The 72,089-nt window shown below is 34.6% G+C and overlaps 2 protein-coding genes across 4 annotated transcripts; one reads left to right on the top strand and one right to left on the bottom strand.

The window, feature by feature from the left end:
• Nucleotides 1–7,868: 7,868 nt before the first annotated feature.
• On the top strand, nucleotides 7,869–29,005 carry IFNGR2 (interferon gamma receptor 2). The gene is made up of 7 exons (XM_074300729.1): nucleotides 7,869–8,356; nucleotides 11,154–11,286; nucleotides 16,849–17,042; nucleotides 18,874–19,013; nucleotides 20,605–20,764; nucleotides 21,507–21,661; nucleotides 28,323–29,005. Exons 1-7 carry the CDS (start codon nucleotides 8,257–8,259, stop codon nucleotides 28,458–28,460), a joined length of 1,020 nt encoding a protein of 339 aa, XP_074156830.1. The 5' UTR covers nucleotides 7,869–8,256; the 3' UTR covers nucleotides 28,461–29,005.
• Nucleotides 29,006–37,928: 8,923 nt separating this feature from the next.
• TMEM50B (transmembrane protein 50B) lies at nucleotides 37,929–71,749 on the bottom strand. 3 transcript variants are annotated; one of them, XM_074300730.1, is made up of 7 exons: nucleotides 71,472–71,749; nucleotides 54,925–55,063; nucleotides 50,654–50,766; nucleotides 50,022–50,089; nucleotides 44,994–45,086; nucleotides 40,855–40,912; nucleotides 37,929–39,430 (listed from the first exon to the last, which is right to left on the bottom strand). In XM_074300730.1, exons 2-7 carry the CDS (start codon nucleotides 55,021–55,023, stop codon nucleotides 39,385–39,387), a joined length of 477 nt encoding a protein of 158 aa, XP_074156831.1. In that variant the 5' UTR covers nucleotides 55,024–55,063; nucleotides 71,472–71,749; the 3' UTR covers nucleotides 37,929–39,384. The 3 variants fall into 3 exon arrangements, with proteins under 3 accessions (XP_074156831.1, XP_074156832.1, XP_074156833.1); XM_074300731.1 differs by having other exon boundaries at nucleotides 71,609–71,722; XM_074300732.1 differs by having other exon boundaries at nucleotides 71,468–71,565.
• Between the last annotated feature and the right edge of the window lie 340 nt (nucleotides 71,750–72,089).

The following is a 72,089-nucleotide window of genomic DNA, read 5'->3' as shown; positions in this document are numbered from 1 at the left end:
CCTCCAGAAAGCTAACCAGAACATTACAAGAATAGTTTAAAACTGTTTCTAGAATGGTTAGATCAAATTCACAGCTCTACCAACAGTAAGTTATTGTTTTTTCAACAAATTTCACTTCTATTTTTTGTCATTTCTGCCAATCTTCGTAGTTATTTTGGTTTGTGTTTCTTTTTTTTCTTTCCTTTCCTTTTCTTTCTTTTTCTTTATTTTTTAAAGTGATTTGGAACTTTTTTTTTTTCATTTGGTTGTTGATGGCTTGCATTTCTTTTTTTCAGAGTTGATTCTTCATATTTCTTGCCCATTTATCTTTTGGGAAGTGATCCTTGTTCTCATATTGTCCGTTGTCTATATATATTTTTTCCTAAGAAACTTTGATAGAGGCAGTATTGCTTCGTGGATAAGATACTGTTATCAGAGCTAGAAAGATTGTAGTTGAAGTTCTGCTTCCTACATATTCAGGTTATGTGATACCAGGGAAGTTACATAAAATTGCTATTTATTTATTGCAAGACAATTGGGGTTAAATGACTTGCCCAAGGTCACATAGCTAGAAAGTTTTAAGTGTATAAGGCTGGATTTGAACTCAGGTCCTCCTGACTTCAGAGCTGGTGCTCTAGCCCCTATACCATCTAGCTGCCCAAGTATATAAAATCTCGATATTCTAAGCATCTTTCTAAGAATATAAAAATTACAGAGAAAATACCAACCTGCATCTGTAGAGGGAGTGTCTTCACTGTAGAGTTCCTTATATCAATAACATCATAGGTCTAAGCGTTATCCTTATTAGACCTCTACCAGAAAAGTTTGATCCAAAGAATCTTTCCCTAGAGTCCCTTCTATTTTTTCAAAACTTCATTGATTGCATTTTTGCAAAACTGCAGTTTTATGTAGTTGAAATTGTTCTTTTTCTCATCTATGGCCTTCTCTATCACTTGTTTGGCCAAAAACTCTTCCCCACTCTATAGTTGCAAAATATAGTTCCCCACTCTACTTCCATTCTGCTGTAAATTAAGTGTAAATTAAGGTTATATCTAGGGTTGTATCCATCTGAAACTTATTATGGTAAATTGTATGAGATACTGAACTTAAACTGAGTTGTGCCTGTTTTCCAAGTTTCCCAGCTGTTTCTTTTCTTTTGCATTTTTATTCTGAATTTAACAAATATGAAATCAAAAGAGCATTTTAATATCCATTGTAGAAAAAAAGAATATTGTACATGAAGCTACAAATCTACATTAGGCAAATTTTACTTTTTTTCAAGTATTGAAGAATTCAATATGTAGCACTCATAATTGTCCTTTTTGTCTGCAATTCTTACTGCTACTCCTTCATGTTTCATAGGTAGAGGATATTTCATTCCTGGCACTTCTTTTCTTCTAACCTTCTCAATAAAAAAAAAAGAAGGAAAATGAAACCCTTATAACAAATAAATATGTATAGTTAATAAAAATAAATCCCACATTGGCTGGGTTGTTGAAAAGCATATACTTTGTCATCATTCTTTAAAAACACAGTTGGAATTCAAAGTTGTAGGGTTTTTTACATTATTATTATTTTACAAACTATTTAATGGGATTTGATGCACCAAATCATATGTTTTCCAGATATCTCTAACACTATGCCTTTCATCAGTTTTTTTTTTTCAACTTGAGGAAAAGATTTTTATTTCAATTTTCAAAAGAATGCATAAAATGAAATAATGAAACAATATTCATAAGTAGAAGAATACAAGAGTATAAGTACACCCCTCTACTTGAAACGATGGCTAGCTGAAGTTGTGAACTGCTTAAATCCTTGCATATCTTTCAGTCATCTAATACCCTGAAACACAGAGCAAGTTATTCTCATTACAAGACTATCAAAGAGAGAGACAAGTTATATTCAACATATAATTAAGCTAGCCTTCTCTGTGTTCAAAGTCCTTTGGCCCTCTCAGGATTATCTATTGAAATAAGTCACAGCAAAGAGAAGGGAAATGGATATCAAGGGAAGTGGAGGCGTGTGGTCTGAGCACTGTTTTATAGATCTGTCCAGCCCAGATATTCACAAAATGGAAAAGGAAGTCAGAAACTAAAATACAGACTGTGTTCTCTTCTTATTTACAGAATGAAATGCATTATCTCAACCCTACCATCCTATAGTCTTGAAATTAACATGTACAGATGAGGGAACATCTCCCTGTTTGATCCATGTTGGAAAAGCTATAAAGAAGTCAATTGAGCTTTAAGAAAACAGCCCCATGTACAATATCAAGAAACTTTCCATTGAGTTGCCTGTAATTTTCACAAGACCAGATTAAAGAACATATATATATGGAGAGAGAGAGAGAGAGAGCACACAGGATTTCTAAATGTACAAAATTGTTCTTTTCTAATTCTGATGATCATAGAATATGCACAGTTTGATTGCCCTTTGGCCATAATTCCAAATTTTTCTAGAGAATAGTTGAACCAACAATGCCTTAGTGCCCCAATTTTCCCACATCTCCTCTAACATGTATCATTATCTTTTTTTATTTGAAGTTTTTTTTTGTAAATACTATAAAAGATGCTTCTCTTTAAAATATATATAATTTCATATACATATATACACATATATTATATATTCAGTCACTTGATCTTCACAATAACCCTAAAATGTAACTTACCATTTTCCTTATTTTGTAGTTGAAGAAGCAGACAGTTTTAGTGCCTTCACACAGTTAGTAAGTGTTTGAGTCTGGATTTTAACTGGTTTGGTTTTTTTTTTGCTCCACATCCAGTGCTTTAGCCACTGTGCCACTTGCAGCATCAGCCAGGTCATGGAGAATTTTAAAAGCAGAGTGTTTTGTATTTGGTCTTGGAGGTAATAGGGAACCACTGGGTTTTTTTAATGTGGAGGAACAGAAGTGTCGAGTGAAACATAGTCAGGCCTTTATTTACAAAGAACAATTTGATAAAAGAGTGTAATATGAACTAGAGTGAGTAAAGACTAAAGGAAGAGAGATCAAGCATAATGTTGTTGCAGTAAACATTAGATGATAAGCCTGCACCAGAGTGGTGACAATGTCAAAGAAGTTACAAAGGCAGAATCAATATGATATGGCAATAGATTGGATATGGGGTTTAAGAGAGAGTGAGGAATCAAAATTGACAACTTAGATTGTAAAACTGGGGAATGAAGAGGATGGGGATACCTTTGAAAGTAATAGGGAAGTTGAAAGATTAGAGGATTTTGGAAATAATATATTGGGTTGCATTTTGGACATGTTGAATTTAAAGTATCAAAGAGACAACCAACTTAAAATGCCCAATAAGCAGCTATAGATGGGAGCCTGAAGATTGGCAAAACGATCCAAGCATGATAAATAGATCTTTTTTTTTTTTTTTGACTTGTTCAAAATATTGCTTTTATTAGAAAAAAATGAACTAGAATTCTAGGAATCCTAGGTCCTAATTCTTTTCTTTGGCCACTTGGCCCTTCTGCTTCTTTTAATTAATTGTTTATATTTCTCTCTTTTTAAATATTTTTATTTATACTTTTAAAAAATATTTTATTTATACTTTTTTTTCACAGTATATATGCATGAGTAATTTTTTAAAATAATATTATCCCTTGTATTCATTTTTCCAAATTATCCCCTCCCTCCCTCTACTCCCACCCCTTGATGACAGGCAATCCCATACATTTTACATGTGTTACAATATAACCTAGATACAATATATGTGTGTAAATCCAATTTTCTTGTTGCACATTAAGTATTAGATTCCGAAGGTATAAGTAACGTGGGTAGATAGACAGTAGTGCTAACAATTTACATTCACTTCCTGTGTTCCTTCTCTGGGTGTAATTATTTCTGTCCATCATTGATCAACTGGAAGTGAGTTGGATCTTCTTTATGTTGAAGATATCCACTTCCACATGATAAATAGATCTTGATAATTAGTCCTTAGCACAAGCTAGATGAAGATCCAGCAAAGAAGACAGAGAACAGCAGTCAGAAAGAGGAGAACCAATTGAGATAAGTAACAAGAAAGTCTAAAGATAGAAAAGAGTATCCAGGAAAATATCATGATCAATAAATAGTGTCAAAGGCTATGAAGAGGGCAAGATAAATGAGGACTGAGAAAAAGTCATTGGTGTTGGCAATTAAGAGAACATCAGTAACCTTAGAAAGACCAATTTCATTTGAATAAAGAATTTAGAAGCCAGCTTTTACCTAGAGGCAAAGTTCTGTGGATAAAGAACTGAAAATAGGGTCAAGAAGACCTGAGTTCAAATCCTACCTCAGAGACCAGCTATGTAAATTTAGGCAAATTACTGTCTGTTTTGGTTTTCCCCATCTCTAAAGTGGGGATAACACATCAGTTGGAGAATGGTTCAATAAGTTATGGTATATGAATGTTATGGAATATTATTGTCCTACAAAAAACCATCAAGAGGATCATTTCAGAAAGGCCTGGAGAGACTTACATGATGCTGAGTAAAGTGAATAGACCAAAAGAACATTGTGCACAGCAACAACAAGATTATGTGATGATTAACTGTGATGGACTTGGCTTTTTTTTTTTAAATGAGATGATTCAGGCTAATTCCAATAGACTTGTGATGGAGAGAGTCATCTGCATCTAGAAAGGGGATCATGGGTGCTGAATATGGATCATAACATAGTATTTTCACCTTTTCTTCTTGTTTGCTTGCTTGGGATTTTTTCTCTTTTTTTTTTCCCTTTTTGATCTGATTTTTCTTGTGCATGTGGAAATATGTTTAGAAGAATTGCATATGTATAACCTATATTGGATTGCTTGCTGTCTAGGGGAGGAGGAAAATGGGGAGAGAGGGAGAAAAATTTGGAACACAAGGTTTTGCAAGAATGAATGTTGAAAACTATCATTGTATATATTTAGAAAAATAAAAAGCTATTATTAAAATTTTTTAAATGGGGACAACACTTATGACCTCTATATCCCAAAGAACTCATTAAAAAGAGACAGAGACAGACTGATTTCTCCCAAGGCTCCAGAGTGAAGACATAATAAGTCAAAAAACACAGGAAAAGCCTGTGTCCCTTGGACTTTCCTAGAGCCAAACCTATATATAAATTCCAAGCTAGGATCCTTTAATGGAAGAAGGTCTCCCAACACTCTTGGATACAGATCTTTTTTTCACTATTGCAGCTGATTTTTTTAACCTAAGACAGGACTTTACATCTATTCCTAGCAAGTTTTATCCTGTTAGTTATGGACCATTTTGCTTATTAACAATTTTTTAATCCCAATTTTATCATCCTGTATATTAAGTTTTGTGTTATGTGTCAAGATATTAGGAGACACCGTTTTCCAGAGCTAAGGTCCAGCAGTGGGCTGTGCCCTGAACTTGGCATAAAAACAATCCTTTGCTCTTACTCTCTGGATGATCTCAATCACAGCAAAATCCCAGAATAGTTTCTGGTCATTGGATCCCAGCTAAATGAATCAAACTAGTCAGATTGTTACTGCTATCCCTCATTGTCAAAACACACTGCATAACCATAGTATAAGTGTTGAGATCTTCTCACACTAAATTGGACACACACATCCCCTCCATTGCTCCAGCACATGTACTTGCAAGCCTTTCCCTAATTTTGAAATTAATTTTCTGTTTGATTCCTGACTCTCCTGCCTGTAGCCTGCTTTGTTTGGCTCCGTCCGTACACATTAGAGGCTGGTTCCAATCCCTTTGACATATTCAACTTGATATCAGTGTCTATCATGATCCAAGTCACTGATTAATATATTGAACAGGACAGGGACTGAGAAAAAAACTCTAAAGTATGTCATTAGAGGCCTCTATTTTTTTAAAATACACATTACTTTATGAATCATGTTGGGAAGGAAAAATCATAGCAAAAGGGAAAAACCATGGGAGAGATAAAGAAAAAAAAAAAAAAAAAAACAGAAAAAGGAAGTGAACATAGCATGTATTGATTTATATTCAGTCTCCTTAGTTCTTTTTCTGGATACAGATGACATTTTCTATCCAAAATTATTAGAATTGCTTTAGATCACTGAAGCACTGAAAAGAACCAAGTCTTTCTAATTGGTCATCGGGCATTCTTGTGTTATCGTGTACAATATATTCCTGGTTCTGCTTTTTTCCTTCAGCATCAGTTCATGTAAATCTTTCCAGAACAGATCTCAATCTTTATGTTGAGGTGATCCATTTAGCTAATATCATTCAAGCAGGTATTAATCCGAGGAATTCTATCATTATCTCACCGATATTGCTCCATCTTTTTAACAAGTATATTCTGTAAATATTTATTATGTTCCATGTATAAATTACTGGAAAAGTCAAAATGAAGACAATACCTTCTTGCCCTCAAGAAATAGGTTTTTTTTCTTATAGAAATGACAGTAATAGGAATAATTGGGTGAAAAATAAAGCAAAGAAAGTGATTTCTTTGGCTCTCAAGATCTTCAAACAAAAGGCTGCATGACCAATTGCTGAGAAATGGGGGTGTACAGAACATGGGAAGCATAATTTGGGCAGGGATTGAATCCTTAGATTTTCTCTGCCTATGGATTTACAATTCTATAATTTAATAATCAGAATAACCCAACACACACACACACACACACACACACACACACACACACACACACACAACTACAGAGTAGAATGAGATTAAGTGTGTAAAAGAAAAGTGGAATTGAAACTTCATTAAATGCCTTGATGAATTCACATAATTTGAAAGCCATTTCTTTGATCTATTCATTCAGTTTACAACACTATATAAGGTGCTATGAGAGATCCTTGAAGGAGATACAAATATAATTGAACTGCTTCTGTTTTTTTTAATTCCAAATATATTTTCAGAACCATAAAAGTTATACATCTTTTTAATTTCAAAGCATTTCCTTGTTCCAAAATTGGGATCAGAATGATTTGAGTTTGAATTCTGCCTCTGACATCTAACTAGCTGTTTGTAATTTACTTAATGGTTCTGAGCCTTGGTTTCTTCAGCTGTAAAATAGGGACAATAACTATATTGCCTATTTCATAGGGTTGTATGGGGCTCAAATGCATAACACAGAGTATCCCAAAAAACTTAGTGCTTTCATAGCATGAAATAAATTGCACTGAGACTTTGGGGACATCATATATACATGAATATATATACATATATATATGCATGTTTATACACATTTATATAAATATACATACACATATAGTCCTAGAAAATGTCAGATGTGTGGATTGCCTTTTTTTTGATAAGAAAGAATATTCAACTCATTCAACTCAACATACATTTATTATGTTGGCAGCTAGGTGGCTCAATGGAAAGGACACTGGATCTTGAGTGAAGCTATTGTTCAAATCTGACCTCTGTTAGACACTACCTCTATGTGACCCTGGTAAATCACCTAATCTCAACTTTCTCAACTGTAAAACGGGAGTGATAATAGCACAGCACCTATCGCCCGAGGTTGGTGTGAGGATCCAGGGACATGATCTTTAAAATGCACCTGGCATACAGTAAACTAAATGCTGGCTTTATTAGCGACTAATCTTATGACAATGCCCTAGGCATTGGGAGTTGTAAGGTCAAAAATTTTATAGTTTCATGAGCTCAAAGTCCTTCCTATAGCTCTAATTCTAGATGGCCTCAAGGGCGGGTTACTCTCAACTAAAAAAAAAAAAAAAAAAAAAAATTGAGGAAAAGTTTCAGATGAAACTTGAATTTCATAATCAGCCACGCTTGGGGTTAGTGCTGGGGTTCAGTTACAGTCGCCTCTGCGTACCCGGAGCTGCAGGGGGAAATTTCATAGAGTAGGGAAAAAAGGAACAGGCCCCTTTAATTTCACTTCTCTTCTCCTCCCTTTGGATACGCCTTTTCTCCTAGGCTCAGCTTGGGGAAGGGAGAGGGAAGATGGCACAGCTACATTTAGACTAGACTTTGACCCAGTCAGGCCTGGCACGCCCAGGTAGGGCGCAGCTGCGGGCTTCCAATCCAGCCAGGGGATCCCCCAAGGGGCGGAGCCCGTCCGGGAAGCGTCCGACTCGGAGGGACGTGGAAGAGGCGGTGACTGAAGCGCTCACTTCTCCGTTTCCCAGCTCCGGTGGCTTCCCCCCTTTTTCTAGGTAGAGTTTTGGGGCCTGGGTACTTGGCACCCTGCAGAGAGACAATGGCCAAGTACGCAGCGAAGAGGGCAGCTCTCGGAAGAGAGCTCGGGAAGCCCGAGGTACTCTGAGCTAGAGCCAGGCCCCCGCCGAGCCGAGCCATCTTCGGGGGCCATGCAGCCTCGGGCCTTCTGGGCAGGCCTGGCAGCCGGGCTCCGGCTGGTCCTCATCCTCTGCTGCTGGTGCTGCCTGAGTTTGTCCCTTTCCCCTACAGGTAAGGAGGTGCCAGCTAGTCTTCGCCGGAAGAAGGCTGGCTTGGAGAAGAGATGGGCAAGGGAAGGAAAGGAACGGGGGAGGGGAGGAGAAGAGAAGAGAAAGAGGAGCCTCTCTCACTTAATAGAAGTTTATTGATTGATGTTCGGCTTGGCCACTAAGCTTGGGCAGCTTTAGCTCCTGAGAATCACCTCCCTTTCCCCATCGCCTTTTTAATTCTCAATTTTTCTTCTGGTTTAGATGTTGGAAAGTTTAGGGAATTACTTGAGGTAGCTTTAATGGGATGTTTCCTCTTTGGTCGAAGGAAGAAAGGAAGCAAAGCCTGACACATTTCTCTCATCCAATATCTATTTCCAGATCATTTGCTGGAGAGGTGCATTCAAAAGTTCAATTCTCCCAACCCCTGGGTTATATTCTTTGATGGGTGGAAAGAGCCTTACTGTGATAGTTAGGAGGAAGATCTGATTTTGTAATCCCAGTTTTGCTTCAGGATTTAGACTTACAGAGACATATAGAAGATTATAATTTTAGAGCAGAAAAAACTTAAAAATCTTCTAGTCCAAGACTCTCATATTGCAGCTGAGGAAAATGAGATTCAGAAAAGCTAAATGATTTGACTAGGATCATACAGCTAGAATGTATATGAGGCAAGATTTAAACGTGCATCTTAACTTCAAGTCCTGCTTTCTAACATCTACTTTGTGCCATCTGTCAAGTGGTAAATGTTAGGAAAAACAAAACAAAACTTCATTTAAAAAAATTAACCAGGGCAGCCAGGTGGTGATGTGGATAGAGCACCAGCCCTGAAGTCAGGAGGACCTGAGTTCAAATCTGGTCTCAGATACTTAACACTTCCTAGTTATGTGACTCTGGGCAAGTCACTAAATGCCAATTGCCTCAGCCCCCCCAAAAAAAAAAAAAATAAATAATAATAATAATAATAAAATAAACCTCTGGCTTTTCCAGTATGTGTTTGTTTTCTGTAAATAGAAATAAATGTAACATTTAAACAACAAATGGTTCTGCTAGTAATCAGTTATGTGTGTAATGCTCCCTTTAATATCACATTACCTCAGAAAATGCTAATTTTTCTTAATTATTTTCTCCACCAATATATACCAGTTCCAGTACTAATGAGCATTAAATTCTTTGGACTCTTTTTTTTTAATTAGCTTTTTATTTTCAAAATATATGCAAAGAGAGGCAGCTAGTTGGTGTAGTGGATAGAGCACCAGCCCTGAAGGACCTGAGTTCAAATTTGACCTCAGACACTTAACACTTCCTAGCTGTGTGACCCCTGCCAAGTTATTTAACCCCAATTGCCTCAGCAAAAAAGAAGAGGAAGAAGGAAAAGAAGAAACTCAAAATGGGGGCTTTCAGTGTTCCCCAAAATGTCTGAGCAAGAGTAAACTGCTGCTGGACTCTGTCCCTTTCAACTGGTTAGAAAGCTGTTTGTTTTAGTCATTCTGTTAGCTGGGATATATGCTAGAAATGAGACCCTTCCCTTTGCAGGTCTTCTGTACCACACAATTGCTGTTTTTGGCAGCTTTGAAACTTAGGTCTTTCTAAGTAGATAGCCCCAGGGCTCCCTACCTGGAAACACTATCTTTGCATGCTCAGTCTGTTCTCTATCCAATCAAACTGAATTCTAGGTGACCCTCCATTTCTTGGTTCTGGGTATTTTCTCTGACTGTCCTCCAGGCCTGGAATGCTCTCCTTCCTCATTTCTACCTCCTGGCTTCCTTTCAGACCTAACTGAAATCCTGCCTTCTACAGGAAGTCTTCACTAACCCCTGTTAATTCTTGTGCTTTCTTTCTATTAACTATTTCCTATTTATCCTGTAATATATTTATTTCCATATTGTCTCTCCCACTAGCTTATAAACTGCAGAGGCAGACTTTTTCTTCTTTTTGCACTCTCCAATGTTTACTTAGAACAGTGTCTCACCCTTTAGTAGGTGCTTAACAAATGTTTATTGATTGATAAATCATAAATCAGACAAGAAATCTGATTGAATGGAAGGGCTATCTGATGCCAGGAAAAAAAAAACAAAGGCAAAGAAAGGGGAACTCTGTTCCAAACCTACTATACTAAGAAACTCCACTTACATGACATATCACCTTATTTAGGCCAGGTTTACATATACAGGATATCCCAACACAGCATGAATACCTTCTTCATCATGAAATCCTTTTACTTCCCAGACTGCTCATCTAGGCTCTTCTTATATGTCCTTAGTGAATGGGAACGAACTAGGTATCTTTAAGGCCTGTTTCACTTTTGAACAATTCTTATAATCTACTTTAGAATGGAAGTTCCTTGAGGATAGGGACTAAGGACTTTTGTTTTGTTTTTTCCTTTATCTGTAAATGAATTTTTATATCTTAATGTTTGGCATGTAGTAAACAATAACTTTTTGCTTACTTGATTTATTTATAGGAAAATTTTCTTTATATGGAATGTAAACCTGTCAGTGGGTCAGACTTTTTGTAGGGAAAATCTGCTTTCAAAGTTGTATCCCTCACATGGCCCATATCTCATATGGAATCTCAAATAGGAGAACCCATATATCATTTCAATTTGAAAATCTTCTCAAAACATACATTGTCTTTTGGATCTTAGAAACTTTGTTTTGATTTTCTAATTTCACATTTCAGTAGTGTTTGTTAATCAATTGATTGATTGCCAAAGGCTGCTTATTAAAAAGATATAAAACAGATCATGATATTTGGTGCTGTGTATGAAGTAAGTGCATATAAAAATTTTAATAACCTGATAATCTTCTTTTCTTTTAAAGAACCACTTACCAGGCTACCAGCTCCACAAAACTTGAGAATTCACCTCTATAATTTAGAGCAAGTTCTGAGATGGGATCCTGTCCCCATAAGCAATCTAACAGGCCCAGTCCTATATAGCGTGGAGTATAAATTGTAAGTACATTATCTACTATCTAATATTGTAAGCACAATTATCTAAGTACACCTAGGTGGCACAGTGAATAGAGCACTAAGTTTGGAATCAGGACTATTCTTTTTCCTGAGTTCAAATTTTTTCTCAGACACTATTTTTAAGTGTACAAGGATACAGGGCCAAGTAATTTGACCCTTGAATACTTACAGTTTCTAAATGCACAAATAATGTAAGTATACAAGTATAAGGGGTCAAATTTTTGACCCTGGGGAAGTCATTTAATCCCATTTGGCTTAGTTTACTCTTTGTAAAATGAGCTGGAGAAAGAAGGTTTGCCACTCTAATATCTTTGCTAAGAAAAACCCCTAATATCTTTTGCTTAGAAGTGGTGTTGCAAAAACACAAACATGAAATTGAAAAATGACTGAACAAAAATACTATCTATTTAAATGTAGAAATATGTATCAAAGAATTGCAGAAGTTTAACATACATTGGATTGCTTGCTATCTAGGGGAAGGAGTGGAGGAAAGGAAGCAGAAAAAACTTGGAACACCTTTGCAAAGGTGAATGTTGAAAACTAACTTTATGTATTTTGAAAATCAAAAGCTATTATTAAAATTTTTTTAAAAGAAAAAATACAGTGTACAGTATTTTTATTGGTTTCAATACTATGTTGGAGGACAGTTCTAAAACCTTAATACTATTAATATGAGATCATACTGCCTCTTCTAAGAAAGATGCATAGTGGGCAGATTATTTATCCTACTTAGTGCCTGGAACTTTTCCCTTGCTCATCTTCACCTCTTGGCTTCCCTAGTTTCAAAACTTCCAAGTCTCAGCTAAAGTCCCACCTTTGTTCCCAATTCCTCTTAATGCTGCTTCATTCCCTCTGAGATTATATCCAATTTGTCCTGTATGTATATAGCTGTTTGTAAGTTGTATTTCCCGTTGGACTATTAGTCCTTTGTGAGCAGAAACAATCTTCTGCCTTTCTTTGTATCCATATCACTTAGTACTATGCCTGGCACAGTGTAGGTATATAATAAATGCTAGTTGACTGACATATGAATATCTATTACTTATATGGGTATATGTATATGTGTGTATGTTTATATGCATTATATATTTTATATATATGCATATATACAGATAGAGATATTTTAATTCTCCAAAGAATGAAATTTCAAACCTTTCCTCTAACAGCTCCATGTTTAAGAGAGCTTAAAATAACTATCATCATTAGACAATTTTTTGAAGCTTACTTTCCTCTTTTATTACTAATTTTTTTTTCTTATTTGGTCTTCAATGAACAGATAAAGACTTGAGGAGAAAAAAATCAATATTCAGTTCATTTCATCAGCAGATCAATAGTAGGAAAAAGATTACAAATCTCAGTGCATTGTCAGAGATGAAAGAGAAAGGAAAGGAAAAAGCATTTATTCAAAGCCTATCGTGTGCCGGGCCCCATGCTAATTGCTTTACAAATATTATTCCATTTTATCCTTAACAATTCTGGGAGGTCCATGCTGTTATTATCCCCATTTTACAGATGAAGAAAGTGAGTACACTGCTAGTAAATGTTTGAGGCCAGATTTGAACTTGTATGGAGTGAATTTATATGGAGCTTAGGAAAGAAATTCAAAACTTCTTTGCTCTAAGTAGCCATCATTCTCCATCTATAAGAGTTCTTGTAAAAATATTTTAGTGATATATAATGTTAATAATAACAATAAAAATAGCTTGCTTTTAGGTAGCACTTTTAAGGTTTATAAAGCTCTTCACTTATGTAATCCTTTAACCATTGTGTATCACTAGAGTCTGATAGTATAAGCAAGGTTCTGTACCCATAGCTTTCTATTTTTACAGAGAAGAAAAGGAGGTCCACTTTCTTTTTTTTTTTTCTTTCCTGAAAACTTTATTTTTACATTAGTGGCATAGTCTGAATAACTCCCAATAATGTTTGAGTGCTAAATCAAGGGTTCTTTTTTTAATTAAAGCTTTTTATTTTATATATATATATATATATATATATATATATATATATATATATATATATATATATATATATATATATATATGAATAATTTTCAACATTCATCCTTAAAAAATCTTTTTTCCCTCCCTTCCCCCATCTCCTCCTCTAGATGGCAAGTAACCCAATCTAAGTTAATCATATGCAATTCTTCTATTCTATACATATTTCCACAAATATCATGCTGCACAAGGAAAATCAGATCAAAAAGAAAAAAATGAGAAAATAAAATGCAAGCAAACAACAACAAAAAGAATGAAAAGGCTATGTTGTCATCCACACTCAGTTCCCATAGTCCTCTCTGGGTGCAGATGGCTCTCTTCTTCACAATAATACCATTGGAACTGGCCTGAATCATCTCATTGTTGGAAAGAGCTATGTCCATCAGAATTAATCATCATATAATCTTGTTGTCGTGTATAATGATCTCCTGGTCCTGTTCATTTCACTCAGCATCAGTTCATGTAAGTGTCTTCAGGCCTCTCTGAAATCATCCTACTGGTCATTTCCTACAGAACAATATTCCATAATATTCATATACCATAACTTTTTCAGCCATTCTTCAACTGATGAACATTCACTCAGTTTCTAGTTTTTAGCCACTACCAAGAGGGCTACTACAAACATTTTTGCACATGTGAGTCCCTTTCATTTCTTTATGATCTCTTTAGGACACAAGCCCAGTAGAAACACCACTGGATCAAAGTTTGATAACCCTTTGGGCATAATTCCAAATTGCTCTCCAGAATGTTTGGATCAGTTCACAACTCCACCGAAAATGTATTAGTGTTCCATTTTTCCCACATCCCCTTTAACATTCGTCATTGTCTTTTCCTGTCATCTTAGCCAATTTGAGAAGTGTATAATGGTATCTCAGAGTTGTCTTAATTTGCATTTCTCTGATAAATAGTAATTTAGAGCATCTTTTCATGCAACTAGAAATGGTTTTAATTTCTTTATCTGAAAATTGTCTGTACCTTTTGGAGGCCCATTTTCTTGTAAGACTTTTTCTTAAATGTTAAAAAAAAAAAAAAAAAATGTTCCATCACCACCCAGGAGCAAGATGGCACAATAGTTAGGGCACTGGGCCTGGAGCCAGAATATCCAAGTTCAAATGTAGCTTTGGGTAAATCACTTAGTTGCTCTCAGCCTCAATTTCCTTATCTTTAAAATGGAGATAATAATACCATCTACCTCCCATGGTTGTCGTAAAACTCAAATGAGATAATATCTGTAAGTCTTTTCAAGTGTTAAAATGCTATATAAATGCTTGGTATTAATAATAAAAACTTTTGTTACTAATTATTATGTTTATCATTTTAAAAAGAAAATTCTTTAAAAACAGCTTTTTATATCAAGAAGTAACTAAAAACAATTGAATCTCTGTTTAATTAATGGAGAAAAAAAGGGGGGGTATATAAATAATTCCATGGAAAAATCAGTTGCCCAACAACAAGATAACAGTGATTTTTATAATATTTTCATAGATGTTAAACATAAAAAAGCTACATAGTTGAGAGAAAGATAGGCTTGGAGTTAAGAAAACCTGAATTTAAATGTTAGCAGCAACACTGTGTCAGAACAAAAGGGAAAAACCATAGGAGGGGGGAAAAAAAAAAAAAAGGAGTGAACATAGAATTTTTTTTAAATCTCTAATTTCATTTCTTCTAGCTATTCTTGAATCCTTTATGACGGTGATTTTATTTTTCTTCCAAGGTTCAGTTTATAACTATTGTGGAGTTACTGTTTTTTTGTTAGGGTTTAGCCATTGGGTTTTTTTTGTTTTGTTTTGTTTTTTTTAACCTATAGTACTTTTTCAGTGTATTTGATATTTTCTTTCATCTATTCATATTTCTAGACTTAATTCCTAAATTGGAATTTTGAGATACAGTCAAATTTTTTAAACATCATTTTTCAGCGTTCTTACTTAAAACTCTTTTTTCTAAGCAAGCAGAGATGATTTGTTTTGAACTCCCTACAATGTAGTAGTGTTTGAGGCAGAGATCTTTCTCATGTGTTCAGCCACAGGTCTGACGTTGTCAGTTCTTGTGTTGGAGGTCTTCTGATTTCGAAGCATTGTTTTTCTCTGTGGTTTGGGAGCCCTTTAACCTACTGTCAGAATGTTACTGTCAGTGACCACAGTTCCCAGTTCTCTAATGCTTGTTGTGTGGGGTGGGAGTGAGAGTGTTTTATTGTTACTTTCCTTGAAGTGCGAGGTGTGTACATTTTGTCAGTGTATCTGATTATCAGTTTTGATGTGATTGCATTTAATCTGAATTTAGTATCTGGAACTTTAAATATTTAAGAAACATGACCTGTGGCCAGTTCAGAAATGTGCTCTTTGGTGAAGTACTTGCCTAAAGTGCTAGCTTTATCATTACCCTTTTATTCCTCCTGACATTCCCTTCCCTCCAAATATCACAAAATTCTCTGGCTTTACTTTCTCTACCAGAAGTAATAATACATAACCAAAATTACCTACCTTTCACACCACAATCAAAGACTCTTCTCTTGATCTTATTGAGGCTAACTTTTTTATGTATATCTGTAAGGGTATTTCTAGGTATAAATTTACCTGCCTTTGCTGTGAATGTAAGCTATACACTTAACTGTGATAGACAGTGAAAGGGAGGAAAGCTAGCAGCCCAAGGGCTTCATCTTTGAGAAGTTATTTTGTGTTTGGTATGACCTATGTTTGAATTTAATTGTGTTCACAGTACACAAGGTAGATGGAAAAACAAGGGAATGAAATAAGCATTATTATTTCAGGCAGTATACTAAGTGTTTCTTACAAATATTATCACATTTGATTCTCACAACCACCTAGGGAGGGTAGTGTTATTGTTATCCCCATTTTATAATTGAACAAAACTAAGGTAGATAGTGGTTAATTAAGTCTGCAAGGCAGGAATTAAACTCAGACCTTCCTGATTCCAGGCCCAGTATATTATACACTGTATTCCTAAGAAGTTTATAGAATGTGTTTCCAAAGCGTGCCTATAAAATGCTACTGTGCTATTAAATATAAATATAAATACACACATATACATATGCATATACATTTATATATGTTTACACACACACATATACAAACTACATAAACACATACTTTTTCCCAGTACTGGAGCTTGAACATTTTAGCATATTTTCCCCAATAAAATACTAATTCTTTAGCTAATATGTGAAACATAGAATTAAAGAATTTGAAACATGGGAAGACATATGAATTGATTAAGAGTGAACTAAGCAAATTGGAAAAACAATAAACACAGGTATGACAATGTCCAGTATAGGACATAAGTGAGTACATAATGTTGCATATGATTATGTTGACTCATTTTGTTAAACTTTTTTTCTCTTTTTAAAAAATGGCATTAGAAGAGATAACTCACTAGACAGGGAAGTGAGGAAAGAAAGAGGAAGTAGAATAAAATAAAAAATACAAATAAAAAAAGATTTTAAAAAGAAGAAAGCATTTCTGAAAAAATTGTATTTTAGATAATAATGTAGGAAGAAAGCACTGATTTGAAAATGCTTTTTTCCCCATAGCCTCAAGAACAGTTGGAGCACTATGAAATGTGTTAATTGTACCAGAATTGCAGAATCAATATGTAACTTCACAGCAGCCCATCATTCTTCATGTTTTCCACCTTATTTCAATATCTCTTTGCGTGTTAAAGCTCAACTAGGAGAGTTAGTTTCTGATTGGGCATTGGCTCCTTGGTTTCAGCATTTCCGAAATGGTAAGAACTTTTTAATGTCTTTTTTCCTCTTTATTTTAGCAACTAGAAGTGAAAATTTATTTCTCCAGCTTCCAGGTTTTCTTTCTATTTTTCCACTTCTATATTCTATTTTCTATTTCTACTTTTGTGAAGAGTAAGTATCCAACTCAAAATCTATGCCAACTAAAAATACTATTATCTATTCACAGTCACTTTCGAATTTTAGACCACTGAGAATAAACCCTGACAGTTTCAGTACTCTATTGGAAACATAGTAGAACATTGTTTGAGCTGCAAACTAAGTCTGGTATATAAGGACCAACTCAACTAAGAATATAGAGGTTTATCAAGAGTATGGGACTAATGTTAATCCCAGTGGATTTAAGAACTAGTTAGAATTGTTTAGTGTCTAACATTGCCAATCACCTTGGCTTTTGCCCTCTCACTGGACATCGATGAGGCTTGAAGAGAAAGTGAGACAGATAATTTTGTGCAACTTTGTCTCACTTAAATCCAATTCACGTGCAAGTCAAGACATCATCTATGATGTCCTTGGTCCTTTTTGAAAACAAAGGACAAAGGGGCAGCTAGGTAGTGCAGTGATTAGAGCACCAGCCCAAAAGTCAGGAGGACCTGAGTTCAAATCTGACCTCAGACACTTAACACTTCCTAACTGTGTGACTCTAGGCAATTCACTTAATCTCTATATAAATGGTTGCTATGAAGTTAAAATAATAATAATTTTTTTAAAAAGTCATTGTAACATGCCCAAAAAGTTATCAAACTGTGCATACGCTTTGACCCAGCAGTGTTACTACTGGGCTTATATCCCAAAGAGATCTTAAAGAAGGGAAAGGGACCTGTATGTGCAAGAATGTCTGTGGCAGCCCTCTTTGTGGTGGCTAAAAACTGGAAAATGAATGGATGCCCACCAATTGGAGAATGGCTGAATAAATTGTGATATATGAATATTATGGAATATTATTATTTTGTAAGAAATGACCAACAGGATGATTTCAGAAAGGCCTGGAGAGACTTACATGAACTGATGCTGAGTGAAATGAGCAGGACCAGGAGATTGTTGTATACTTCAACAACAATACTATATGATGATCAATTCTGATGGACTTGGCCCTCTTCAACAATGAAATGAACCAATAGAGCAGTAATGAATTGAACCAGCTACACCCAGTGAAAGAACTCTGGGAAAGGACTATGAACTATTACATAAAATTCCCAATCCCTCTATTTTTGTTCGCCTGCATTTTTTATTTCCTTCACAGGTTAATTGTACACTATTTCAAAGTCCGATTATTTTTGTACAGCAAAATAACTGTATGGACATGTATACATATATTGTATTTAACATAAACTTTAACATATTTAACATGTATTGGTCAACCTGCCATCTGTCAATGCTGGGGGCAGCCAGATGGCGCAGTGGATAAAGCACCAGCCCTGAATTCAGGATGACCCGAGTTCAAATCTGGTCTTAGACACTTAATACTTCCTAGCTGTGTGACCCTGGGCAAGTTACTTAACCCCAGCCTCAAAAAAAAAAAAAAAAGAAAAAAAGAAAAGAAATTGTCAATGCTGAAAAATTACCTATGCATATATATCTTATAAATAAAAAGGTATAAAAAAGCAAAATAAATAAATAAAAAGCTATAATTTTAAAAAGTTGTAACTAATATGTGATACCCAAATGCTAACCATTATTATATTCTCTACCGTTTAAATTTGTATTTTTCTTGTTACATTAAACCAAATGTAGAAACAGATATGTTTAAAGGCTTAAAAATCATATTTTCTTTTATTAATCTTAAAATTTGATTTATTCTTTCAATTTCAGCAACAATAGGACCTCCATTAGATGTGGTTGTGACCTCACTTGATGGCTCTCTTATCATCAACTGTAAGCCTCCTTTCAAAATTGAACCTGATAAATTTGATTATATTGTCCATTATTGGGAGAAAGGAGGAGCAAAAAAGGCAAGAGTACTTTTTCTTCTTTGCTTGTTTTTTTTTCCTTTTTCTTTTCATATTCTACTAAGAAGCAAAATAAATGTTCTTATTCTTATTCTCAACAGGTGACATTTTGTTGTCATTAGTCATGTAGTTCATGATGAATAAGGCAACATGATTTTTACTTCATTATCAATATCAGTCAAAGTTGCCCTGTTACTGTTTTGCTGTTTGAGATTAGAGATAGTGTTAATGGATGTTTTATTCTAACATTTAAAAAAAAAATCCTTATAGTTCAAGCATCAAAGGAAATTTCTGTCAGAATTAGTAGGAAGTCTGGTAGATACTTTTTTAAGGAATACAGCTTTATGATGTTTCTAGCCCATATAATAACTGAATGAGATCCACTTGAATAACTGATATTAGCAAATCGAATCTGCACAAGTTTGTATTGGCATGGAAATTATATTGCTTATCAACTTTTAGTTATAATGACTATATGAAAGATTGCGAAGAAGCCTGGTTCTCTCACATATACTGCTGTGAATATATTATAAAAAGCACCAAACCAAGTTACTGTCAAAAAATCCAAAGAGAAACAATAGGGGCTAAGTGATGATAGAATGCTTACATTAAAAAATAAGAAGAGATGTATCCCTTCAAAATCATTTTTATTCAATTATATTTTAGTTTTTGGTCAGCAAAAATCTGCCTCTCTCCTTCTTCACTTCCTTTCTGCCTCCCCACCCCTCAAACCTTGAAAATGAAAGAAAAAACAAAATCTCTGTTAAAAATTAGAATCTAGAGTTGGGGCAGCTAGGTGGTGCAGTGGATAGAGCACCAGCCTTGAATTCAGGAGGACGGGAGTTCAAATCTGGTCTCAGACACTTAACAGCTAGGCTGTGTGACCCTGGGCAAGTCACTTAACCCCAGCCTCAGGGGGAAAAAAAATATCTAGAGTCAAAGAAAAAAACAAAATCCATGTTAAGAACACATATAGCCAAAGATTTGTGCTTTGGACATGCCAAAACAATGAGATGGATTTCATTAATAATGTAGAATTATGATTGGTGATTACTTTGGGAAAGGAGGAAATTTAGGTGATGTAAAAACAAAAGATATCCATAAAAATGTATTCCAAAATCATGAATATCTCTTGATTTTAGATATATTTGTGTTCAGCTTTGCCAGTTTTCAGAGAAGTGTGAAAATACTTCTATATTCATTCATAACATTTTATCATTTGGAACATGCAAATTTTAATTAATACATTGAAGTAATTTTCCCCCCAAAAAATAATGCTTTTTATTCTGAACTTAAGACATAAACAAAAATAAACATGTTACTATTATAAAATAGAATATTGTGAAAATAAATTTGTTACTTTGTTTTTAACATGATAACAAAACTTTTCTGCTTATCTGTGACTGCATGTACACTTCCTTTTCTTTTCTTCTATATTTTTTAAACAAAAACTACCTTTTTGCTCTTTCTTTGGTACATAAATTTTGAAGTTGAGAAAATATTCCACAGAATGAAAAATAATATAGATCTTCCCTCTAATATAAGCAAAAGCATGAGAGATCCCAGTAATTTGTTTGTGATGTTTTTCTAATAGGTCAAGGGTCCTTTCCCAAGCCAGTCCATTGAGCTGAATGACTTAAAAGTCCCAAGTGAATATTGTTTACAAGTACAAGCAAAATTGAATCCCTTCCATCTGAATGACCCTCTCTTTGGGCAATTAAGTAATACATCTTGCCTCGAAATCTCATCTGAGGGTATGTACAATTTATGAATGCATGTTTTCTTTGTATTCTTCCAGAGCAGCTCTAAAATTTAAAACAGACTAGAAAAACTTTTTAAGTATGAATTCCAAGTGTTGAGAATGATGGAGATGAGATATTTCTTTTCATTTTGAGGGAAGCAAAACAGTAAGACTAGAACATTATACTGAAGAAATGAAAAATGTGCTAGGATTTGAATTGTAGCTTCACACCACAAACTCGCAAATTAAAGAAACAGGTTCTTACTTTTTTTTTTAATTTTTATTTATTTATTTTTTAATAATATTATCCCTTGTATTCATTTTTCCAAATTATCCCCTCCCTCCCTCCACTCCCTCCCCCCAATGACAGGTAATCCCATACATTTTACATGTGTTACAATATAACCTAGATACAATATATGTGTGTAAACAGGTTCTTACTTTTTGATAAGTGTTAAAAGATTATGTCCATTTGTTTTATTTGAAAGTGAATTTTGGGGGCAGCTAGATGGCATAGTGGATAGAGCACCAGCCCTGGAGTTTGGAGGATCTGAATTCAAATCTGCCTTCAGGTAGTTAACATTTACTAGCTGTGTGACCTGGGCAAGTCATCTAACCCCCATTGCCTACTAAAAAACAAACAAAAAAAATGAATTCTAGATAGGTTTTAAGCTAATGTTTGAATATAGAGATTCACAGATATTTAGCTCATGCTCTCAGTGATATTTTTTTTTAATTCTCTTTGATTTTTGCAGCTTCAGCTAAGTTTCAACAAGTCATGATAATAATTTTGGGAGTATCTGTATTGATTGTTCTGGTCCTGGGTTGTTACGTTCTGGCACAGAAAATCCAAGGCCTGATAAAGTCATACTTTCATTCTCCTCCAGGAATCCCACTCCAAATAAAAGAGGTATGTACATAAATTCAAAACAGTGACAGAAAGAGAAGCCATTTAACTGTCTACAGCTTTTCTGTCCATAGCATCAATCTGAAACAATGGCATAAGCCAGAAAAGGAAGAAAATTAGATCAGAGGTTGGAGGGAGAGAAGAGGGGAAGATATAAAGAGGAAATTAGATATGATTTTTAATGTAGTGCCATTCCATTTTAAATCTGAAGTGACCTAGAGCTAGTATCTCTCTATTTTATTATTAATGCCTAAATTAGTAAATACCTAATTACATTATAGAGTAGATTGACCTGTTTTTCTAGTGAATATGGAGAAATGGCTCATAAGACAAGCCCTGGAGAAAGGGGAGGGGGGTACATGGAATGAGAAGGCCTTTGAAATTTGTCAAAATTTTAATATTGCTGTAATGCATTAAACAAAAGTACAGAAGACTAAAACAGAATATAAGAAAACTGAAAGAATCTAAAACCTCAATCAGTAAATTTATCAGACAGGCATCCCATAGAATACTCAGGAAAAGCATTTTTCTTTGAAAGACATAAATTACTTAGAAGATATCCCAACCATAATAACCCTTTCTCTATCTTCCTTATCCTCTTCCTTCTCACCTAAATTCTTTCCATTTCTGTTTTATACCATTTCAGACTAGGGAAAATACTAGTAGGCAGAAAAGCAGGCAGATAACTTCCTCCTCCAAGGCTTAAGGTCAATGGGCTTTATTATTTTGCATCTGAAAGGAATATAAACATCACTTGTATGTATGAAATCCACTGACAAAAAAGTTAGATTTTCCTGAATTATGGACCCTATCTTATTCCTTTACAAGCGTACTTGGTATGACTATATCAAATTAAATTATTCTATCAAATTTTGTTAAGGATCTTCAATAAATGTTACTAATTTATTCATGTAAATATACTTAATGAAGATGATATCTAACATTTACATAGAGCTTACTGTTAATAATAGCTCAAGGGAGATACTGTTATCCCACTTTTACAGTTGAAGATAATGGGGCAACGATGGGTTAAATGACAGTGCCCAGAATCTCACAGCTAATAAGTACATGAGGCTAGTCTTCCTGAGTACAGCTTAATGCTGTAACCACTGAGCCACATAGCCACTTTTATTGTTGAATATAATTATATACTTTGAGATTTCCTTAGCATGTTTAAATTTCATAAATGCTTAAATGATATGTTTCCCATGAAATTCATCCTTGGTTGCTATTTTTCTCAAAGTAACAGTAAGGCTCAGAGTCTTAAATTTTTTGCTACTTAACTTTAAGCTCTTAAATGGTAGGGAATATGTTTTGTCCTTTTTTGTGTCTCCCACATTACCCTAGAACAATTAGCCAGTTAATAAACTAGTACTAATAAGTGCTTACTAAGAGCCAGGCACCATGCTAACTGCTAGGGATCCAAAGAAAGACAAAAATAATCCCTGCTTCAGGAAACCCACAATCTTTTCTTTATTGTGTTGAGTTTATTTATTTTTAATATACATTGTTTTGTGAATCATATTGGGAGAGAAAAAACAGAGCAAAAAGGAAGAAACCATGGAAGAGATTAAAAAAAAACCCAACAGAAAGAATCTTCTCCATGTAAATCATGTTGTTCATAATTTTTTATAGAACAATAATATACCACATTCATGTACCACAACTTGTTCAGTCATTGATGGGTATCTTCTCATTTGCCAGTTCTTTGCTACCCCAAAAAGAACTGCTACAAACATTTTTGCACATGTGGGTTCTTTTCCCTTTCTTACGATTTCCTTAGGATACAGATCCAATAATGGCATTGCTGGGTCAAAGGATATGTAGTTTTATAGCCCTTTGGGCATAGTTCCAGATTGCTCTCCAGAATGGTTGGATCATTTCACAATGATCAGTGAACATGCATCATTGTCCCAATTTTCCCACATCCCCAAGGAGTCCATAATCTAATGCAAATAACTATGTACAAACAAGATTATACCATTAGTCTGTGATCCAGTAATATGAAGCACTCAAGTAGAAGCATCAAAGATGAACAATGGGGATGATTTAGAATTGGGTTATGACAAGGCACAAATGATGAATAGGACAAGGTGGTCAAAGGCTTCAGTAGTAGAAGACAAGAAGTAGTTGAAGTGGATAACTGCAGAATGAAGGCCAGGAAAATAAGAAACTGTAGTAAGAGCAAGGCCTGATTAATGGAGGGATGATACAATTGGAAGTCATATTGAATATGAGTAAGTTTAAAAGTGAAGAAGAGGATGAGATGAAAGGAAGTTTGTAGTCCTAGAGAAATTTCAGAATTTTGACTCATAGAAGTGGAAGTTGATCAGGATCAAGGGTATGACAGTTCCTGAGTGTGACTAAATTAAACTGAAGGAGCAGGTCATGGCAGTTGAGGAGGTGGTGAAAGTAGTGTTTAAAAGGACTCTAGCATGTTTATTGAAGGCAAGGGCTGGAATACAGAAAGACTGTAAAACCAGATGCTGAATTCCTGGAGAAAGAAGAGAACATGACCCAGGGACTTGTAGATAATTGTGACAAACATCTGGGGAAGGTGATCCAGCAGAGATAACCTCAAAAGTAGAAATTGTTGGCAACAAAGGATTAGGAAATGGTGACAAAGAGCAAATAAGTAAATGGGCAAGTGGCTTTCTCCTCTTCATGACCCATTATATCAGGGCTTGGAAAAACATGCACTTACTATAGAAGAGTATATCTAAAGATACAGTGACTTATGGAGCAAAGGGAAAGAAGGCAAGTTTCTTAGAGTGCAAAAAGATGGTGAGAGTGTGAGAAGGCATTTAATAGGTAGGGAAGTTTATTAATTATAGAAGATTCCAAAGAAAGGGAGGAAAAATGAAGATGAGGAAAGTCATTGGTATCCCTAGTGATTAAAAAAAAATATATATATATGTAAAAGCTTCAGATCTGTAGATGAAACTGTGTCTATAGATTATTCACATAGTCTAAGATGATTATCTTTTTGTTCTTAAAAGATTATACATTTAGAGCTAAGAGGGATCTTATTATCGAATCTGATCCCTATATTTTATAGAAAACTGAGACTCAGTGAGACTAAATGAAATACCTAAGGTTACTCAGCTATATGAGATAGCAGACATATCCAAGCATACTATACCATCTAGCTGCTTTTGAATTGTAGATTTAAAAACTGTTGTGAGGGAACAGCTAGGTGACTCGGTGGATAGAGCACCAGCCCTGAAGTCAGGAGGACCTGAGTTCAAATCTGGTCTTAGACACTTAAGACTTCCTGGCTGTGTGACCCCAGACAAGTCACTTAATCCCAATTTGCCTCAGGAAAAAAAAAGAAAGAAAGAAAGAAAATTGTTGTGAAAGCTTTTATAGGACAGTCATTATCATACTACTACTAAAACTGTCAGAGGTTTAAGAATCAGTTAAATTCTGGCCATACTTAAAATACTTAAAAACACATACTGCTGGGTTTATATCCCAAAGAGATCTTAAAGAAGGGAAAGGGACCTGCATGTACCAAAATGTTTGTGGCAGCCCTCTTTGTAGTGTCCAGAAACTGGAAACTACTTGCATGCACATCAATTGGAGATTGGCTGAATAAATTGTGGTATATGAATGTTATGGAATATTATTGTTCTGTAAGAAATGACCAACAGGATGATTTCAGAAAGGCCTGGAGGGACTTACATGAACTGATGCTGAGTGAAATGAGCAGGACCAGGAGATTGTTGTATACTTCAACAACAATACTATATGATGATCAATTCTGATTGGCTGAGGCCCTCTCCAACAATGAGATGAACCAAATCAGTCCCATTAGAGCAGTAATGAACTGAACCAACTACACCCAGCAAAAGAACTCTGGGAGATGACTATGAACCACTACATAGAATTCCCAATCCCTCTATTTTTGTCCGCCTGCATTTTGGATTTCCTTCACAGGCTAATTGTACACTATTTCAAAGTTCAATTCTGTTTGAGCAGCAAAACAACTATTTGGACATGTATACATATATTGTGATTAATTTATACTTTAACATATTGAACATGTATTGGTTAACCTGCCATCTGGTAGGGGGGAAGGAGGGGAAAAATTAGAACAAAAGGTTTAGCAATTGTCAATGTTGTAAAATTACCCATGCATATATCTGGTAAATAAAAACTATTAAATAAAAAAAAATTTTTAATAATATTAAAAAGATATATAGCAACACAGAGAGTTGTAATCACCAACTATTTATTAAAATCTCTGCAGTGAAAGATACATCACTAAAGGAAATGCCATCTAACAAAAATGATATTGATTTGACAAAAACTGAGCAGTGGAGTAGAAATGTACATATGAGTTCAATGATATAATTAGATAGGCATCTCTCCCAATTTATATCATTTCTTCCCATCTAGTTTTCATTCAGTAAACTGTTTGGCAAGATGATACTATTTAAATAACACCTTTTACTAAATGACTCAGGGTTGCTTTAGGAGATTCCAGGAAATAACTCAAGATTTAAATTATTCAGATTCTCATTTTCATATTAATCCATTAATCTAAATGAGTAACTTTGCAGCTAAGCTCCTGGAAAGGAAAAAAAAAAAAAAAAAAAACCAGGCCACATACATATGACTTAAATGCATACATAAATTTCATGTGAGTTTTATTATAATATATCCTTTGAGGCTAGACAGGGTCTCCAGAGGACAGATGAGATAGGATGTGATGCCCCCAAGGTTATGCTGGAGCTGTCTTGGACTACATCATGAAAACCAATTATTAAATTTTTAGTGCAAGCATTTATACTTCAGAAATTGGAAAATGCTACAAATCTGGACTTGACTTTTTTGTGTTTGTGTGTGTGTGTTTTTGTTGATTATCTAAACTTAAGAAATGATGGGGGAATGACAATGCAGAATAAATTTTAAAGTGTGTCCTGCATTTTCTGTTTCAGTGTCTGTCTCAAGTTAGGTTTCTGTCAACTATCAGAGGCAACACAGAGTCTTCTGCTCTCAGGTCAGCTAGTGAGAAAGAGGACATCTCAGCAGACTAGTGAGGAGCTGCAGAATCACAGACTGGGTGGCAGAATGCTTACTGGTATCTTATCTGGGCAGTATAGATAAATTCGGTTTCAGATCACCTAGTCAAGGGTTGAAAGACAGAATCAGGTATTAGTACCTCCAATAGTGGCTCATAGATTTTTTCTTTTATACAATAAATGTCCTTACCTCTAATGCATAGATACTTCAATTTTCTAGTTCTCAAGAATTCTAAGACACACTGGAAAATTCATCTTACATCTGCTTAAAATGAAGAAATCTGTTATCTGTAAGAACTAAGAGTACTATAAAAACGTACTTCTGAGTTGATGAGCATAATCACAACTTTGAAAAAAAGGGAGAAATCGTCCCCCCAGTGTGGTTTAAGGCAAAAAGGCATAAATTATATTTTTAAATGAAGCTATATTTAGTTATTTAAATAAATTAAATTTTTTAATTTAAATAAATAAATATACCTAAAGGGTGTATCCATAATCTTCTAAATACATTTTTCCATCACCAAGAGAAATGGTCTTAAAGTAAAACTTTGGGGTATTCATATTCAACGGTTTACAGCTTTGTTACATACAGTCTATGTATGAATACTTATCTATTATAGCCAGGACTATGAGGCTTAGAGAAAAGACTTCACTTTATAATATTGGAGAGAAAAGGCCTTAATTTATCAGCAGAGATATGTATAGATGTATATTTATGTACAAATTCTCTAATAAATAATATCAGGGGACAGCTAGATGGAGCAGTAGGTAAAGCAACAGCCCTGAAGTCAGTACTTACTAGTTGTATGATTCTGCCCAAATCACTTAACCTTGTCCTCCAAAATATATAAATAACTCTGGTTTGTTTACATTCCCAGAGGAGGGCTGGTGTAAATAACAAACAAATAATAAACAAAACAAAAGCGTAAATAAAAAACAGTTCCAGATATATATTTTGAACAGGATTATAGAATTACAGAATCCAGGCATTATAGGATGCATTATGTAGTCAAGTTTTGTTCACTCCAGTACACCAATTGACTAAGAGAACTTAAGAGCATGGAGAGAGAGAGTGGCTTATAGTAAAAAACCAAAATATTCTGATTGTAATTTTATTTAATTGCTTATCAGTTTGAGGGTAAATGTTTTGCAAATCTGTGTGAATGAAATAAATCACTTGGTAAGTTAATACTTAAAAGAACTCTTAAGTAGAAAAAACCTTTTGAAATAGCATTCATTTGCTGATTTTTCAGAGATAGGTTGGAAACTCCCTATGCATTTTCATTGCATTTCAATTTAGTCATTTCCCTTTTTGTACATTACCTGTTAAGATATATGCTTCCCACTGACAACCTAGACCCTATGTAGCACAATGCTAACTCTGGATTTGGAATCAGCTAACTTGGAATTAAATTCTAGCTCTGAAATTTATTGTCCATAAAATAAGACTTTTTTTAGGTGCTTTCTATGATCCTTTGGGCTTAGTAATATAGTCATAGAACTTTTTTTATAACTTACACTGACCAATCTTGTTTAAAATATAGTGTGAGTATATTTGTTCAGAGTCTGGGCATAGTGCATAGCCAATTTCTTTGGATCTAATATATTAACTTGACCTTGTTTCTATTTCTTTTTAGTTTTTAATGGAGCCCAACGAACCTATTTTAGAGGTTCTGGACAATAACAGTTCAGAGGCAGAGGATTGCTTATCTATTGTTTCCTGCAAAGAAGACAATCAAGATGATTTGAGCAATAACTTAAGCAATAACACTTGAACCAGCCAAGTGCAAAAATGACCTAGAGTCAATAAACTGTCTAACTTTTACAGGAGGCCAGTTTCCCATATTTCTGTCTACTACAGATGCCATATTTAAGTACTTGGGAAAAGTTTTATTTTCCTTGTTAACTGAGGACACCATTAAATATGTATTACTGGCATTATTTCAGTGAACACTCAGGTGGAAAATATCTTCCTGGCCTATAAAAAATAAGATGGATACTTCACAAACATTCCCCAGAAAACACTAACGGGATCTCTTAAAGCATATTCTACGTGCTTATAGTACCTGATTGAGAGACAGCATAATAATGGAAAGAAGTACAGAACAGGAGAGGGATTTCAATGTCCATTTATGCCATTATTTCATTATGACCAGCATGTCTCTTCACCTCTCTCTGCTTCGGTTTCTTCCTCCTTAAAATGGAGTTGAACTACAGGAGTTTTCAGGCATTTCCTACCACTAAAACTTCTTTGATTGGTGCCTCTATAAAACTGTGTATTTGATAATTGGGCTTGTTAAGATTTAATCTTGTAAATAAATATATGTAAATTACAAATTTTCTAAACTAGGATATAATATAAACCTTTTATTTAAAAAATCCTGTGAAGTGTTTTTCTTTATAGTTTAAGTAATTTCATGTTTTCTGAAGTTTCAACTTTTTCTTCTGCTATATTCCTCTACACATAATCTACACATCTATACATAATGCAAGTTCTATATGGTATCCACCCACTATTAATTCTGTGAGTTGATTCTTTGAAATTGGGATTTTTTAGGTGATGATTTTACATTTTATATGAGTTCCACAACATTGCCTAGGATGTGAATCTGAAATGGATGCTGTCCCTAACCTGTAATATACTCCTGAGATCGTGAGAATGTTATCTTTGTTTGAATTCTGTCTGTAGTCAGAATTATGTCACCAGCTTTTCTCTCCCTAACACAGGTGGTATTTTCTGTTTCCAATTGCATGGACCCCATATAGCTTAAAGCAAAATGATTTCTATAATGTTCAACTTATGAAACTGTCTGCTTAGATATGAAAAATTAATTGTGAACTTACTGGGACAAATTTCTTACTGCTACCAATATAAGGTCATGGTAAATATCTGTTTGGGATTTATCTGAAACTTTGGTTAATGGGATTTGTTATGGAAGGTAAAATTTCTTGGGCTTGTAGTTAATATTATTTGGAAAGTTTTAAACCTCCATTGGGACAATTACTGGAGTAAAACTAGGTTAAGGCTATTTTATCCTGTATGTGCTGAAGGATCCATTTTTATAGTGTTATAGTTATGTCCCTGCATTTTTTTCCTCCTGTGATTGATCAGTCAAAAGAAACTATTCATACAATTCTATTATGTCATACCTTGCTGTTTCCAATCTAGTTATATATAATCATTATATCCTAAATACTTAGGCAAATGAGTATTTACCCTGGTCATCGATCTGTTATTGGATATTTGTGTACCTGGATATTCAAGTTTTTAAAGGTTTCTAAATGATAAGAGGACAATTAACAGTGGTCTGTGAAATCTAACTGCTATTTTTATTGGAACTACAGCTGACAGCCATTTGCCTTTCCTGTGAGAAAGGCATATCTTCTTACTTGGGAAGCTGCTGGCCATACTGGCCTTTTCACCTTTTGTATCAGTCAGTTCTAACTTTTATTTGTTAGATTTGTTTTTTATTCTAAATATTATAGCTATATTGACCTGCTTCTGGAATGTGGAAGCTTTGATCATTTTTAGCAAAGCACACCATATCCCCCTGCTTGGACTGAGAGTCTTTGCCCCTTAACATCATGAAGCAGTTTTTGAATGAGAAGCTTCACCCTCTGCCCCTGATAGACTGATATGGAGAATTGGAAAATGGTTGATGATGACTGGTAAATCCTGACTGGGTCATTTATTACTGTGTGTTTAAGATTTGGGATGGAAATTATTAAAATTGTATAACTATTGCTGTTATGTTTGAGAGATTTTTAGGAAACTCTACTTTGATATATATATATATATGAAATCACTCTTATGATTTATATGTGGGATGGTTATTTGACAATTTATTTGATTTTTTTTTAATGATTCCATTTGCCTGAAAGAAAAAGGAGGGAGATAAGAGATAGGAAATTGGAGAAACTGGTGGATTTTTCTCAAAGTATTTGAAGGAGTGTAAACCCCTAGTTCCTATTCACTTTGCCTTAGGGACTTCTGCCCCACCCCTGATCTCACCAGTTCAGATTGAATTGTTTTTAAATTTACTGGACTATGATTACTGGTTATGCTTTAGCTTTGGAACCCCTTATTCTGTTAGATTTGCCCTGGCAGACTCAGTTTAGGGGATTTTTTTTTTAAGAAACAACCAGAAATCAGGCACCTTGGAACTTGGCAGTTTCCAATCCTATAACCCTAGTTTCTTAATTAGTATTTCAGCATTCTCAAAGGACATTGCAGTTTGGTATCAGGCATCTAAAGTTTGGATTTGCCTGCCTTGATGGTCTAACTGTGCATACTCTGATAACTCTGCTCAGAAATCTGGATCCTTCCTGTATCCTAGTAGTAGGCCAGTCTGTTCCTCTGGGCAGGGACAGGTGGAACAACTCCAAGCCCCACTCTTTTCCCCCCCCGGAGTTTCTGATAAACTGTAGGGTTGCCCCTCCTAGGATGTCTTGAACACTACTGCTGCTCTATAAGCAGAGGCTGAGTTAAATGCACAAATGACAGTAGACCACCTAACTCACAATGAACTGTCCATCTCAAACTAATTCTCCAGCTGAGACGGTGCTCCAACTGCAGAGGCCCTGACATGCTGCAACAGGGAGCCTTTGTACTGCTGTTAACTCCAGGATTATCAGGAAGACTTGTCCTTGCCATAAGTCTTTGCATTTTTCTAGTTCTGTTTTGGTTTATTTGCCTCAAATAGGGATGGTCAACATTATGGTTCTGGGACCTTCTAGGTATCTAAGGGAAGGTAATTCAATGATTTGAATATACAGAAGAGAGAGTGTGGAATGTTGTGCCACAGTTCCCTTTAATTGTTCTGCCTCAGTTTCCCTGAATTGTTCTGTTTAAATCCCCCTGATTTACAGCCTTGCTCCTGTTTATTAGAATTGATATAATTTAGGTCTAGTTACTCTAAAGTTATAAATTATAAATGTGTAAACTCTAAATAAGAGGGAGTCCAGTGAAACCTATGGGCAACCGGCCCTCATACTCCTAGCCCAGTTGATGGCCAGGGCTGGCAGTGCCCTTCAGAAGAATGTGTGATTCTTCCAAAAGCCTTGAGCTAACCTTTTGTTTCAGAACTATACTCTAACTCACTTCAGGGGGACTCCCTTATAACAATCTGCTTTGTCGTTTCTTTTTCTTGCCTGAAATGGAATCCCTCACTGAGACTGTTGCCCTCTGATTTCTGACCTGAGCCAAAGCGAACCCTGCCCATCCCCCCCCATTTATGCCTGCTCTGCATCCCGGAGGACTCACACCTGGCAAACACTGGGAAGTTGATTTCACGGACATGGAAACCTGGGTTCAAGGACATCGTTTTCTTTTGTTTTTGTTGGCACCTTCTCAGGCTGACCCGAAGCCTTTCCTGTAAAATCTGAATCCACTTTGGTCGTGAGCCAAGAATCTTGTGACTGAAATTATCCCCTAGTTCAGACTCCCTTTCTCCCTCAGGTCTGACAATGGCCCAACCCATGACAATAGGAAGGGCACCTGCAATCCCATTGCAGTCACAATGAAAGGATGGTATAATGAGGTCTGGGAATTGGAAGGACCTGGGGTACCAGATTTTATGTGGCAAAGAGATTTGGGAGCCCTGCTCACAATCAAAAGAACCCTCCTGAGGGAAAACATCCCCATAGGCCCTAATGCAGTTAATCCCCCTCATTTACTCCTGAGACCAGCCACGACCACTTTTCATCTGAAGGGGGAAACCACCACAGTTGTCCCCACACCCTGTCAACCTCCACTTCCCAGAATTTCTCCCGATAAGACCTTTATGTCAGCCCTTGCTGGAACACACCGGCTGATAAACCTGACAGAGGCCCACTCCATCCAGAATCTTTCACTCTCCATGGAGAACCTGCCCCCACAGTGCACCGCTCACGTTCCCAGGTTAACTTTGGAGGAAGGGTGCAGGGTGAGGCACAGTGCATCAAATGGGAGGTGCAACCAAATATGATTTGGAGCACTCCCCATACAAAAAGCACTGTGTGGTTATTACCAAGCTTCCCCCATACAAAAATACTATAAACTTCCTAATATGGGCCCCAACAGGGTTCTATTTTGCATGTACCATGGGACTAACCCTTTGTATCACTGAATACACTTTAGTTTTGGAAGAATCCCCGAGTTTTGCTTACTTGTGTACGTGCTCCCTCAGGTTTATCAGTACTCTGAAGGGACCAAAGAACATTTTGGTCTTTTAGATAGGGCAAGGAGGGCTGCTCCTTCTCTTGTCTCCCTTCTAGTAGAACTAGGAATAGCAGGGTCCACAGCTGTGGGGACCGCCCTGATCCATGGTGACAGCCAGCTGTTAGGCCTGGGTTCCCAGGTGGACCAGAATTTAAAGGACCTGGAAAATCACATAACTCCCTAAATTCATTGGCAGAGGTGATCCTACAGAATCGTCTTGCGCTAACTTAAACAGGGAGGGGTATGTATGGCCCTCAGGAAGCTTGCTGTTTCTATGCTAACAACTCTGAGGTGGTAAGGGAGTAGTCTCTACAGTCAGAAGCCACATCGAGGAGCAGGAGACTGCCCAACCACAATTAATGTTCTGGTATCAGTCACTTTTTAATTGATCCTCCTGGATGACCTCCCTTATAATTTCCCTGATAGGCCCCCTATTTCTGCTAGCTCTACTCATTGTCCCTTGTTTGATTAACTATTTAACCGGATATATTAGGAAAAGGATCCAGGCAGTTAAATTATTGCCAAAACCACTTACTTTCCCCCCACACCCCATGAGTCCAGTCTCTAACCAGTCACAAATAAAAAGGGGGGAGTGAAATGGACACTGTCCCTAACCTGCCATATATTCCTGAGACCGTGAGATTCTGGTTGGATTCTGTCTGTAGTCAGAACTGTTACCAGCTTTTCCCTCCCGAACACAGGTGGTATTTTCTGTTTCCAATTGTGGGCACAAATGGACCCCATATGTGATGCCTTAAACTTTATCACCAGACCTTGATTACTTCACAAGCATAAAATTTAAAGAAATATTGTTTCCTTGTTGACCCTTTTTCCTCTCTGGAAATAGAATTTTTAGTGTGATAAATGTTTCAGAACTTTTTTTGTGTTTTTTTCCTTTAAATATGTGACCTTAAATATTATTGTTCTGTAAGAAATGACCAACAGGATGATTTCAGAAAGGCCTGGAGAGACTTACATGAACTGATGCTGAGTGAGATGAGCAGGACCAGGAGATCGTTGTATACTTCAACAATACTATATGAGGATCAATTCTGATGGATGAGGCAATTTTCAACAATGAGATGAACCAAATCAGTTCCAATAGAGCAGTAATGAACTGAATCAGCTACACCCAGCAAAAGAACTCTAGGAGATGATTATGAAACACTAAATAGAATTTCCAGTCCCTCTAATTTTGTCTGTCTGCATTTTGGATTTTCTTCACAGGCTAATTGTACACTATTTCAAAGTCTGATTCTTTTTGTACAGTAAAAGAACTGTTTGATCATGTATACATATATTGTATCTAATTTATACTCTTAACATATTTGACATGTATTAGTCAATCTGCCATCTGGGGGGGGAGGGAGGGGAAAAAATTGGAACAAGGGGTTTGGCAACTGTCAATGTTGTAAAATTACCCATGCATATATCTGGTAAATAAAAATTATTAAATGAATAAATAAATGTGTCCCTGAAATTACTCCATGTTGACTCCCCTCGTTTGGTTCTGGGAGGGTTCAGTGGCTGGCCAGCAATAAACATTCTAAAATTTACTCTATTTTGGCTGTCCTGTATTTTCTCTTTCCCAGGTATTTCAAATTTAGATGAGAACTATGAAAATTTTGACACTATGAAGTTCATGAGCATTCAAATATTTACTTTTTACGAGGAAAGAATTGTCAACTGGATAGAACTGGACTCTAACCTGTGAATGGGCAAAGCCGAACAAACCAGGCCAGAGACAAGAGTCAAGAATCAAATGGCAGTTTAATTTCAAAGTGAGAGAAATGGTTTGGAAGTAAGGACTGCACAGGGAGCTGTTGCCCTGACAATGAGAAATAACAGCAACAGTGTGACAAGTTTGATTCACAGCAGGGGCTTCATGACCAGAAAACAATTTGGGGATTTTTTTGTGGCTGAGATCATTCAGAGTGACAAGGAACTGGAACCTGAATGGATATCCATCAGTTAGGAAATGACTAAGTTATGGTATATGAAAAGTGATGAAAAGAGTTATCTAAATCCAGAGGGAAGGCTGTGGATCACTGAGTGTGGATCACAACATCATTTTCACTCTTTTTGTTGTGGGAGAAGGGAGGGGAAATTTGGAACACAAGGTTTTGCAAGAGTCAATGTTGAAAAATTACCTGTGCCACCTAGCTGCTCCCCATCCATATATTTTGAAAATTAAAAAAAAAATTTGGGGGGGGGGGTAGCTAGGAGTCAGTGGATAGAACATCAGGCCTGAATTCAGAAGGACCTGAGTTCAAATCCAATCTCAGACACTTAACACTTCCTAGCTGGCCTGGGCAAGTCTCAGCAAAAAAAAGAGAAAAAAAGCTTTAATACTTAAAAACTCTAAAACATCAGCAGGATGATTTAAGAAAGGCCTGGAGAGACTTATGTGAAGTGAGTAGAATCGGAGAGAACATTATATACAGCAACATCGAGATTATATGATGATCTGTTCTAATGGACTTGGCTCCTTTTTTTTTAAGTTCCAGAAAAACTTTATTTAAAAATGAAGCTGTACAAAATAACTGTTTGGACATGTATACATATATTGTATTTAACTTATACTTTAACATATTTAACATGTATTGGTCAACCTGCCATCTGGGAGAAGGGGTGGGGGGAAGGAGGGGAAAAGTTGGAACTAAAAGATTTTGCAATTGACAATGCTGAAAAATTACCTATGCATAAATTTTTTGTAAAAAAATAAATATTTTTTTAAAATGAAGCTGTAAATGCATAACAAAATAACATAGGTAATAAATGTAACAAAAATAAGAAGAATAATGTGTTCATACAAAATAGTAACATAGTAAATGGCCAAATGCTTATCACAGAACAAAAATGTATAAACTCTTAAAAAAAATCTTGTAAGACAATTCTAAAGACTAATATTTTTCTAAATAATTGCTTACCTTCCACTTCCATATGGTTAAATTCAGTACCCAAACATTGAAGAAAAGAAGTGATGGCAATTATTTTGCTGAACCTTTTTTTATGTGGACTAACCCTGTTTCAACTTTTATTTATTTATTCTTTTTAACTTTTTCTATCCTTCATTTTTTCTATAATCATTTTGAGAGTGGAGAATTTGGCTTTACATGAGTATTCTATTTTTAGATTTAAAGAAAAAAAATGAGATACATTATACAATAGATATGTAGCTTTTTTCAGCAGCAAGGTGATTCAGGCTAGTTCCAATGGTTTTGTAATAGGAGAGAGCCATCTGCATCCAGGGAGGATTGTGGGGTCTGAATGTGAATCACAATATAGCATTTTCACTCTTTTTGTTGTTTACTTGCATTTGTTTTCTTTCTCACTTTTTTCTTTTTTGTTCTGATTTTTCTTGTGCAGCATGATAATTGTGGAAATATGTATAGAAGAATTACACATGTTTAACATATATTGGATCACTTGCTGTCTAGGAGAGGAGTAAGGGAAAGAGAGGGAGAAAAAAACTAGAACACAAGGTTTTGTAAGGGTGAATGTTGAAAACTATGCATATGTTTTGAAAATAAAAAGCTTTATAAAAATAAAAGAAATTTAAGTTTCTCAAGCAGTTCCATACCTTTAAAAATTAATGCTTAAGCCATGACCCTAAGCATAATAGTGAATGTTCTTTTTCTATAGAAAAAAGAATTCTAAAAAGGGATACTAAATATATCTTCCTTCTTCACAGGGGAGAAATTAGTTATTAAGAGTACACTATTGGGGGAAAGATGGATCACCTAATCCAAAACCATTATGTTAAAGCTTTTAAGCAATTATTGGTAACCTCTCTTAACCAGTGGTAGAAAGTGAGAGCTTTAGAAGATCTAGATTTTCCCATCCATTCTTGTAATTCCTTTAGTTCATTCTAAGTTACCTATGTTATAGTTACTTGCTACTGTATGTCATCTATGCTAATTACATTTCACTTACAGTTGAGACCTTCTACAAGTGTCTCCCCGTTAGAATATGAAATTTCTTGAAAACAATGACTAGCTTCTCTTTCAATTTGAATCTCTGGCTCATAGCACCAAGAGCTTCATTCAATCATATTGTGGCAAAGTCACATTTGTATGCAACTTTAATAGGTCAGTTAATGCAATTAAATCTTATCTTTCTTATAGGCTTTTGCTATTCTAAGCAGACCTCCAACATTTAGTAATTTTGTAAAAATAAGTCACTGGATATTTCAGATTCAGTTTCCTTACTTATAAAAATGGCCATAACAGATACAGTGTCTATCTCATAGATTGTTTGAAGATCAAATGAGATTATATATTAAATTTTTTTTTGCATTTTATATTTTGATAACTTTTAAATTTGTGAATTAGAGCATTTGTGAAATTATAAGGGCTTAGTATCATGTTGTTTACAAGTCAACTATCATATTAATACTTCCCAAGTCCACGGACTCAGTAACCACTAAATTAAATTATCTTAATTACTAAATGTGTATGAAATACTTTGCACACCTAAAAGTGTTATATAAATGCCACCTATTATGAATGTATTGCAAGATTTACAAAATGTGCACTGTCTCTGTAGGTATGTGTATGTATATGTGTATATAATTCACACACACACACACACACACACACACACATATTTATACATAATCTCCTTTGAGTAACAGATGCTGATTCAGTAGTGAAAGTCTCTAAGATTATTACTGTGGTCTCCATTTTTAATAGGAAAATAGGTACACAGAAATTATTTCATATTCACAATAATTCACAATTCACAAAACAATAAGTTTTTTCCCCTACATTTTCACTAGGAAAAAAAAAATACTGAACTTTTGAGTATTATTGTACATATTCATTGAGGGTTATTTTGACTAAGCAATTTGCTATAGATATATCATTTCACTAAGAATATGCCCAAATACTCCAGAAGTGCTGAGAATATTGTTTTTTTTTAAATATTGTTTTTATTCTTGTTCTTTTTATAATCTGCCTCTTTTAACAACTTATTTGTGTAAATAATGGATAATATAAAACAATTTTCAAATTATATTTTGGTCAAATAAAATTTAACAAACCATCCTTAAAAGAAATATTTATTGTGTTTAAAATAAGTTAAAATTGAGGGGACATAAAAAGGAACTTCAAAGATGCTAGTTTTATCGTTTTGTGAAAATAAAAATTTTGCTAAGATTTTTAAACAAAACTACACAAACAGTAAACAGGATGAAGTATAGACAATAGCACAGCTTTCCACAATTTGCTTCATATTCTGTGCAAAGGAAATACTCTCAGAAAAGATATTTTTAAAGCGGCATCTTAATGCTATTTGTTTTATAGAGTCTGTCTTAGAGACAAGAAAAATAATTTGTAAAACTAGGGAAAAATAAAGTACAATCAAAACCTATGTAACAAGTAACAGTGCAATATGAGATAGTGACACTATTCAAACAATTCCCTTGAGACTATACTGTGTTTTTGTGCTTACTTAGCTTAATATAATTCAATAAATTAGAGCTATGATTGTAATATAATACATGCCTGCAAAATTTTCTAAGTGTTTTTTATAACAGTTTACTCAAAGCTCAATGAATACATTTGAATAGAGGCTTTCAGTTTTGCAAATAAGTAGATAAAATATTTATTTCTTAATCGTAGTGGTAGTACCCTTTGGGAAGGAAAGCTAGTTTTTACTGTTTTCCCTATTCCTTTCATTATAATAAAAGCATCTCTTTTACTATTGTGAATTCTTAAGAATTCTTAATTCTTTCAAACCAACTTGCTTTCTTTTACATGAGTTTAAGCAATGCTGTCATGTCATGTAATTCATAGATTGTAAAGAAAAAAGCACAATACACAGACTATTTTACTTGCATTTTCTAAGAATTATGTTGCCAACTTTTTTTTGTGGTCATTTTATTTTAACCACATTAAATCTAATTAGCAGTGTGCTATTTCCCCTTTAGAGCTTTGCAATTCAGAAACATTTTTTCTTCAAAACTTATTTCCAAATTAGTCCCTTGGATATTTAAAAATCTTCATATAAAGTTCCACTTAAATATCTGCAAGCAAGCATTGAAAAGAAAAAACCAAAACACACTCATTTTCTCTGCCAAAATAAATACTGCTTATTGAAATGCTCTTCCTAATGGTTCAGTACTGATTTCAGATATTCATCAATTTAATTTTGCACATCTTCAGTGGTTAGAAACAGCATACACAAGCATTACCATTGACACTAAAGTGACATATTGCAATCTTGCTCAGAGAGCACTGGTCAAGCCTTAAGTGTGCAAGAATAAGAAAATGGATATTTTCCCCCATCTATAATATATACATCCATATATGTACATATTCACAATCTATTCAATGAAATAAGAGAGTGGAAACTACATGAAAGTATTTTTAAAAATTGGCATAAAGGAAATAATTTGACATTTAATGTACAATTCACTAACAAAATGCAAATCTAACTGAGAAAGAAATTTTTATACATAAACAATATAACAAAATAATTTTGATGCAAGTAGTGATTTATCCCCATAACTCTTCTGTTCGTCCAAATTTGTAGATGAGGGTACTAAAAAATATGAAAAATATACAGTTTCACATAGTAAGAAAAACTTGAATCTATATGTATGTTACAACATATGTATTTCAGTTCAATTTTGGAACCTTTTTGAACTAGAAATGTCTAAATTGCTTTGAAGATTATTCTTAGTACATAAATAATATTTTTATAGAGAATAGAGAAGAGAATTTTCAGTATTATTCTCTTTCAAATTCAACCATATCTAAAAATTGGGAACTTAGTTTTTCTTGTTATTATGATTATTATTAAAAATAACAACTTTGCCATTTATAGTTAAGGTCTTTCCTCTAAAAAATTTTGAGACAGTAAAATTATTTAGGTACCAATAACTTCACCAACTATATTTGAGTGCCTCCCTCTAGTATCTCAGAGATCAATAGTTAGCTCTTTATTCTACTCCAACAGTACCTGCTACTTAAAATTGTAACTGATATTCATATTCAACTCTCAGATAAAATATAGTAAATAAAAATTCTAAAACTACAATCACCACTATAGGTGCGAAACAATATTATAAAACCATATTTTTGGTTCTAATTTATAACACAGATTTAAACTGGAAGCTGCAGAAAGTTTTTTGAGAGTAGGAAATTTTGTAATTTGAACCTGTATTTGTCAGGCCAACTGTTCTAATTGATGAGGGGGGGAAGGTACAGAGGACATTTTTAGCTGATTGAAAAAGCAACAACAACAACAAAAAACTAAAGATCTGAGTGGCACTTTGAATCAGCATAAAAATACCAAGGGTAATTGTTTGTTTTTTTTTTAAAAACGTCATAATACATGTGTGATCATTGACCTACTAAAAATAATTCTTATAAGATTTCATGTAACTGGTATAAAATAACTGAAACTATCAAGTCACTGGCATTTTTTAAATGACAAGGTCACACAGGTTGCGAAGAGTTGGTACTGCCCAAAGAGCTACACTCAAAAAACTTCAGAGAAGTTATCATCTAAATCATAATCATTAAGCATCACAAAGGTTCACAAAAAGATAGGGATTTTTAATTTGTTAAAAGTGCTTTCCTAGGGAAATTTTGTCTTTTCTCTTATTTTCAACTAGATCAAGTCAGTTTCTATTCCATAAAACATTTCAAAGAGAAATGCCTCCATCTTGTGGCCTTTTAGCAAATTATATCTAAAGGTGATTACTGCTATGTGCTTTTTTTGCATTTGCCCACATTTAAACAGAACTAAACCTCAACTAGTTAACAATTAGTTATTACATATAATTTTATACTTAAGTGTTACTCTTGGTGCATAATTAAATGCATAATAGTATCATAGCTCATTCTAAATGAACCCAATGAATTTATATTTTATTTTATATTGTTTTTAAAATGTACTTATAAATAGAACTGAAATTTCAGAAAACTTTATAGGAAAAAATGAAAAAGTGATTAACTTACCTAAAAAATATAAGTGCATTTTGAAAAAATACAGCTAATCCTGGATAAACATTAGTATCTGCAAGAATTAAAAATACATGCCAAGAAAAACTGTTATCAACATATTCAATAACAAAAATATCAGTGTTAACCACAAACAGAACATGTGATATATCAAAAAATTCCTATCAAAAGGAACCAAAAAAACTATGATTTCACTGAATTATCTGTTTTTTTAAAAAGCATTTACCTTAAATAATAGTTATAGATTCATTACCCTAAAAATGGATTTTTCCCCTCAAATAAAGAAAAATGACAAAACAGAAATGGACACATCACCTAGGGCACTGTTTATGTCATGTGGGCCAAGAACACTTAAAGGCAGACAAGGATTCCTTTTACAGGGTTCATTAATCCACAAATACTTTCATTCTGTTATTATTTTCACAAAACAATGGCTGATATTTGAAAGGGGGAGCAGAGGAGAAGTTCTTCAACCCCAAAGACAGAAACCATTGACCTAGGGCAAAAACAGATGCAGGGGTTTTTTCTTTTAAATTTACTAATTTTTTTTTAGCACAATTGTCATGCTATTAGATGGATCAGAACTGTTTGCAACAAAAGCAGGAGCCACATACATATACTCTCATAGCTCCCAAGATCACCATGGAAATGTTGAATATTGACGAAAACAAAAGTAGTTGAAAACTTTTTTTTTTTCTTTTTCTGAGACTGGGGTTAAGTGACTTGCCCAGGGTCACACAGCTAGGAAGTGTTAAGTATCTGAGACCACATTTGAACTCGGGTCCTCCTGAATTCAAGGCTGGTGCTCTATCCACTGCGCCACCTAGCTGCCCCCAGTTGAAAACTTTTTTTTTTTTTAATTCATTTTTCCAAATTATCCCCTCCCTCCCTCCACTCCCTCCCCCCATGACAGGTAATCCCATACATTTTACATGTGTTACAATATAACCTAGATACATTATATGTGTGTAAATACCATTTTCTTGTTGCACATTAATTATTAACTTCCGAAGGTATAAGTAACCTGGGTAGATAGACAGTAGTGCTAACAATTTACATTCACTTCCCAGTGTTCCTTCTCTGGGTGTAGTTATTTCTGTCCATCATTGATCCCAGTTGAAAACTTTTAATAGATTGTCAACAATTCTCTTAATGCATTTTTCTACAAGACTTCTGAAATATTATAATATATTGTCAGTAAATAGTGTAGAACAAAAAATACATCTTCACCTATCCTGTCCAAAACTCATTTATTCATCTATCTCAGAAAACAACAGAGATCAAGGAAATGAGAAAAAAGGCCTCTCTGCTTAAGGAATGGCCCAGAATCAGTGCACTAAGATTCATACTCTCTCTGATGAGTTCTTCAACCTATTTATTCTTACTTTAGACTTAATTTTAATACGGTTATTTGGTTTCCTAAATCAGAAAAGATTAGAAGCAAATTTAAAAGGTTCTGAGAGAAAAAATACTATAGGAAGTAGCAATGAATACTTCTGTCAGCAGCAATAAATGAGGTTGGACTTCTGGTAAGGAAAAATTATAACTGGACAGAAGAACTCAAAAAGGGCAGAAGTCTGAGTCATTTAATATAACTAACAATGATACAAACCTCAACAGGCTCTAAAAATCATTAAGAGACATATGATAATAAGGAATTAATCATCAAGAATAAATTCAATTTTATTTTTTCAAGGGAATAAATTGATATATACTTTAAAGGGAAAAGAGAAAGATCCAACTGTATGGAAAATAGTTATCCAGAGTGACTCAAAGAATCTCAGAAGCAGGAAAAGAATGCAGAAGCCAATTTAATCTACCTGAATTTGGAATCCTTGCACAACATTTCTGACAAATGCTTATCCTCTTTGAAACTTCTACTGTTGGGAAATGCACTATCAATATTATTCAATTAGTCTCTCTGCAACTTCCATTTTTCCACTTACTGGTCCTAGTTATAAAAGCAAATGTTTTTTATTTCTTTTTGAAGACTGGGTCTCTTTATCTCGCTCAGGTAAACTGCAGCAGCTAATCTCCCCCAAACATGCATACTTTCTCCACACATAATCCCAACTTCCAATGACCCCTTTCTGCTCAAACACAACGAAGACACTTGATTGGCTCAAGACCTAACTGCAGCTCTGCCTCCTGAGCTTAAGAGATCCACTCCATTCATCTCAACCCTACTAGGAGCAGAGGTTACAGTTAGTTATCACCACAAATTTAAACCTTAAATCTAAAACAACTTTAAACTTTTTCCACAAATCTAAATCTTTAGATACTTGAAAACAGTTATTACCTTTCCCTCTAAGTCTTCTAGTTCTTTATTTTGTTCATCGAATCTCACAACTTGATCTCTACGTGTATCACCACCCTGGTCTCATAACACTTATCAATAGATAGGAAACATAGTCAATGTAGAGTACTGAGCTTGGACTCAGGAAGACAAGTTCAGATCCAGCCTCTCAGGCAGTTACTGTGTGAACCTGGCACCTCATTTAAACTGCCTCAGTACATGTAAAATGGAACTTAACTTCCAGAGTTGTTGGAGAATGAAATGGGATTATATTTGTAAGATACTAAGCACAAGGCTAAGGTATAACAGGCACTTATTGTATTCTCCCTTTCAATACATGCTAATTCTTCAATGGTCCTTCTTTCCAATATAGCACTCAGAACTGAACACAATATTCTAAAACAGAACAAAAGAGAAATATCATCTCCTTTGTTCTGAACTTATTCTCTGAGGGTTCCAGAGAGGTGAAATGCATTTACCGTTCATCATTGTTCAACATCATTAAATACCGTGATAATTTGTTGCTTTTTCACTGGGAAAGCAGAGCAGAAAATAGGTGGAAATGTTAGATTAAGTTCTAATCTCATGATATATTAGATATAGAATCTATACAGGTTCATAGATTTAGAGCTGAAAAGGACCTTAAAAGGCTATTGGGTCCATTTTTTCTCATTATATAAAGAAACTAAAGTACACAGATAGTGTAGGATTTAAACTCGGGTCTTCCTGATTCCAAGCACAACAATCTATCATTGTACCATCAGAAAATTGCAATAAAGATCTTTGTAGAAAAGTAATTTTGAAACTATTTTCATGGTTGTCACAGGATAAAGAATTTTCATGGTTGTCATAGGCTTTAAAAACAAATTGAAGTAAAAAAAAACTCCAACTAATATATTATTTACTAAAACACTAAAAATGAAATGTTACATTACACCACAGAAATACCCCCTAACAAAAATTATATTCATTTCACCAAGATAAGAACAAAGTAAGTTCTGTATCAGTAATATTCAAATTACTCAATGACAACAGGGATTTCATCCAACATGTAAAATTTCTTTATATTTAGCTTTCATCCAATAAACAACTTCACTTTATTAACATCAATATTTCATTTCATCAGATGAAGACCAAAAAAAGTTAAGAGAATTTTATTAGTATTGTGTCAAATTGTTCTCTTCTTTGTGTACTAAAATGTTAATGTTTGCTGCTGGTTATTACATGCATAACAAAAATCTCCTAATGTGCAAAATGCAACACATTTTTGGACCTGGCCACTCTAGGAATTTTGTCTGACTACACTTATTTGTTAAAAAGTGTTGTTTTTTTCTTTTCTGGGGAAGAAAGTGGGAAGGAGGAGAAAAAATGCTTGGTAATAGAAAAAAAAACCTTTAATTTTAGAAAAGACCATTCTATCATCCCCTTTAGGAATTATATGCCATTTTTCCTATTTCAGAAACAGACAAATTTTAGTTCCTCAAGTCTAGGAACTAGAACTAGTAAAAAAAAAAAAAAAAAAAAAAAAAAAGTCTAATCTAAAACTAAAAGTTCCCCTCTCCCCCAGGCAATTGGAGTTAAGTGACTTGCCCAGGGTCACACAGCTAGGAAGTATGATGTGTCTAATAGAGACCAAATTTAAACTCAGGTCCTCCTGACTTCAGAACTGGTACTCTATCCACTGCGCCACCTAGCAGCCCCCAAATTAAAAGTTTTTAACTTAAGTATATATTTGCCTTCACATTAAATTTAAAACAAATTTTACATTAGGTGGTTAACAAACTAAAGTTGATTACATTAACATTTATTGGAAAAAAAAAACTGGAAGGAATGAACTTACTTTGAGTAACATATGCACCAAAAAGAATCCACATTGACGCAATAAGGGAACCAAACATCAACATGAAACCAATGAAAAGCCAAACTCGAGCACCTGTAAAGATGATAGGATTTGTCATTTTGGGCTATTTTCATGTTTGTTCAAGTATCTTGGAAATCTGGTAGTATTTCATCAATCTTATATTCTGCTTTTCAGCACCATCATCTACTATTGTACACAGCTTAAAACTACAATTACACAAAAAAGCTCTCTGGCCAACTCAGACAGCTGTTAGAAAACCTTTGCAATATTTGGTTATCTGGTTTCCAGAATATTAAAAATTTAAATAAATTAAATTGAGAATTAGAAGTTGTTTCTAAGGCTATGATTATAGCCAAGGAGGCAGAAAATTATAGAAAGCAGAAAGATGTTTAAAAGTAGAGCAGATCCAAATGAACTGAACCAGCTAGAAAGAAAGAATTCAGGAAAATGAGTGTGAACCACTACACAGAATTCCCAATCCCTCTATTTTTGTCCGCCTACATTTTTGAGTTCCCTCACAGGTTAATTGTACACTATTTCAAAGTCCGATTCTTTTTGTACAGCAAAATAATTGTATGGATATATATATATATATACATGTCCATACAATTATTTTGCTGTACAAAAAGAATCGTATATTTAATATATACTTTAACATATTTAACATGTATTGGCCATCTGGGGGAGGGAGGGTATGGGGGGAAGGAGGGGAAAATTGGAACAAAAGGTTTTGCAATTGTCAATGCTGAAAAATTACCCATGCATATATCTTGTAAATAAAAAGCTATAATAAAAAAATACAAAAAATAAAATAAAATAAAAGTAGAGCAGACAGTTCCAAAGATCTTGTGATGATGACAGCCATCTACACTCAAAAAGGGAACTGTGGGAACTGACTGTGGATTACAACATAGCATTTTCATTCTTTTTGTTGCAGTTTGCTTGAATTTTATTTTCTTTTTCATTTAAAAAAAAAATTTTGATCTGATTTTTGCGCAAGATAATTGAATAAATATGTATACTTATATTGGATTTAACACATATTTTTACTATGTTTAACATATATTGGATTACATGCCATCTAGGGGAGGATGTGGGAAGAAAAGGGGGGAAAATTGGAATACAAGGTTTTTCAAGAGTCAATATTGAAAAATTATCCTTGCATATATTTTGGGGGGAAAAAAAACTTCAATTAAAAAAGTATATTTCCCAACTATATTTTTTTTAAAAGTCGCCAAAGAGGGTCCATTAAATGTAGGAGCAAAGTAACCCTTAAATACAATCCTAGACCATGAAAATTGCCACTCAGTACACAATATTCAATAATGACATTAATGATCCTGAGTCATAAAGCAAAGGTGACAGTGCTACATGCTATTTCAAAAGGCAAGAATTAATACTACATTTCAGACATTCTGTTCTAAATGATCTTTTAGTGTTGCTGGTTACAAATACCAATTTTCCAACCTTCCAGAAAATGGAATTATCTTAAAGGGCTCAGTCCTTGACAGTCAGGAAGCCTTAAATTCAAATTCCAACCCAGAGACAATCATCAGAGTGATCCTGGGTCCCAGCTTCCTTAACTATAAATGGAAATTACAAGATTACAGGATTGTGGTAAAAACCAAGCAAGATAATGGAAAAAGACAAATATGGAAATATCTTTAAAAGGATTGCTTGCTGCCCTGGAACAGGTAGAGGTAAAGGAGGGAGGGAAAAAATTAAGAACACAAAATTTTACAAAAATAAACACAGAGGGGCAGCTAGGTGACACAGTGGATACAGCACCAGCCCTGAAGTCAGGAGGACCTGAGTTCAAAGCTGGCCTCAAACACTTAACACTTCCTAGCTGTGTGACCCTCGGCAAGTCACAACCCCAATTGCCTCAGAGAAAGAAAGAAAGAAAGAAAGAAAGAAAGAAAGAAAAGAAAAGAAAGAAAGAAAGAAAGAAAGAAAGAAAGAAAGAAGAAAGAAAGAAAGAAAAGAAAGAAAGAAAGAAAGAAAGAAAGAAAGAAAGAAAGAAAGAAAGAGAGAGAGGAGAGAGAGAGAGAGGAGAGAGAGAGAAAGAAAGAAAGAAAGAAAGAAAGAAAGAAAGAAAGAAAGAAAGAAAGAAAGAAAGAAAGAAAGAAAGAAAGAAAGAAAGAAAGAAAGAAAGAAAGAAAGAAAGAAAAGAGAGAAAGAAAGAGAGAAAGAAAGGGAGAGAGAGAGAAAGAAAGAGAGAAAGAAAGAGAGGGAGAGAGAGAGAAAGAAAGAGAGAAAGAAAGAGAGAAAGAGAGAGAGAGAGAGAGAGAAAGAAAGAAAGAAAGAAAGAAGAAAGAAAGAGAGAGAGAGAGAGAGAAAGAAAGAAAGAAAGAAGAAAGAAAGAAAGAAAGAAAGAAAGAAAGAAAGAAAGAAAGAAGAAAGAAAGAAAGAGAGGGAGAGAGAGAGAAAGAAAGAAAGAAAGAGAGGGAGAGAGAGAGAAAGAAAGAAAGAGAGAGAGAGAGAAAGAAAGAAAGAAGAAGAAAGAAAGAAAGAAAGAAAGAAAGAAAGAAAGAAAGAAAGAAAGAAAGAGAGAAGAAGAAAGAAAAGAAAAGAAAAGAAAAGAAAAAAATGAATGTTGAAAACTATCTTTACATATATTTGGAAAAATAAAATACTACTAAAAAAAGATAAAAGGATGATATAAGAAAGGAGCTTTGTAAACTTTAAAACACATTATTATATATTATTTAACAGATTTTATTTTATCACTGGAAGTCAGTACTGATCATATATATCATTAGAACCCCTATGTACAATTCATTTTGTCTATTTTGTTAGCTATGAATAACCCTATAAAGGAGACTAGTAAAAGAAATATTATTTCTTACTATACAAAATGAATAGGCTAAAGGTCAGTGATTAAGTGAATTGCCAAAGGAATAGCCTATATCAAAGACATAACTTGGATTCATATCTTCTGATTTCAAAGGAAAATTCCTGCCACTGAACCACACTCACTGACTTCCCAGTTGGTTTCCCAGCAGCATTCTTCTTTCTCATCTTTAGATAATAGCTAAGCAAAGAAGCAACATCAGAAGGACTAAAAGTTTAGGGCCTGCCTGATCCCCCTACCCTCATTCCTCCTTGTCAGTAGATTCTGTGAGCATTACTATGGGAATTAAATAATAAAATACTTCATTTTTTAAAATTAAGATTTAAACAGAGAAGCTAAGATTTTTGTAGCTCTTTTGTCCTATCAAAGGGAAAAAAACCTACAGTGCTGATTAGGCAGCTGAAACAAGACTTAATAAAATGCTGCATGACAAGCGAATGGAAACAAATCTTCAAAATATCTCATGCTTCCATTCCCACCTCAAATTCCCCAAACACCACCACCAGAAAAAAAGAAAAAAAAAAACAAAACATAGATGCTACCTTCAACAATACCTTAAAGAAGTGTAACCAGCCGTTGGAGTTAGGAGGATGTGAGTTCAAAATCTGACCTCAGATACTTAATACTTTCTAGCTGAGTAATTCACTTAACTCCAATTGCCTCAAGTAAAAAAATAATTTAAAAAAAAAAAAAAAAAAAAAAAAAAAGACAACCCTGTACTTTTGTGATAATTTCTCAATTGATATAACTTGCAAATACTCTATAATTCACCACTCTGTTCTAAAATGGTTGTGGTCAAAAAGTCCCTCAGCTTGTGACCAATCCAGAAATAAACTTAGTTGTATTGCATTTGACAGACATTTATTTGACCTATCAACAAGCCTATATTATAAGTCTTCATAGCTTGGTGGATCCTTCTATAACCTTCAAAAACACAGGATCATTTTCACACTATGATGAAGTATCACACTAAAGCTTTAGAAGACCCACCAAAGTAAGCCATGTCAAAAACTATAACAAAACATGAAGTTTGAAAGCATAAATGAAAAAGAATTAGCCTAGTTCTAGAGTATTCAAAGATAACAGAGAAGCTGGATATTTGCTCAATTTAATCCACAGCCCTTTCAAAAAACTGGAAATGTAATTATTGTTATTGTTACAATGAAATTCCATTATGATAAAAGCATCAGATTCCTAGAAAAGTTTATTTTAGAAAAGTTTAATGTGGATTAAAAGATATTATTATTAAGTGAAAATTTAAATGTTTCCCAAAAATCAATCAGCAATTACTTATCAAAAATCTATTATTTTATACATAGATATAGAGACAAAAATGAAATAGTCCTTGCGCCTTCAAGAGCCTTATATTCTAACAGAAAAGATTAAAGGGTAAGTGTCTATATAATGTATGCACATATAAAGTAATTGGTAGGCAGAAGAGAATTAGAATCTGGAAGGAAAGGCTTCATATACAAGGTGGTACTTGATCTGAGTTTTAAAGAAAATAAGATGTTCAAAATAGACACTAAGCAAGGAGAAAGACTCCACATCAGGCCTAAGGGATTCAGGGACTGCAGATAAAGTATCATTTGTGAAGAATTTCAAAAAGGCTAGTCTAGCTGGGCCACAGCATGCAAGCAGGGAAGTTACATTCCATCGAAAAAATGCAGATTAAAAAAATACATACACCATTAGCGCACAGACAAAATGGCTAGAATATGCCATTCACTGACATACACAAACACACATTATCAAAGTCAGGAGAATTCACTCAGTTGATTAAAAAAAAAGTTCACTATTTGAATATGCTGGATGCCAAACCTATCTAACCAACCTACTCATGACTATCACAAAGGGCAAAATAAAAAGATAAACACAAAAATCCACCAACATCCTAGAAAAATAAATCAAGTCTGAGTCTTACTAATTAGTTTATTATATATGTAGGACAGAACATTATCACAAATACAAACTTCTCAAAAAAATTTTAATCTTCCTGAGGCAAGACTATAAAAAAAGTTGTTAAGTTGTATTTTAGGACCCCACTTTTAGCTCTGTATAAAGGACTCAGTTTTTGGAGATCAAGGCATACTTTGTCAGTTTTTATTCATTTATAGTATAACCAAAAGCTACCCCAAAGTGATTTTACCCACCTGTTCTTCCTAAACAGCCACTTTCATAGCTATCACCTCTTACTTGCGCATTTGACACAGCATTTATCCTAGAATACATACACAAACATATAAATAACAATAAAAAAAGACAAAATACATATGATCCAAAGGTTTCCATTTTTCAAAATAAGTATCTTTGAATTATATATTCTTTTTGAATACCCTGTTAATCTAACAACAAAACAAGAAGGCACTGAAAGCATTTTTTGAAACCACAAATACTTTATGGCTAGAAACACTGCTTTATCTTATTCCTAAAGAACACTCCTTTGAGTATTAAAAGCAAAGATTTTTCTAAACAATTTCTAGACTTCAAGAAGAAATTTAGAGAATAATATTACAGGAAAAAATAAATATAACTTGGAAGCATTAATAATAGGCCCACTTTATTCAGCTGAAAGGATAATTTTCCTACTTAAGTTAAAGGAAGTTCAGGATCTAATGCTAAATATTAGCAAGAATTCCTTTTTTTTTTCCTTTGATTAATACTTTTTTGGGGGAAAACTTTATAGTCTGAGTGTTTCCCATTGTCCAAAATTAAAAAACAAGCATTATATTGCTTAATCTAAGAAAAATATGATCTTAACTTTTAGAATTTCCTTCATACTTACATGAAGAAAGCTAATGTGGAAAACACTCCACATGTATGAAATGCATGGTTCATTTGTTCTGGTTTAGGATATACCACAGCTGCATCAATCATTATCCACCAACCTGTAAAAAACTTTAAAAACAGCAAACATAATGCTTAGCTATAAAACCAAGATTATTTGCAATATTTTGAGGACTAGAATTAAGTCCAATAAATATAAGGACTTAATTTAAACTTTTGTACTTCCTTCTGTCCTTACCTTCTAGCCTAGTTAATAGAATGCATTGCATTCTTCTATTGGAAGTTTTCAATGCAAAATCACTACTTTTTCACCAACTTAACCTCTTACAGGATCATACAGTCAAGATAAATCTTGAACTTAGGCATTCCTGACTCTGAAAACTCTGCAAACACTTCATTTTGCTGCCTCTCATACTATCTACATAAAGCCTTAAAAAGTTTCAAACACATGTAGTCCAGTTATATTAGAAAAGATATTTTTAAAATAGCAACAACTCTTTTGTTAATTTAAATATGACACCCTCTTGCCCTTCTTCATTACATTCTGCCACCTCTCCCACTAGTATACAAAACTAAATGTATGTTAATGGAATATAGTGACTATCTACTTTTAGTTTTATATGCCAAAGGAGAATGGCACATCTTTGGAGGGGTACTGCTGCCCTATTCTTATTTCCCTTATTGCTGTCCATTCATCTGTACAACTGGGAACAAATATTGGTTTTGCCAAATTCTGGGACTTGAATATTCAAAATATTTAGAATTTCTTCCAATAAACCACCACTAGCCTATTTTTAAAGTTTTCTCATCAAAAGAAACTTTATTTTTAAAAAAAGAAACATCAAAAGAAACTTTATTTTTAAAAATCCATGTATGCAAATTATGTGACCAAATCATCTAGAAAATATTTCCTTAAGCACTAACCATTTGTTTTTAACACTTGGTACAGTCAGAATTTAATAATACCACAACTACTTAAAAACTCTTTGGAATTCTTGTTCAGTTCTTATGAATATTATGAGGTTTTCAGAATAAAGTTTGTTTCCATTCTGTTCTAAGAACCACAATAATTTCTAAAATTCAATGATATTAGTAATCTCTGTTGTAGGATTACTGTTCTAAACATTTTTTATATAATGTAAAACATCCAACTTCTTTCAAAGGAAGAAAAAACAAGATAGAAAATCAACACCCCCCTAACGTGAGTAAGAAAGAGGCTTAATGAATAAAATTCTAATTAACAGGATTACCTTCTCTGTGTCAGTACTACAATAAATACAGGTGATACAAATCTGCAAGTGAGGCACAGTCTGTGTTTAAGAAGCTTATATTCTACTGATGTATTTTAATGATGCATCAATAATATATTTTGATTAGGAAGAGAAAAAGAATATCTAGAAAAAACAAATATAGTTCTTCAACTGAGAATGATTTTTTAGAAAGACACATTAAAACCTGAAAAGGGCATAAAAAGTTGAAAAAGCCTACAAACATGGCATATTTATGTAAGAATCACTGTTAGCACCAACAAAGCTAAATCTCAATATGAGAATGACCTTGACAAAAATCAAGCAACGTGCAAAACTTGTTTGGAATGGATAGGAGGAAGACGATAAAATTACTTAATTTTTCCACTACTTTCCTTACTAAGTAAAATTAACTTTTTATCGGAAAGGACAAAAATAGTTTAAAAGGAAATGAATACCTGAGGTCAATAAGGACAAAATAGGAGAGGTTAATGAGTTGCTATTTTTAAAGAGTTCAACTGTAGCAAGTAGAACGGGTACACCAGTTGTATTTAAAGAGGAATGACGATAGCTATTCCAATCACTAGAGGTGAGCTTGATGTTAATATTGGTAACATTCTGAAATAATTATAAATACTGAAGTGAGGGGAGCAATTTGTGAATACTTCAAAGGGAAGTAATCATTAAAAGCCTACAATAAGAACAAAGTCTTGGCCCCAGAGAAGAAATCAGTTAATGAAATTTGTCTCCTTTAACTGGCATATTGGGAACTATATAGGCATAAAAAGTCATATATACCCACATTAGACTTTGATTGGTTTCACTTAAATTTTTTTCCCTCCTTTTGTTAGCAAAGAAAGTTCATGGGGAGGGGGGGAGAATGGAGGTAAATGGTAGGAGTATATCAAGAAATTACTGATATGTCTTTGGTATTCCCTTGAATATCAAATATATATCAAAAATAGTTAACCTAGATTTCAATAAACATTTGAGCACACAATAATTTAGGTAAATTTGGAAATGGCTAAAGGACTAGACCCAAGCAGTATTGATTAATGAACAAATGAATATATGTCAAAGTCTCTCTCCACTCCAGTTCACCCTCCTCTTAGCTGATCTTCCAAATCTCAGGTTTGAAAACTGACATGGTCAGTAACTCCAACCCTCCATTCGACAAACTTTAGTGGCTTTTTATTAACCTGAAGTCTTAAATAGAAAAAATCCTTAAAATTATTAATAACCTGACCCTTACTTTCTAGTCTTCTTAAACTTTACTTTCCTACATGTACTTTATGATAGTTCTTCACACAAGACAGTCTCGCTTGCTAGATAGCTCTACTTCATCTCAAACTCCTGGCTAACCTGACTTACTTCAAAAATCTCAGCTCTAAAGAAGTGAATAGAACCAAGAGAATACTATACACCAGCATCAACAAGATTTATGATCAATTGTGATGGACTTAGCTCTTTTCAACAATGTAGCAATTCAAGGCAATTTCAATAGAATTGTGATGGAAAGAGTTATCCCATACAGACAGAAAACTAAAAGATTGAATGGATCAAAGCAGTCTTTTTTTTTTTTTTTTTTTATGATGGTGGTGTTTACTTGCTTTTTTTTTCTTCTTTCTCATGTTTTTTTTCTCTTTTGATCAGATTTTTCTTGCACAGTATAACAAATATAAAAATGTTTAAAAGAAGTGCATATGTTTAAACCTATAATAGATTGCTTGCCAAGGGGACGGGGAAAATGAAACACAAGATTTTACAAAGGCGAATGTTGAAAATTCTTTGTATGTATGTGGAAAAATAAAAAAACTATTATAAATTTTTTTTAAAAATTTTAAATCTCAGTTTAAGTCCAATTCTCTTTATATAAGAAAGCATGCCCAATTCTCTTAGCTACATTTTAAGATGCTTATCTTATTTGTATTTAATTATTTCCATATTAGCTCTCTCATTAGAATGGAAGATCTTCAAAAATCTTCAAAGGCTAGAAACTGTTGTTGCTTTTCTTTGTATCCCGAAATCTTAGGGCAATACCTATTACCACATAATAAACATTTGACAAATATTAAATAAATGTTTAAATGATTAAAGAAAGTAGGCCCTGTTTAGCTTAAAAAGAAAAGGCAGGAAGGGAAAAGACTCTTGAAGTATTTAAAGTTTGTCACAAGAAAGAAGAATCAGACTTATGTTTGGCTAGGAGAATAGAAATAAGCCCAAAGTAGAAATTACAATAAGACAAACCTAGAAAAACATCATAAAAATAGGCTAGCACAAAACAAAATGGACTACTTTGGGGGAAGTATTAGCTGACCATCTCTGAAAATGTTAAAGATGGGGCATATTTATTTTTTTCTTTTTTCTTTCTTTTCTATTCTTTTTTTTTTTTTTTTTTTTTTTTTTTTGGCTGAGGCAATTGGGGGTAAGTGACTTGCCCAGGATCACACAGCTAGGAAATGTGAAGTGTCTGAGGCCAGATTTGAACTCAGGTCCTTCTGACTTCAAGGTTGGTGCTCTTCCACTGTGCCACCTCACTGCCCCTGATGAGTGAGGCATATTTAGATGAAAATCATGATCTGAGTAATTGGATTAGATGACCTAGAGAGTCCCTTTAGCTTTTAAGCTGGAAAAGCTAAGAATGTCCTGCAAACTATTTTGAGAAATATTCTTCCTTAATATTTTTAAAAATATATAGTTTCATTTATATGAATATTCCTAAAATCAAAACAAATTTCAACAACTCCACAGTCTTCATGAATTGCTATGGCCAAAAGAATCTGTCGATAATTGGACGTCCCCCATGTGATAAGCCTCTAAAACGCTGGTTTAGTATTTTACTACAAAGTAAAAATACTGGAATAGGCCTTTAGTAGATATGATTATAGAAATAATTCTTTAAAAATTAAAATGGTATTCATAATCCAAAAGCTATCACAAAATAGAACTGATTTTGCAATGTAAAAAGAGAATCAGAAATAACAATATTATATTAACCAAGCTTTTTTTCCTAATGACTTACCAGTACACCTGCTACCACAGATGCAACCGCATTTCTTCTCTCACTCCAATCAATGCATTCACATTCTGGCCACCGAAAATTATCTAGGAAGCCTGCCATTTCTACTACTTCTGCATGGATTTTTCATTAGATGCCAAATCTTAGAAACAAAGAAGGAAAGAAATCAATCCAACAAAAAATGTAAAAGAACACTCATTAAAATGCTTTTCCCCCCATGGTGAACATTCCCCCCACATTGAACAAAAGTTTTATAGAGTGATATAAACTTTAGATATATATGATACTTTGTAGGGATACCATAATAATCTGTTAATAATAAAACATGCTTACTATTATAACTGCTTAAAGACAACATAAAAAAGCTGCAAATAATGCTTGTGGGAATAAAAGAACAACTTGCAGAAACCATTAAATACTTTATGCCATCAGACATAAGATCTTATTCCTAGAACAGCAGCATTAAGACATTGTGCAAGTACTGTACTACAGGATTTTAGCTACAGGAATTAATAATTTGGTACATTATTGAAAATGTACCTTTAAAAGATACGCTGGATAAACATGAAAAGAGTTTTTGGTGCCTATCCTCTAATAATCAGATAGCCAATACCACTAAAAGAAGTGTTTAACCAAGGAAGGAAATAATAATAAGTCACCAAAATGGGGAGAGGAAGGAAAAGGAAAAGTATTGGAAATAATTCCAAACTCATAAAGCATTAATTATTATATGCAAGGCACTGTACGAGTGATAAAGATTCAAAGAAAGAGAATGAAAATTTTAAGCTTAATCTATACCTCCTACAACAACATATGGCATCTGTAATCAAAAGTTCCCATTTTTTTTGTAGAGCAAAACCTTGACCCTAGAAGCTTTAATTTTACAAACTATTTTTAATAATAAACTACTGCAAAACTAAATTCCCAAAATTAAATTTATTAAAAATGTGACTAACAATCATTACATAGACTATACATTTTTAATGTACAAATGGAAAATTGATATAAAAAATCATAGCAAATATATTATTTTTCTTTAGTTTATAATTTTTAACTGTAAGTAATTCTAAGGATGTTTTCTTTATTTTGTTTGCACTTGTTAAAGTTACTGAAGTAGTTGACCAAGTACTTACTATATATCTGAAATCAGAAAATATGTGAATTTCAATTCTGACTCTGACACCTTTTTAAAGTAGCTGAATGAGAGAGCTGACAGTTGTGTGACTTAGTGGAATAGAGTGCTGGCCTAAAATCAAGAAGATCTTAGCTTAAATCTGATCTCAAACACTAACTGTGTGTTCTTAGGAAAATTATTTAACCTCTGTCTCAGTTTCCTATAAAATGAGCATAATAAAATCATCTATTATTTCCTGGGGTTGTTGGAAAATTTGTACAGCATTTAGCACAGCGTGTGACACAGATGGAGCTTAATAAATGCTTTTTCCCTTTGCCTTTGTGTCCATGTTTAAGTCACTTAATCTCAGAACCTGTTTTCTCCTCTATAAAATAGGATTACACCTATAATACTCCTTCCTCAAAGGGTTGTTATTATATGAAGTATTTGTTTTGCAAAACTTAAAATTTATAGAAAAATATAATTTCATATTATTTCACAAAATAATTTCACTCATTTGAAATTTATCATCCAAAAAGTGAGTCCTCTACTTCAATTTACCACTTCCACTTATGTAAACTGATTTACTGCACAGATTTGAAAGATTTTGATGAAGCTAGTGGCACTATAAAAAGGAAAGTGACTACTTATTTTAATTTTTGAATGAGTCTGCCTTCTTAAAATCATATAGTATCATATGAGTTTCATCAATTCATTTTTTTAAAAAAAGACTGACATCTGGTTCATGAATAAAGTAATTAGAGCATACCCATATTTGGTTGGTTATGTGGTCAACAAGATGTAGATCTAGACCTTTTCTCCAATACAATCTCTTAAAAACAAGAATTATGTGCAGGATATGAAACAACTTCAGCTCTTCTCTAAAGCTGAATACCACGCAAATAGCAAAAAATGCTAACCCTTAACGTACTCACTTCCCCTCCCCCACAGGCTACCTCTCACAGGGCACAAAAGTCAACCCAAGGGTTTGCAACAGGACTCCTCCACTCCACCACAAAAAAACCCTGCAAGTTTGCTCCAGAGAGCTTATTACACTGCTTGGGATATTAGCGTATCAATGAATTCCACTGCAATAGTGCTCAACCAGAAAATGGAGGAACAGAGGAAACTTGGGAAAATAGTGTTGGCATGTGTATGGAGCTCTATCAGATCAGAAGGAAAGAAAACTGGCATATAGATGAGAACAGTTCTATCCCCCTATAAGAGCAAAAGAGCTATTAAAAATCAGAAGAGAAATAAAATGAAAACCAAAAATCTATAGAAATGACACAAATATGAAATATTGTAACAATTCAGGAAAACTGTGTGGCCTATTGGATAGAGAACTGTATCAGAGTCATCACCTATCTTTTAACATATGAACCTCTGTGCAAATCACTATTAATGTTTCAATGCTCCCAGGCAATTATCTAATACTCTAGGATACAGAATAGGCCCAGATGTGCAGAGACAATTTTTTTAGGTCCAAAAAATTCAGAAAGGAAAAACGACTTCCCCCAGCACCTCCCCACTAAGGCTTCCCTGATCACACCTGAAGGCTGGGCCTCAAAGGCTGACAAGAACTAGGTAAGAAAGAGAGAAACATTGTGGACAAATGTTTGGAGTCAAGAACTCGAAATGTGTGCTGACTAAAGCAATATCTCCGTCTGGCTAGAACGGAGAGTTCAAATAAAGGAATCATGCAAGACAAAACTTACACCAACTAGGCTAGATTTTGAGAAGCCTTGGTGGCCAGGCTAAGGAGCCAAAAGCTACACAAGGCTTTGAACAGGAAAGTGACCAAGAGCAGAGTGATATTTTTGGAAGATTATGGTTAAGGGTCCAGGATGGATTAAAAACAAGAAGACTGGAAGGCAGGGAAATTAAATGGAAAGGTTATTGTAACTCCAGGAAAAAAGGTTCAGGGAGTAAAGCACCTAACAGGTAGGTTTATCTAATACAGCTACTTTATTCTGAGATGAAGAAACTGAGGATCCAAGAGCCAGAATAACTTTCCCAAGATTACACCGGTTCCAGTCCCAGAAATTGGTCCACTGACTACACTGCTTCCCAGCATGAACTAGTGACTTGTTATAACAATAAAAATAAAAAGGAAATAATGGAGAGATATTTACTCCTTCAGTAAAGAAGGCTAATTAACATTACTTATTAGCCTAATTTCAATTAAATAACAGTAATGAAAAGTGAATTTATAGAACAGGAAGAGACAAATGATAATGATTTAGTTTTATACTGGTATCCCTGGTAGTCCAAAGTACTAGGCTATTTTATTGTATCTGATTCTACATTTGTTATATTACTACAAGTATTTGTGCAAATTTTAACAAAATAGTTTATAGCTACATTAACTGCTTGTTAAGATCAATAACTGTCCTTAAGCAAATAAAGAAGCGAAAATGGAAATTAAAGCAAAATAGAAATTAAAATCTGTCATGTTCTTACAGCAAGTTCAATTCTCATAAAATATATTATATAGTTGTATCTATAATCAATTTGTATTTAAAAGATGGAAGACAGTAAAACAAAAACTACAAATTGATTAAAGAAGAATTTCTTAAAAGTTCTATTTAGTTACACATTAGAAGAAACTTATGTATAACCCATGGCCCTTACAAAACACTGTGGGCTCACTAGACTATCTTCCATCCTGGGATTTGATCACAAAGGAGATATTACTTCTTTGATTTTTGTCTCTTACCCAAAGTTTTACTCCAGGAAATCTCCTGCATAAAATATAGGGTATGGCTTGAGCAATATTCAGGGATTAATTCACAACATATCTGAAGAAAGGGGGGAAAAACCAGTGGCATGGGAAAAAAAATCTAAATCTTTAGTAATACTTAACAATAAAAATAAAAGTACAAGATAATTGTATAAATATGTATGCATATATTGGATTTAATATATATTTTTAACATGTTTAACATATACTGGATTACTTGCTATCTGGAGGAGGGGGTGGAAATTCGCAACACAAGGTTCTGCATGGGTCATTGTTAAAAACTTATTCATGCATATGTTTTGAAATAAAAATAATTTTTAAAAAAGAAACAAAGAAAGGAGTGTCCAAACCAGAGGGGAAAAAACAATAAAAAGAAAAGTGACCATAACCACAATCAATATGCCACTTTCCCATTTACATAAAGTGTTTTGAACCATATGGAAGACATCCTCAATGTGGGTATGTATAAATATGGAACTGGAAGGCTTTAAAGTGATATCTATACTAGACTACATCTTTACTATCAGACACATGACTGAAAAGTAAATTCCACAAGGTGGGAAAAAGGTGAAGCAGCTTTAAAATCCAGTCCCAGAGATATATCTACCATCAAAGGAAGGATTCAGAAAGTGACAGAAAAATACATGGGGAAGATAATTATGGAATATGTCACAATAAATTCAAAATAGATGTTAATTGAATATTAAAGATCATGCAATAAAAAAAATCCAAAGAGAATGATATATTTTTCATAGTAACCAAAACAAGGGATAGAGGTAAAGAGGGGAGCCCCACTACTCTGAAGATCCTTGGAGAAAATCTTCAACCCCGCCTCAATAAGGGACACTGCCCCAAATCTTTTTTTTTTTTCTTAAATGAATTTAAGTTTTAACTGCTTGAAGGGGGAATGATGAGGAAATCCCAAAACTCTTAAAATTCCTTGGAGAAGGGACCCCACCCCAAGCATAGTTTCCTCCTTATCTAAAAACCCATGAATTCTATTCAAATTCTAACCCTGGCTATAACTCAAGCAGGAAGCCAACCTGGGACTCCACCCATGGGCCCCTTCAGATGGTCCAAAGCCATCTTTGTTATAAAAAGAGCCAAACTGGAGTCCACTCTTTGCAGAGATCCCAAACATAGCATCCTTACGCTGGCCATGTCAAGGATTTCTGTCCACCAGAACCCATCCTGGCTCTGGTGTCTTTCTACCTTTTAACCTTACTCCCAAACCCCATAATAAACCTCTTTTTTTAAATCTAGGTTTTCGGGTCTTTAAATTCCTTTACAGAGGACTTTTGCACCGCTACTAGACCTCACTTAACTCTGTATCCTTGTGCTGAATCCAAAGGGGTTACAGGGGAGCTCTATTTGACTCCCTGTACCCCGAACCTGCCACTAGATCTCAATTAAACCTGATTTCATTTAGGCACCCCTTATCTAGTTCTCAATCAGAGGCAAATACAAAAGATAAATTAAATGATTCTAATTGAATGAAATGAAAAATCTTTTGCAGAAACAAAATTAATGAATCTAGAAAAAGAAAGCAATCAGCTAGGGAAAAAATGTTCATATCAAATATCTTTGATACATGTTAAACACATAAGACATGCAAACAGAAATATATGTCAAAAGCCATTCCTTAATAGGTAAATAGTCAAAGAATATGAACACTAGTATTAAAAATCACAATCATATAAAAAAGGCAAAGCTAGCTGATAATAGTGGAGACAATATCAGACCTGTAATCAGGAAGACCAGAGTTTAAACTGATTTCAGATACAACCTGTGTGACCCTAGACAAGTCACTTAACCCTGACAGAAAGAAAAAGAAAAACAATCATATGAAAACCATATGTTCCAAATTACCAATAATATGCAAATTAAACAATCCTGAAGTTTTGCTTTGGATACAACAAATCAGCTTAGTCAAGAAGGGAACAGTCAAAATTGCTGGGGTTGTAGAAAATGTATTGTTGGGGGCAGCTAGGTGGCACAGTGGATAGAGCACCAGCCTTGAATTCAGGAGGACCGGAGTTCAAATCTGGTTTCAGACACTTAACATTTCCTAGCTGTGTGACCCTGGGCAAGTCACTTAACCCCAGCCTCAGGAAAAAAAAGAAAAAAGAAAGAAAAGAAAATGTATTGTTGGTGACTCTGTGACTTGGTATAACCATTCTGGAAAGCAATTTGGAATTATGCTTTTTTTTTTTAAAGTGACAAACTTTCCTATCCTTTGACCCAGAGATTCCACTAATAGAAATAGGCCCCCAAGGAGAATTCAATTACAAAAAGAAAGCCTTCATTTTCACCAAAATATTTATAGTGGCATTCTTTTTAAATTGAAAACAAAGTAGATGCTCATTGATCAGAAGAAAAGGCTGAGCATACTGTGGGTATACCAGAACATTATTGTGTTGTAAAAACTGAATGATTTATTGAATATTTATTGAATATTATTAAATTCATAATGAATATAGAGAAACATATAAGAACATACATGTATGCAAAGTGAGGTAACTGGGGTAAGGAAAAAAATATATACAGTTATTATATAAAAATGTAAATGTAAAGAACAGTCATAAAACAACTAAAACTAAAGGTTGAAAAATTACAAAGACCAAGTTTGGCTTCTAAGAAGAGATAGAAGATATTTTGTACTGGCTCTTCTGCAGAAGTTAAGAATGAACACTGTATATAATGTCAGATCTTTTTTTTTTTTTTTTTTTGATGCATTTTTTGATGCATGATTGATAGGTTTAACTGATTTTCTTTCTCTTTCTCTTCCTTCTTTCTTATAAGTCATAGCTCTCTGAAACTGGGGAGGGCCTAAAGGAAAAATGTAATGTAAAAACAAAATATAGCAAGAAAAAAACTATTATCTTTTTCAAAAAATTTAAAATAGGAGTTTGATAGAAATCTTTATATTGCAGAATAATTTGAATAACTTGTTTAGCATAAGTATTAATTTTTTATGCTTATATTAGTTCTTATGATTCTTTTGTTATGAGTTCATCTGTTTCTTTTCTTTTTTTTTTTTTTTTTGGTCACTTCTAGCTATGATTAAATTAAAATTGATATACGAACCACATCTTTGAAAAAGTTCCTTCTTAGGCTCCATCCACCCAATTACTTACTAATATCTTTCCCTCAGAATACTATCCATCTACTAAGTATGCATCTTATAAACTATTCATTGTACTAAGTATATGTAAGTGTAAATATCTTGTGAATATATATATGCAGAGATACACGATATATATAAATGTATGCATGTGTATATATATACACAAGTATATGTACATACACACATATGATATATTATACAGATATATGTATATATGTAAATACACACCTCAATATATGTAACTACATATGTACAAGATATATAATTAGTGCCTAGTTATTTTCATGCTTTTTTCCCCATCAGATTGTGAGTTTGATGGTAAGGAATATTTTTGCCTATTTATCTCTAGTGTTTAGCCCAGCACCATCTATGTAAGACCTAAATAAATGTTGGTTCCCATTTCTATTAATATAAAAAAAGTTCTAAATCACTAAAAGAAATTCAAATTTCAGAGTTACCCTTACATACCTCTCAGATTGACTAAGATGACAGGAAAAAATAATGAAAAATGTTGAAGGGTTTGTGGGAAAACTGGGACATTAATATGTTGTTGGTAGACTTTATGAACTGATCCAACCATTCTAAAGAGCAATTTGGAACTATGCCCAAAGAGCTATCAAAATGTACATATCTTTTGATCCAAGCAGTGTCTCTACTGGGTCTATATCCTAAAGAAATCATAAGAGAGGAAAAAGGCCCTTTTTGTAGTGGCAAAGAACTGGAAACTGAGTATATGTCTATCAGAGAACAGCTGAATAAGTTATGTTATATGTATGTTATGGAATATTCTTATTCTATAAAAAATTCTCAGTAAGATGACTGCAGAAAGGCCTGGAGAAACTTACATGACCTGAGGCTAAATGAAATGAGTAGAACCTAGAAAACATTGTACACAGTGGCAACTAAATTATGTGATGATCAATTCTGATGGTGGCTCTTTTCAACAATGAAGTGATTCAAGACAATTCCAATACACCTGTGATGGAGAGAGACATCTACCAGAGAGAAGATCACAACATAGTATTTCACCTTTTTTTGTTGCTAGCTTACTTTTTGTATTCTTTCTAATTTTTTCCTTTTTGATCTGATTTTTCTTGAGCAGCATGATAAATGTGGAAATATGTATAGGACATACACATGTTTAACATATATTGAATTACTTGGAAAAGGGAAGGGAAAGGAGAGAGAAAAGATTGAACACAGAGTTTTGCAAGGGTGAATGTTGAAAACTATCTTTTTCTCTGTCCACCATAAAGTGGTAGTATGAAGAAAAATTCAGATAGCTCTAGGGAAGGACAATGAAAATTCAAAGTTCAGGCAAATTGTAGTTGACATTGCTATAGAATTTAAAATGTTTTTTGTTTGTTTGTTTTTTTAAGTATTCACAAAGTTAATAGCTCCATATCATTTCCTCTGGGCCTGGATTATTTGGTCTACAATCCTGAGATTGGGAACAGTTGTAAGAAATTATCATTTCTATTGTAGTCCACTGTAAAATATCGTCTTCCTTTCTTATACAAAACGTGGCAGTATTGTGGGGAGATCTGATATATGAAGTAATCTAGGTTCCATTCTATATCACTAGAAATGAAATATCTTTGATTCCTTGGGGATACAAAAATTAAACAGATAGCTTTAAAAGGTTTCCATTTGCTTAGAGATTGCTGAAAAGGTCCTGCACAAATATTGAACTTGTACAACACTTACACTCTAAATACCATCCTCTGTAACCTCCCTGGAATGATCCAAATGAGACAGGGGATTTGGAGAATACTTCAAACTTGGGTGAAGCTACAGGGAGGGAGGGAGGGAGGGAAGGAAGGGAGGGAGGGAGGGAGGGAGAAAGAAAGGAAGGAAGGAGGAAGGAAGGAAGGAAGGAAGGAAGGAAGGAAGGAAGGAAGGAAGGAAGGAAGGAAGGAAGGAAGGAAGGAAGGAAGGAAGGAAGGAAGGAAGGAAGGAAGGAAGGAAGGAAGGAAGGAAGGAAGGAAGGAAGGAAGGAAGGAAGGAAGGAAGGAAGGAAAGAAGGGAGGAAGGGAGGAAGGGAGGAAGGGAGGAAGGGAGGAAGGGAGGAAGGGAGGAAGGGAGGAAGGGAGGAAGGGAGGAAGGGAGGAAGGGAGGAAGGGAGGAAGGGAGGAAGGGAGGAAGGGAGGAAGGGAGGAAGGGAGGGAGGGAGGGAGGGAGGGAGAGAGGGAGGAAGGGAGGGAGGAAGGGAGGGAGAGAGGGAGAAAGGAAAAGAAAACTATCTTTGCATGCATTTTGAAAATAAAGTTATATTTTTTTTAAAATAAAAAATAAATGCTGGTTCCCAACTTTAAAATGCAAACATACATAAGATGCTTACATTGTCACGGTACAGAAAAAAGTACTGAGAATCAGGAAAACAAAATTCTGGTCCTAATTATATCATTAACCTTCTAAATAGCCCTGGAAAAGGGCTTGATTCTGGAAAAGAATCAAGGTTTCAGTCTTCCTGGAACTGGTTTCTCACTGCAAAAATGGGAATCTGATTAAACTGCTATATACAATTCCTTTCATCTCAAAGTTTTTTGGTTCTAAAGAAGGAGAAAAAGCAGAATACTGAACTAATAAGATTAAAATCTTAAAAATTGAGGATTTTTTTAAATTAAAAAAAAAAAAGTTATTACAGACGCCCCAGGTGAATTCTATCTTTTTAAGGAAATTTGAGAAACAAAATTCCATGTGGTTATTGTTTTTCAAGAACTTATCTTTTATAAAGTGAAATGCAATTTTACAATGGAATGGAATATCCTTTTAACAAAAAGGATAAAAACACACACAACAAAACATAACCACATACCAAGTAATCTTATGTAATAGAAAACCCTGTTTCTTATAGCTACAGCAATCCCAGCGTATATTAGCAATAGACTTCTTCCCTAAAGGACTCATCTTTTTATTCTGACACCGAATTATATTCTTGACACAAATTACAAAGCAATACCATTGAAGGGGAAAAAAAAAAATCTGTTGTAAAGATTCACATTATAAGAATACCACCCCCCCCAATAAATAAAATAAAAATAAAAAACAAAAAACCCGAGAAAATATCTCAACAGCATTGACTCAGATCTACTTAGTCAAAACAAAGGGAGAGTTACTCCAGTTCAGACAAAAGCAGGATAACTAACTAACTACTTAAAAGTGGCCTTTAATGGGTGGAAGTTCCCTGGAGCAGTGGATAGAGCACCAGCCCTGAAGTCAGGAGGACTTGAATTCAAATCTAGTCTCAGACACTTAACATTTCCTAGCTATGTGACCTTGGGCAAGACAGCCCCAATTGCCTTAGCAAAAAACAAAACAAAATAAAAAATGGCCCTTAGCCACAGTTTTCTTCATTAACAACAATAGAGAAGTATTTGTGAAAGGATGGAGAGTAACTGTCCCAATATTTGTCATTTGTGGGAGAATAGACACAGCCAAATTTTATAGAAAAATAAAGCCTAAAAAGTAAAAGCATATATCTAATTTTGTTGTTCAAATATTTTCAGGGGATATTCTAAAAAGCAGTTTTACTTCTCAAGTAAGACAAAAACCAACTTCTAATAACAAGGTGAGACTATTTAATATTTTAAAAGCTTTAACAAATTATATATCTTAAGTTCTTATGTAAACTATTAAAATTTAAGAAGAGATTCTTTAAATGTTTCAGACAAAAGCATTTTTCAAATGAACATCTCTCAACTACTTTGCCTACAGATTTAATCACATTAACTAAAACATAGTTTAAGCAAAAAGTACAAAGCTTAAAATATCTAAAAAATGTAAAATGATGGTCTAGAAATTAAATTGTTAAAGATTTTTAAAATGTTTTTAACAATGCTAAATCTCTTATATACTTTTACTAAGTAGAGTTGTATATAGAAAACAGAAGAACTTTAGGGTTAGTTGAAAAGAATCAAATTTTGGCTTTGTAAAGTTTACTGTGTGACCCTGGATGAATCACTTCACTTCTCTATGCCTCAGTTTCTTCATCTAAATAAATAAAAGAATTAAATAGTTAGTTGCTTTAGCCCTATATCCATGATGCTCTGAGTACTAGATCTTGGAAGGCCTAATATCCTTTAAAGTTCATTAGCATGACCCCTCATAAACAAGAATATCTGGAGATATAACATATGGAGAAATCTTTCACAACCTCTGGATAGATTAAAAAGCAACTACTCGGTGGCATCTACAAATAGAGCACCAACCCTGAAGTTAGGAGGACCCGAGTTCAAATCTAGCTTCAGATATAACACTTTCTAGCTGTGTGACCCTGGGCAAGTCACTTAACCCCAACTGCCTTTAGCAAAAACAAAAATAAAAGCAAAAAAATCTATTGCCCAAACTTTAAAAGTAGATAGCCAGTACAAAAAATGAGATATATGCCAATACATATTTCCATGACAAGCACTGTAAATGGATTGCGATTTCTAATCCAGAATTTAAAAGAAGGGAGTGGATTACTATTTATAATCCTAATCATTTCCCTAACAGAAAATATATCATTTTGCTCCTGGGATTCTGGAGATAAGTAATCTTGACAAACCAAAACTTACAAAGGGGAAAGGAAAGCTATAATGGTAGGAGGATATAAATAGATTATGGCATATTTTCAACTTATGTAAAAAAAAAAAAAAGCTAGCATTTATATAATCCTTTAAGGTTTGCATGGGCATTTGCAGAGCATTTTATCTCATCATTTGTTCCTTGCAACTGTTACCTTAGGAAGTGGATGCTATTATCATCCTCATTTTACACATGAGGAAATTAGCTAAGAAAGGTTAAGTGACTTGCCTAGAGTGACATAGTGGGTTTCTAAGGTAGAATCTCAACTCAAGCTCTTCCTTCTGATCCTTTAAGTTCAAAGATTTTACCATTAATTATATAAAACAAATTCAAGCTAATTATAAAGGAGAATCAGTAAAGGCACAGTAACAAGTAATTTTTCATTTAAATTGCTTTAGGAATATTATCAGTTCTCAAATATTTGGTTGCAGACTACTAGTTTAGTGCCTCAAAGTTTTCTTCTCTTCACTTAGCTGGGATAGAGATAGATCTAAGCTTTCATGGCTACTTAGTTAAGAATTGGACTGATATCATATATTGTACTATTCTATAGTATACTATTGTATCTATATTGTATTTGCCAATAAAGGAAATGTGGTCTAAAAACTACTTTTGAGAATTCGGGAAGTGTTACTTTTTCTTTTTAAAAATGCATTTATTTTAATACACATTGTTTTATGAATCATGTTGGGAGAGAAAAATCAGACAAGGCAAAACTATGGGAGAGGACAAAAACACAGAAAAAAGAAGTGAACATAGAATGTGCCTATTTATATTCAATATCCATAGTTCTTTTTCTGGATGTAGATAGCATTTTTTATCCAAAGTCTATTGGGATTGTCTTGGATCATTGTACCACTGAAAGGAACCAAGTCTTTCATAGTTGATCATCATACATTCTTGCTGATGTATTACTGTATTACTGGTTCTGCTTGTTTCCTCAGTTCATGTAAATCTCTCCAGGCCTTTTTAAAATCAGTGTGTTCATTTTTTATAGAATAATACTCCAATTACTTCCATATACCACAACTTGCTCAGCCATTCCCCAATTGATGGTCATATATTCATTTTCCAATTCTTTACCATAACAAAAAGAGTTGCTACAAACATTTTTGCACATGTGAGTCCTTTTCCTTATGTTATGATTTCCTTAGGATACCCTATAGTGGCACTGTTGGGTTAAAGGTTATGAAAAGTTTTATAGCCCTTTGGGCATGGTTCCAAATTACCCTTCAGAATAGTTGGATCTGTTCACAACTCCAATAACAATGTATTAGTGTCCCAGTTTTCCAACATCCCCTCCAACATTTACCATTATCTTTTCCTGTCATTTTAGCCAATCTGAGAGGTGTGAGGTGGTACTTCAGAATTGTTTTAATTTGCATTTCTTCAATACTCCAAGAGTATTTTTTCATATGACCATAGATGGCTTTAATTCCATCCTGTGATGAAATTGTTCTTATCTTTTAACCACTTATCAATTGGGGAATGACTTGTGTTGTTATAAATTTGACAACAGTTCTTCAGAACTTTATCAGAAATACTGGCTGTACATTTTTCCCCAGCTTTGTACTTCCCTTTTTAATCTTGGTTTTGTTTGTGCAAAAATTTAATATAATCAAAGTTGTCCATTTTGCCTGTCATAATGTTCTCTAATTCTTCTTTGGTCACAAATTCCTCCCTTCTCCAAAGATCTGATAGGTAAATTTTCCCTTGCTCTCCTAATTTGCTTATAGTATCACCTTTTATGCCCAATTTGACCTTATTTTAGTGGGGTATAAGATGTAGGTGCATGCCAAGTTCTTGACATGTTATTTTCTAGTTTTCACAGCAATTTTTGTCAAATATTGAGTTCTTATCCTAGAAACTAGACTTTGGGAGTTTATCAAATACTAGATTACTTATGTCATGTGCATCTAAGCTATTCCATTAATCTACCACTGTATTTCTTAACCAGTATCAAATAGTTTTGATGATTGCTGCTTTGTAATTTTAGGTTTAGTATTTTTTTTTCATTAATTCCCTTTTCTTGATCTTTTGTTCTTCCAGATGAATTTTGTTATTTTTTTCTAGTTCTATAATTTTTTGGCAGTTTTGACTGGTATGACACTGAATAAGTAGACCAATTTAAGCAGAATTGTCTTTTTTTTTTTTTTTTTTAAACATATATTAGCTTGGCCTACCCATGAGCAATTGATATTTTTTCTAATTCTTTAGATTTGAATTTTTGTGAGAAATGCTTTGTAACTTGCTCATGTAGCACCTGTGTTTTTCTTGACAGTCTTCCAAATATTTTATTTTGTCTACAATTATTTTAAATGGAATTTCTCATTTTAGATCTTGCTATTGGGCTTTGTCAGTAATATATAGAAATGCTGATGTTTTGTGTGGGTTTATTTTATATCCTGCAACTTTATTGAAGCTATTTGTTAATTGTTTCAAATAGGTTTTTGGATGATTTTCTAGAGTTCTCTAAATATATCATCATATCTGCAAAGAGTGATAGTTTTATTTCCTCACTGCCTATTCTAATTTCAATTTCTTTTTCTTTTCTTATTGCTAAAGCTAAAATTTCTAGTATAATATTGAACACTGGTGATAATGGTCATCCTTGTTTTACCCCTGTTCTTATTGCAAATGCATCCAGCTTCTCTCCATTACAGATGTTTGTTGTTGGTTTTAGATAGATACTGCTTATTATTTTGAGGAAAGCTTCCGTTATGCTTATGCTCTCTAGTCAGCTTTTTCAGCTTCTGAGATTTTCTTCCATTGAGATTATCATATGATTTCTGTTGGTTTAGGAATGTTATTTTCAAAGGAAACTAAGTTTTTGATTTGGGGGGAAAAAAATATTAATTTCCATTATTACCTAAGAAGATACAAATACACACATGTATTGTACACTTATGTATATAAATATATGTATATGTATACACATAAGGACATATGCAAAATTACCTTGAATTTTTAAAAAAATGCTACTGTTTTCTAGAACAATTATAAAAATGTTATTTTAACAGGATTACATAATCATCGTTAGGATTGAAAAGGCCCTTGGAGGCAATCTCTTCCAAACACTGCATTTTAAGGATGAGGAAGTGAGACCCAGAGTGACTTGTCCAAGATCACAATGGTTTGTAAGACATTTCCAAAGCATTATTATAGGAAAGTGAAAAATAAAATTATTTTGTGCTTACTTTCTCTGACATCTCACTTAGTTCATAACCCTGCCAAGTACTGTATAGATAACCTCATAAGTAAGCTAAACTTAAGGTGTTTTCAAAGCAGATAATGGAATTTAAATAGTCATTATTATCAATAGTTAGCATTTATTAGCACCTACAAAGAGCATGGCTGAGTACTGGGAATATGAAGAAAGCCAAAAAACTGTCCCAGTCCTAAAGGAGCTCACAACTTAAAGAAGGGAGGGGGAGAAATGCAAACTATGTACAAACAAGATATGCAGAAAATCACAAAAGTCTTTGTGTAGTTTGAAGCTTTAATAGTTTTAAATTGTACAAAGATTTTTGGGATGTCCTGTGTAAAGGATAAATAGTAAATACAAATCTTCTTTTCTAACAAGATGACAAATTCTATTGTCAAATACTAGTTTTTGTATAGATATCTGATATTTAGGTGTCGAGACACATTTGTTGAAATATTTTTAATAAGCCAGTCTGTCTACTTGGTCTAAACCAACCATTTAAAAGTCGTGTTTCTGCTTTAAATAGCTGCCAGCTAGGACACTCAAAGCCAGTTTAAAAAAAAAAAAAAAAGTGGCACTTTACTTCTAAACACCAATTTTCAAAGTAATCTATCAGTTCAAAGCCAGAGATTCCTTCCCTCCGCCCCCGTAATTCTGTAAACCTCTCCAGAAGCAATCAACTTTGCAAGCGTGCCCTTCACAGCTAAGAATGGCTCTGAATTAAGTTCTTAGATAAACATTTAGATCCTTCCTTACTATATGGGAAGAAAGGATTTTCACCAGCTTCTCCCTTATGAACAATCTCAAAAGGCAATGCAGGTCCTAACACTAACACGCTAGCAATTCTCCTACATGAGTAAAATGAATGAGATCTATCACAACAAATCTCAGAAGCGACATGGGAATAAAAGCTGTTTTTCAAGTAAAAGACGAGAAATATAAAATTACTTGTGAACGGCTTCACTCTGGAAACCTATTCAGAATAAAAGGCCCGTTGCGGAGACCTTTTGCCAAGGTGTTTAAAAAAGGTCAAGCTTTGCTTTCTCTTTTGCCATCCCTCTCAAGGTCCTTAGGAACACTAGAAATGAAAATCCTTCCAGCCTGTTCCAGAAAGCAAATTCCAGGTCACGGTGACGAGGGTGCAGGATAAGGCGGCCCGATGTCGCCAAATGCACCGATTTCGGGTGGGCAAAGCTTTGCAAGGCAAATGTCATAGGAGGTTTCTCCGGGTTCCAGGTCTCCACAGAGCCCAGGAGCGCTCCCCAAAAACACGCCACCGAGGAGACTGGGCAAACAAAAGCTCTTAGGCGCCCAGGTTGGCAGCCGACGCCCCAGGAAGCAGAGGCACCCGCGGCCGCGGGGGCGGTCAGACAATAACGGGCAGCCGACCCGCAGCGCTTCCCCCGAGCTACAACGCGGTGGGTCCCCGGACGGGCGTCATGGAACAGGCCGCTCACATAGCAGAAGGCCCGGCTAGACAGGTCTGTCAGAAGGGGAGAAAAAGAGGGAGCCAAGAAAGCCCCAAGCCAGGACTGAGACCCCCACCCCCAGCAAGAGGAGAAAGGGGAAGGGAAAGTGGAAGCGCTTCCGCCCCCTCACCTCCCACCCCGCGTAAGCCGGAAGCGGGGGGGAGGGGCGCTCCGGGGAAAACGGCCGCGGGCGGGGCGCGCGCTCCCAGGGTGGCGGCGGGTGGGGCAGCGGCGCGAGTGCCCCCCTCCCTATAAGTGCCAACGTTCCTCCCTCCTCCCCAACCTCGCAGCCCCCTGAAGGTTTTGCAATTCAACCAACCGACCCGAAGTCTTCGCGAAGGCGCACCGTTCCAGCGGGACAACTTGCTCTCCTCCTCCTCCTCCTTTTTTCCCTCCCGCCGCCCCTTCCGGTCAGCCTCAGTCGCTCTAGCGCCAGACTGAGCCCCGGTAGTTTTTTCACCTTCTCCTCCTCTTCCTCTTTCCCAACTCGCCGACTGCCCGAGGCTAGGTGGGAAAGGGGATGGGTCGCGAAAGGAGAAGGAAAACTGAGCGCAGAGGCGGCGTGCGACCAATCCCGACGCGGAAAGCGGCTGCGGGGGGCGGGGCGGAGCCGAGTCCCGCATGTGCCGCAGGGGGCCGGGATGCTAATGTGGGGGAGAGGCGAGGGCTGGGGGAAAAAGCTGCAAATCTGCTGGGGGCTGGTGAAAAGCAGTGCTTCGGGGGAGAGGCGGCTGGAACTGCGCGGGAGGCGGGAGAGGGGAGGAGGAGCAAGGGGCCGCAGCTCTGCTGCGAGAGGGGGCCGCTCTTTTGGAGAGGCTAGCAGGACTGTGGGTGAGGGAGAGGAAGGAGGGGTCGGAACTCTGCGGGGAGGAGGGATGCCGCTCCTTCTGAGGAGAGGCTTCGGGTCTGCACGCGAGGAAGGGGAGAGGGGGCTGGTGCAG

Source organism: Sminthopsis crassicaudata, chromosome 3 (genome assembly GCF_048593235.1).
Source record: "Sminthopsis crassicaudata isolate SCR6 chromosome 3, ASM4859323v1, whole genome shotgun sequence".
In the NCBI taxonomy this organism is placed as follows: Eukaryota; Metazoa; Chordata; class Mammalia; order Dasyuromorphia; family Dasyuridae; genus Sminthopsis; species Sminthopsis crassicaudata.
The sequence above is the reverse complement of the archived record's forward strand: the minus strand, read 5'-3'. Positions and strand labels throughout refer to the sequence as shown.

What these genes read in the sequence shown, in the direction of transcription:
- TMEM50B (XM_074300730.1), bottom strand. Translation starts at nt 55,023, where the DNA reads ATGGCAGGCTTCCTAGATAATTTTCGGTGGCCAGAATGTGAATGCATT. An exon ending in TGGTGCATATGTTACTCAAA is followed by an intron (nt 40,913 to 44,993) that starts GTAAGTTCATTC and finishes TAATTCTTGCAG; the next exon opens with ATACTAATGTTTATCCAGGA. An exon ending in AATGCACTTATATTTTTTAG is followed by an intron (nt 39,431 to 40,854) that starts GTAAGTTAATCA and finishes CATATTTTTTAG; the next exon opens with TACCCTCATCTACAAATTTG.
- IFNGR2 (XM_074300729.1), top strand. Translation starts at nt 8,257, where the DNA reads ATGCAGCCTCGGGCCTTCTGGGCAGGCCTGGCAGCCGGGCTCCGGCTG. An exon ending in AGAAAGGAGGAGCAAAAAAG is followed by an intron (nt 19,014 to 20,604) that starts GCAAGAGTACTT and finishes TTTTTCTAATAG; the next exon opens with GTCAAGGGTCCTTTCCCAAG. An exon ending in CCTCGAAATCTCATCTGAGG is followed by an intron (nt 20,765 to 21,506) that starts GTATGTACAATT and finishes TGATTTTTGCAG; the next exon opens with CTTCAGCTAAGTTTCAACAA.